This window comes from Ricinus communis, chromosome 2 (assembly GCF_019578655.1).
Source record: "Ricinus communis isolate WT05 ecotype wild-type chromosome 2, ASM1957865v1, whole genome shotgun sequence".
Taxonomy (NCBI): Eukaryota; Viridiplantae; Streptophyta; class Magnoliopsida; order Malpighiales; family Euphorbiaceae; genus Ricinus; species Ricinus communis.
In genome coordinates this window covers 31293848-31365936 of record NC_063257.1, presented here as the reverse complement: position 1 = coordinate 31365936, position 72089 = coordinate 31293848, and the positions used below count along the sequence as shown (strand labels likewise).

The following is a 72089-nucleotide window of genomic DNA, read 5'->3' as shown; positions in this document are numbered from 1 at the left end:
AATATACCACTTTTTTAGGGTTGTTTTCTCATTTTGAAAGATATACCCCTCTTATGGGGTTGTTTTCTCTATTCACAAATATGCCCCTCTTACGGGGTTATTTTCTAATATTGACAAATATATCCTTCTTACGGGGTTGTTTTATAATATTTACAAATATGCCCCTCTTACGAGATTGTTTTCTCATATTCATAAATATAACAATTTTTTGAGGTTGTTTTTTCGTACTCACAAATATACACCATTACAGGGTTTTTTTAATATTTACCAATATACCCCTCTTACGGGGTTGTTTTCTTGTATTCATAAATACACCCTTCTTACAGGGTTATTTTCTTATATTGAAAAATATACGCCTTTCACGGGATTATTTTCTAACACTCACAAAACTACCACTCTTACTAGGTTAGTTTCTGATATTCACAAATCTACCCCTCTTCGGGGTTGTTTTCTTATTTTAAAAAATATACAACTTTTTTGGGTTCTTTGCTCATTTTGAAAGATATACCCCACTTTTTTGGGTTGTTTTCTCATTTTGAAAGATATACCCCTCTTACGGGGTTATTTTCTCAATTCACATATATACACCTCGTACGGGCTTATTTTCTAATATTGACAAATATATCCCTCTTACGGGGTTGTTTTCTGATATTGACAAATATACTCCTCTTACAGGGTTGTTTTCTAATATTGACAAATGTACCCATCTTACGATGTTGTTTTCTCATATTAAAAAATATACCACTTTTTTGCGGTTGTTTTCTCTATTCACAAATATACCCCTATTACGGGTTATTTTCTAATGTTGATAAATATATCCCTCTTATGGTATTTTTTTCTAATATTGACAAATATACCCTCTTACATGATTGTTCTCTAATATTGATAAATATATCCCTCTTACGAGGTTGTTTTCTCATATTAAAAAATATACCACTTTTTTGGGGTTGTTTTCTCATTTTGAAAGATATACCCCTCTTATTAGGTTGTCTTCTCTATTCATAGATATACCCCTCTTACGGGGTTATTTTCTAATATTGACAAATGTATCCCTCTTACGGGGTTGTTTTCTAATATTCACAAATATGCCCCTCTTACAGGGTTGTTTTCTAATATTGACAAATATGCCCCTCTTACGGGATTATTTTCTCATATTCACAAACATACCACCTTTTTGGGGTTATTTTCTCGTACTCATAAATATACACATTTACAGGGTTATTTTATGATATCTACAAATATACCCCTCTTACGGGGTTATTTTCTAATATTGATAAATATACCACTCTTACGGGATTGTTTTCTCACATTCACAAATATACTACTTTTTTGGCGTTATTTTCTCGTATTCACAAATATACCCCTCTTGCGGGGTTGTTTTCTCATATTAAAAAATATACCACTTTTTGGGGGTTGTTTTCTCATTTTGAAAGATATACCCCTCTTATGGGCTTGTTTTCTCTAATCACAAATATACCCTTCTTATGGGCTTGTTTTCTCATATTAAAAAATATACCACTTTTTTGGGTTGTTTTCTCATTTTGAAAGATATACCCCTCTTACTAGGTTGTTTTCTCTATTTACAAATATACCCCTCTTACGGGGTTAATTTCTAATATTGATAAATATATCCCTCTTATGGGGTTGTTTTCTAATATTCACAAATATACCCCTCTTATGGGTTGTTTTCTTATATTAAAAAATATACCACTTTTTTTTTTGTTTTCTCATTTGAAAGATATACCCCTCTTATGGGGTTGTTTTCTCTATTCACAAATATACCCCTCTTATGGGGTTATTTTCTAATATTGATAAATATATCCCTCTTATGGGATTATTTTCTAATATTCACAAATATAGCGCAAACAGTTGTATATAGGCCGAACAAACTTGTTATATGTTTCTTCATAAAAATAACACAGAATAGACACATATTTACCTCCTCAGAGTTTTTTATATGTCTGTGATACTTAAATACATGTTCTTTTACTTTCCAGGGTGACGTAGTGCCAATCCGGTTCGCCGAAAATTTCTACAATGCACGTGAGTGGTTTGACGAGCTACCTTATAACGACCTAGAACCGAATCATATGAGATATTGTTCGCTTTGTCCCCCACTGGCCTCACGGTTTTATCCCCTTGGCGGATTTGAGAACTTCCCTTGACCTCTTGAAATTTTCTCGAACCAAGCACGTTTAACTTTGGAGTTCCTATAACTCCATAACCAAACAACTAAAAGGCGCCTTATATGATTAGTTCCAATGCTTTACATATAAGTTATCAACCATTCCTCGCCCTAATTCAATTTGCAATTTGATTTATTCATGTACCCTCGTACCTCAGAGTGATGCCATCTTAGAAGCCTGCTAGAAGCTGCTACTTATCTAGGCATCCTATTCATTCCCCGGAGTCCACTTCCCGCCCTCATCAGACCACTTCTCTAAGCTAGGCTGTCACATGCCCACCAGCTTCCGCTTGATTCGTCCTCGAACCATACATCTACTAGAAGGGTCTTGCTCTGATACCATTTATAATGACCCGGAACTAGATCACACGAGATATTATCCGCTTTGGCCCCGATTGGCCTCACATTTTTATCCCCTCCTTGAACCAAGCATGTTTAACTTTGGAGTTCCTATAACTCCACAGCCAAACAACCAAAAGGCGCATCATGTGATTAGTTCCAACTCTTTACATATATATTATTAACCATTTCCCGCCCCGTTTCGATGTGTAATTTGATTCATTCATGTACCCTTGTACCTTAGAGTGTTGCCATCCTAGAAGCCTGCCAAAATCTACTCCTTGTCCAGGCGTCCTATTCATGCCCCAGCATCCACTTCTCGTCCTCATGGGACCGCTTCTCTAGGCCAGGCTGTCATATACCTAGCTTGATCCTGGCGAGGATTGGAGACACTGGCTATCGCCAGTTCGTGGCCACACTTCCTTCGGTCATTACGACAGTTTATCACTCCTCAATTTATGCTTTGTTGAAAAGATTGGATGGATACGACACACACCTTCCATACTCCTATTGGTGAGCTGACTCTTTCTCCCCTTGCATTTTTTTGTTATCACTAGCATCGATTTCTCTAGTACGCCTGTGCCTTTTGATAATGTAATCCATTATCAGTGTCTTGAGGCTTGAGAGTGCTTCATCGTTGACTTACTAGGGTTTTTATCGATGCTCAAGAATGCAAGTTGCATTGCTTACTAGTGCATCCTCTCACTACCGGGGCTTCATTCCTCGAAATGCTCGAGAGGTTGACCAGATGTCTCGGGCTTTCTTAGTGTACCTTTTTAGTATAACTCTATTCAGCTATTTTGGGAACTCATTGAATTTTCACTATCTACCACCTCTGTGAGACTTGGACCAGGTTCCATCTTACAACTGGGGTCTACGGCCCTTACGTACCTTTACCATCAAATGGATGTCACCGTTCGTAGTGGCAAGAGGATTTGTGGTTTCTAGCACGCAATCCACGTAAGTTCTCTTCACTTCTTTTCTTTTAGTTCCTTTTATATAAACATTACATGCACTAACTCCTTCTTTTGCAGGTTTGGGCCTTAGGGATCGGCCTCCTTGTGGGATTATAACCCATCTGTACCTCTTGAGCTATTCCTTGTTTGAGCCGTTAGGGCTCAAGCAGGACTTTAGCCTGGGAGTGGTCACAAGTTCACATACACCATACGTGGATCAACAGCCTGAACTGGGACATGGTAACATAATTTATTAGTTATATTCTTCTTTTATTTATATCCTCACTTACGTTCTCTAGTTTACATATCCGGAGTGATTGACTGGGGGAACGCGACCAGTAGGAGCATTATTTGTTGTCCGCTGCTAACCTCGAGTAGAGGAGAGTGTTGTTGCCAGGGCCTATATTTTGGGCTTCGTACCTTGGCAAAACGATTTATGGTTGCGAGCAAGGCCCCAGCAAGCATCGAGTTCCTTTGCCTCATTCTCTTTCCATGCTCTGAATAGCAGATCTTGCTGAAGAGTAGCTGGCGGAGTGCTTGAATGAGTATGACGAGGTTGAGGACTTCACCATCCGTTCACACCTGATCAGTTATACCTCGTTCATCTCACAGTTGTTGGGGACTTTACCTCTCAGTGATGACACTATTGTCCAGATATTTTCTCAAGTTATTTGGAATTTTCTCTTTTTTTACCATGTACTACTCTTTTATTCACCTATTCATAGCTTGTTCGCCAGGTCCCTCCTATTCACAAGTCGACTGAAGGACGGTCTTCTCGACACAATCGGCCTTCTCATGTCACCGGCTCATCTATCAGTGTGACTTCTGAGGCACCATCTATGGCTACATCATATGTGGTCCCAGGGGCTATCTTATTCCCTCTTGAACCGATGGTTTCATATTGCAGTCCACTCAGTGTGATAGAGCACTGTCTCGCTCTAGATCAGTATTTCCCTCTAGATTTCATCCTGAGCAACTGCACCCATGTAAGCTTTTGCTTTCCTTCTGCATTTTCATCATTTTAGCTTTCCTGAAAAGGTTAGTGACATATATACAAATATAGGTTCAGAGAGACCAGTTTGAGCACGTACATCAACTGGTTGGGGCCGCGAGGAGACAGTTCTTCGTCCTTGGCAAGGATTGGCAAGTAAGAACCAAAAAAAAATTATAATTTATGAAATGCAAAATGTATGCATGAAATGCGTGAAATGTGCTAACTAATTCTTCTTTTTTGGGTTTTCATTAGAGGGATCATATGAGGGACTGTAGGGGCAGTTAGATGACCAACAACATCAGCTTGATTCTCAGCAACGACAAATTGATACCCTGAATCTCCAGTTATCAGCCTTACAGAACTAAGGGATGGATGCTGAACCAGATGATGAGATGGATAGTCTGGGAGGGAACTCCGGCTTTTGAAATCCTCGTGCTTATACATTTTTTTCCTGTATGTAAAACCTGAAACCTTCATGTAGACTCTTTATTTTTGAAGGTATAATATGTATTGCCTTTTGGATTGCCCCTATGTTTTGTCCTTCTGTCTTTGTATGAACTTGCACGCTAAGGAGGCAATGCAGCCAAATCACTTTTCTATCATTTTTGCTTTTGTCATAATTTTTGCCTAAGTTGCCCTTTCGGGTTTTCAACTTAGCATTTGTTCTTTCTTTTTTTTTCTTTTTTTTTCTTTTTCTTTTACTTACTTCTTTTTGCAGATTTGGCTGCTTCAAATATTGATTTCCCCTAGCCTTGCTTGATTCAAGAACTAGCTGCTCTATCCTAAGGATGTAGATGCAAACTATGCGAAGAAGAAATAAAAATTATGCTTCTTTTCAAATCTCATTTACTTTGCTTGAAACTTTTAGTTTTGTTTTTCTTTCATTTAGTGCGTAAAATGATAAATAGACATACATATGTTTGATAATAATTCAAGACAGTTTTATTCATTCAATAAAAGCTCAGATGGGAACATTTTGATTTCCCATGACATAACTCTTATTATCAACTAGTCTTTTCAGATTTTCTGGCTGACTATTCTCTCTCTTTTGCCCTAACTCTTGCCTGACCAGCCTTTTCAGGTTTTATGATCAACGGGCTATTTTCTCTATTACTCTTTATTATTCCTTTTTCACACATGGTATTTCTTGAGCCGATCTATATTGATTGGCTCAGTGAACTCGTCCCCTCCAGGTCTGAGATCTTAGCGGCACCTCTAGGCAGAATCCTCTTGATCAAGTACAGGCCTTCCCAATTTGGCTTGAACTTTCCCTCGCGTTGAATTTAGTAGTTCTTGTATGCTTCAAAACCATATCACCAGCTCTAATCTTTCCTGGCTTTACTTTCTTATTGAATGCCCTAGCTATCATTTTTTGATACAACTGTGTGTGGTATAGGGCTTTCATTCTTTTCTCATCAATCAAGGCCAGTTGCTGGTATCTTTGCTCAACCTACTGATACTTTGGTATTTTCACCTCCAACACAACTCTCAAAGCTTTCAATTCTAACTCAAATGGTAATACCGCCTCAGTTCCATAAACTATAGACTGTGGTGTTTGCCCAGTCAACGTTCCCTCGGTTGTCCGGTATTACTAAAGCGTGAAGAGTAATCGAAATGACCAATCATTATAATTCCATACCATCTTTGAAAGTATCTTCTTTAAATTCTTATTAGCTGCCTCTACTGCTCCATTTTCCTGAGGTCTATATGGAGAAGATCTGTGATGCTCAATCTTGTACTAAGCTAGCAAGTATGTCGTCTCACTCATGAATTCCACCCTATTATCCATCACAGCATGATGTGGGATTCTGTATCTATAGATTAGGTTCCTTTCTATGAATCTCCCTGCCCCGAAAAACACCCTCCCTAACTTTTGGTTTTACTTGCACTTGCTCTTGCTAGAAGCTGGGCATCTACCTTGCCCTCAAGATGATGAACGACTATACTTCTACCCATTTCAAAAAGTAATCGATGGGTATGACTATGAACTTGTGGCCATTCGAAGGAGGCTTTATTTCTCCAATAATGTCGATACCTCAAGCTGCAAAAGACCAAGGAGATGTCAAGTTGTGCAGCTCGGTTGGAGGCACGTGACTCAAGTCCCTGTATAGCTGGCACTCTCGGCATTTCCTCACTAGCGCTATACAATCCTTCCTAATGGTCAACTAGTAATAGCTTTGCTGCATAATCTTCCTGGTTAACACAATTCCACTTATATGAGGCCCACACGCTCCTTTGTATATTTCTTTCTTCACTACCTGAGCTTCTACTTTAGTTACACACCGGAGCTGTACACCCAATATCATCCTTCTATATAGGACTCCCTCATGGCTGATTAATTCCTGGCCTGGACTCGCACTGCATACCTTTCTTTGGCTGTCGCCTTCTCTAGTACTCCATGTCTTCTATGAACTTCTTCAGATCATAGAACCACGGCTTCTCTTCTACTCCTATATGAACTTGCATAATTTTGATTCCCTTGATAATAAGGCACACCTAAGTTCACGATCACCAAAAGTTTCCTTGACAGTTGCAAGGGATTAACCCACATAGATGATAGAGTAGCTAGTGCATCTGCCATCTTATTCTCATCCCGAGGCAAGTGTATGAGGGAACACTTGAAGAAGTTCCACACTAAAGTCTAGAGATAGTTGACATACGGCTTTAACCTCTCTTCTTTTACTTCCCACTCCTTAAGGGCTGGTTGAATTACCAGCATCGAATATCAGTAAACCATTAGATGCTTAGCTCCTGCTACCATGGCAGCTTCTAATCTAAATAAATATGCTTCATACTCTGCCATATTATTAGTCACTTTAAAGTCCAACCTCTTAGCCATTGGCAGCATCTCTCATTTTGGTGTGATCAAAACTACTCCCAAGCCTACACCTCTCATAGCTCCATCGAAGTACATCTTTCATTCTTGAATCTCGATTGCCCATAGATTCTCATCAGGGAATTTTAAATTCCAAGGGTCGTCCCCTTCAATCGCGTTCTGGGCTAAAAACTCAGCCATAACCCTATTATTAACTACCTTCTTAGTGATGTACTTAATGTTGAATTTTGTTAGGAGCACCAACCATCTAGCCAGCTTTCTCGTAAGAGATGGAGTCTCGAATAAGTATTTCAAAGGTCTATTTTTGAAATTGCTTACACCTTATAAGATTGGAAATAGTGCCCCAACTTCCTTGTAGCCTATATCATGGCTAGGCACGTCTTTTCCATGAGGTTGTATTTTGACTCATAAGGCAGCAACTCTTACTAAGGTAATAGACTACGTGCTCCACATTCTTAGGCCCATACTGGGCTACCATCATCCCTATAGCTTCTTCCTTTAAGAACAAGTAAAGGATTAGTGGTTTGCCATCATTTGGCGGCTTGAGTACTAGTGGTTTCATCAGGTATTCCTTGATTCTATCGAAGGCCTCTTGATATTGTGCATCCTACACAATGGGCTAATGTTTCGTCAAAAGTTTGAATATGGGATCACAAACCATCGTGAGCTTAGAAATGAACCTGCTAATATATTGCAGACATTCCAGGAAACCTCTGACTTCTTTCTCCGTCTTTGGCACTAGCATCTCTTAAATGGCTTTGACCTTATCCGGATCGATCTCAATACCTATTTGGCTCACTATGTGCCCTAGCAGCTTCCTTGATGTAACTTCAAATACACTCTTCTTTGGATTGAGTCTCAAGTTATACCTTTCCACTCGTCCTAAGAACTTATCAAGAGCTTGCAAGTGCCCTTCCCTTGTTTTAGACTTTACCATCATGTCATCAACATACACATCCACCTCCTTGTGCATCATGTCATGAAACAAGGTAGTGGTTGCTCTCTAATAAGTTGCCCTTGCGTTCTTCTGTCCAAAAGGAATAACCTTGTAGTAGTATGTCCACCATTAGATAATGAACGACCTCTTCAGTTCATCCACTACTGCCATCATAATCTGATTGTATCCAGAGAACCCATCCATAAAGGAGTACATTGCATTCGAAGAAGCGGTATTTGTCACGACCCGACCTGTGGGCCCGTGATCGGTAATAGGGAATGAGTAAGCGTAAGGCCACCGAATCCCGTAGTAAGCCTGGCCATTCACTAACTCAAACAAATTAAAATTTGGACTCAGTCCAAAGCACTGATCACAATTAATCTTAACCATTAAATTCTACATATTAAATTCGGTCTGCCAGCATAATTAGGCAAGACTCGAACTTACATAAAATTACAACTGATAAGTCTATTATTTTCACTACGGAGAATCTAAAATTTTACAAGTCAAGCATACCAAAATCAATTACATCAACCCAATAAGGAAGGAGTGAAATTGAGACTGTTAGTCTCAAGAGTGAGTTAAAAGACTTGGTTGTAAGGCGTGGTCACGCCTTTTCGACAATGCAGATTTCTGCACCTCCTCCAAAAGACTTGGTTTTTGACAAATGATGACTTAAAACATGTCTTTAGGCTGGATTTTGCTCCATCCTTGATATTTCATCACCTAAGTCAGAATAAACAGAATTTCCATAATTAAGTACATTATTCAACCAAATCGCAAGGAAATTAAACACAATAAATATAACTATTTGTGACCTATCAAATTCCCCCACACCTAATTTATGCTTGTCCTCGAGCATACCTCAATTCAACATACCAATTCTCCTTTTAACCTTCCTTTCATCTCTTTTAGTCTCCTCAAATACCAAATAAGTTAAACATACATTAATGAGTTGAATAATAATGACAATCAAGAGATTAGCACTCATAGGATAAATTTTGTAAAAAGAACAGGTATCTCAATAATTCATCAAAATCAAAGCAACGAGACTTAACACCCTCACATGGTTTCACTCAATACACTCAAAGTGTTTAGGGTCCATTTACTCTCAGAATCAAAACATAACATGTTATTACCATAAGCTTGCTAATGAATCAAGTCTCCACCACTATACATGAATTAGATGCAAAAATCAAAGGAACTTCACAAGGGTTATAATGGGGCTTAGGAAAGGGTGTGATAAAAGGAAGAGCTGAAATGTTTCATAATCAAGACAAAAAGATTAGATTCTCGCATGATAACTTATACCACATCCATGAAACATACTACAAAAAAAAATTCTAAAGTTGATATTTATTCCCACATTTTATATCAGAATTTGTGAGAAGTAACAATTTAATTCAGTATATTTGATGAATACTTCTTCAATTCTCCCCCTCATGAAAGGAATAGATATCAACTTTCTTTTCCTCTTTTTCTTCCTTTTCTTTCCCCTTTTTTTTTAGATTTTTTCTTTTTATCATGCAACACCTCCCTTCTTGTCTTGACAAGGGTAGAGAAAATAGAGGTAGCGGACGAAAGGTCTTGGGTTAAACAATATGTGTTAAAAAGAAAATGGAAAAAGGCTCAAAGTGGCTAACTAAAAGGAAAATCAACAAGGTAGGTCTTTTAAGAGTCAAAGAATAGGTTAATCCTAAATGCCCTTATCATATTAAAGCATCAATCAAACAATGTGGTCTCAACATAAATTCAGAAGCAAGTTCTAGAATAATCATACTAGTTTGATAACACTCATAAAAAATAATGAGAGCAAATATAATAAACTGCTCTAAGGCTCAAAAGCTCACTTGAATGTTTACATTTGTATCAAGTCTTGTGCATTTTTTAATCAATAAACTAATGAGATACCTTCGGATAGTTTTATAAAAACACTAATCATGCTTATCCCCCTTTCATGCATTGAAATTCAAACCAAAAATGTATTTCTAACTTACATGGTATTCCAGGTTATCAAAATAAAACTCAAGGTTGCAAAAGAAAAAGTAGCACATATGAATTAAAGCATACCTAATTATAAGCATAAAATATATATATATATATATATATATATATTTTTCAAAAGAAAATGGAATCATGTAATTATCATATTCCTTCACCACACCTAAACTATACAGTGTCCTCAATGTATCAAAAAGAAAATGGCTCACAAAAGAAATGAAAAGAAATATGAAACTCTCCTGATTCGCGAGCAACTTGGACTGAATAGTCAGTGGTGATGGTAGGAAAGAAGGTAGAACCGGCCAGTGAAAATAGGAAGTTTTGGTGATGGCTGCTGCAAAAGAAAATAAAACGTTGGTCGCTATAGTAAAATAAAACGTTCTCTTTTCTTTTCTCTCTTTTTTTTTAAGCACAAAAATAAATAATAATAATAATAATAATAAATTAAAAATAAAATAATTAAATAATAATAAATTAAATAAAAATAAAAAAACAAAATAAATAATAATAATAATAATAATAAAATAAAATAAAACAACAAAAAAAATAATAATAATAATAAGAGTGGTTTGAAGTAAGGCATGGTCACGCCTTATAAGAAGTGAGCTTCTGTAATTTTGAGGTGCAGTTTTTCAAAACGAAACAGAAGACAGCTTGAAACAAGGTGTGGTCACGCCTTGTAAGAAGCGAGCTTCTGTAATTTTGAGGTGCAGTTTTTCAAAACGAAACAGAAAACAGCTTGAAATAAGGCGTGGTCACGCCTTGTAAGAAGCGAGCTTCTGTAAGAGTAACAATAGAATTTTTTTTTTTTTTACAGAACAGAAGATGTTTGGGAACAAGGCGTGGTCACGCCTTATAGAAATTAGTCTCCTGCCAGAAAAAAATTGAACTTTTTTTCTTTTTCTTTTTCTTTTATAAAAAAAATTTAAAAACTAAAAACTAAAAACAAAATAAACTAAGTGAAAGAAAAAAAAATAATACAAATAAAAAAAATAAAGCAAGTATTTAGGTTGCCTCCCAATAGCGCAATTGTTTAACGTCGTTATGCTCGAAAAAATGATAAAATATTTGAGTCATCCAAATAAGTGAGGTGATCCGAAGGAAACCTAATGAGACATAAAAAAATTTCACCCTCATAGAAGATCTTCAATCTATGACCATTCAGTTTGAAAATTTTATCCGAATCCAATCTTCTAATTTCCACTTCTAAATTAGATTGTGCATCTAATTCTTGCTCATCACTAACATTTTTTTTTGCAAATACGTCCTGCACAATTGGATTAATTACATCAGTATGGCAAAGAGAATGTAAATTATTAGGATATTTCATTACATCGAAAATATTAAATTTAACAATCTCTCCATCAAACTCTACGGAGAGAGTACCCTCATCTACATTAATCTTTGTCTTAGCAGTTTTCATGAATGGTCGTTCTAATAAAATCGAAGCTGATTTTAATGAGGAATTACCATCCATTTCTAAAATGTAAAAATCGACAGGAAATATGAGCTCATTAACCTGCACCAAAACAACTTCAACAACTCCAAGGAGATGAATATAAGAGTGATCAGCTAATTGAATCATTACACCAGTCTTTTGCAAGTTATTTAGTTTCAACTCTTGATAGATAGAAAATGGCATGACATTAATGGAAGCTCCTAAATCTAACATGGCACACTCAATTTTCGTATTACCAATAACACAAGGTAATGAAAACATACCTGGATCCTTGCATTTTTCTGGCATATTCTTTTACAAGATGGCTGATGCATTCTTACTTACCACCACTTTCTCCTTTTCCTTCATCCTTCTTTTGTTTGTGCATAATTCCTTCAAGAACTTTGCATATTTAGGAATTTGCTTGATAGCATCCAACAATGGGATATTTATTTCCACCTTCCTAAATATATCCAGGATCTCCTTTTCTTACTCATCTTCTTTTGGCTTAGCTAATTTGCTAGGAAAAGGAGGTAATGGAGTGTGAGATGAAAGAGATAGAGGAGGATCAAATTTTACCCCATGTGATGCTTTAGAGGAAGCTTCTTTTTCTTCCTTTTCCTTGCTCGGTTCACTTTTCTTAAGTGGAATCGACCCAGAAGGAATCTCCTTTCCACTTCTAAGAAAAATTGCACTACCATTCTCTTTTAGATTTATCTCTGGTTATGAAGGTAGTTTTCCAGAATTTTAAGCCTCCAATTTACTAACCGATGTAGCCAATTGAGTAATTTGATTGCCTAAACTCTAAATGCTTGACCTTGTTTCCTGTTGAAATTGAAGAGCATCGTTAGCAAGATTTTTAACAATATCTTCCAAAGACATACCTGAATTTGAAGCTTGAGGTTTTTGGAGAACTTGAAGTGGTCTAATGAAATTCTAGGAAGGATAATTTTGTTGTCCTCCTTGGTTTCCATAGCTCAAATTCGGGTGATCTCTCCATACAGGATTATAATGATTGGAAAAAGGGTCATACTTCCTTTGAGGTTGACTAGTAAATCTGCCTAGAGCATTAGCCTCTTGCATTGAGTCTTGTTGCAATGTTGGACACATATCGGTGGGATGTCCTTAAACTGAGCATATTCTACAAACTTTTGCCGTTTGCAATTGCACTACAGCCATTTGATGAACCAAAGCAGTTAAATTAGAAATTTGATTTTCAAGATTTTTAGTGCTTACCTCATTAACTCGCCTAATAGCTCCATCAGCTCTTATACCAAATTGCTGAGAATTTTTAGCCATGTTTGAAATCAATTGCTTGGCTTCTTCAAGTGTCTTGTCTACCAAAGCTCCACCACTTGCTGCATCAATCATACTCCTATCTATTGGCAATAATCCTTCATAGAAGTGTTGGATTAAGAGTTGCTGAGAAATTTGATGATAGGGGCAGCTAGCACACAGTTGCTTGAACCTTTCCCAATACTCATACAATGTTTCTCCAGTGAACTGTGTTATGCCATAAATTTCTTTTCTGATGTTGGCAGCTCTTGTTGCAGGGAAGAACTTATCTAAGAACAATCTTTTCATCTCATTCCATGTTGTTATTGAACCGGAGGGTAGATAATATAGCTAATCTTTTGCTTTATCCTTCAAAGAAAAGGGAAAAGCTCTAAGATTTATTTGCTCTTCAGTCACACCATGTGGTTTCATTCCGGAGCATACAATATGGAATTCTTTCAAGTGTTTATGAGGATCTTCACCTGCACATCCACGAAAAGAAGGGAGTAAGTGAATTAAACCAGATTTTAATTCAAAATCAACTGCAATATTAGGAAATGTAATGCATAAAGGTTGTTGATTTAAATCCGGTGCAGCTAGCTCTTTGAGAGTTCTGTTCGCCATGTTTTCTGTAACTTCTTGAAAGATAGACATGTCACCAATAGCCAAATTTATCTCCAACTCCTCTATGAGACAACTTTTTCTTTGCTTAGTCTCCTTTCTTAATCGACGCGTTGTCTTCTCAATTGCAGGATTAAACTGCAAATCAATATCTTGAGAAGAACGAGTCATAAACAAATAATTTAAACAATGAGAAACTAAAATAAGGTCCCCGGTAACGGCGCCAAATTTGAACGGGTTGTTGAAGCCCTTCAAAATAAATTACTGATTTTCCTAAACTAACTTGTAGAAATAGTGAAAGCAGGTCGAATCCCAAAGGAACCAATGTGGATAGCTTCTCAAAGTAAAATAAAATGGGGGATTTTGAATGTTTGAATCAAAATTCTAGATAAGCAGAAAATAATGAAGGCTGAATATTAGAGTAAATAAAAATCAATCTTAACAAATTTTCAATTCAAGAGTGCTAATTCCATCCAATTGTAATCATGATCATAGGCTAAAATATCAATTCTTCTATTCAAGTACTTAGTCTACTTACTCGAAAAAGCCGTAATAAGTATAATTCTCATAATATAATTGACTCAACCCAACATCCAAATCAAAACTCATCATTAGTCAACTGGGCACGATAGTGTTCCATATCAACTTAATGATAGCATTAAGAATAATGAGAATGACTAAACCAACATTAATTTAATTGAGATAACTACAATTGAATTAACCTTATTCCTTTATTTCCCTAGAGCCTATCATGCAAGCTATGTAATTCGAATAAGCCGTAATCACACACACATGAGCCAGCTCCTTGCTATTTGTGTCAATCGTTCATGACAATTACGGATCACAAACTCAAAGTTTAGCAATAGAAAAATCAATATCAAAGTTGAGTCGTCAGTTCAATCAATATCAATAATTCATAAATAATAAGAACAAGAAATAACGAATACTTGAATTAAAGAAGAAATCTGTTAAGCACAAAGCCTCACAAAATTACAATTGGAATTCATTCACTCTTGAATTAGAAACTAAAAACTTAGCCACTCATGGTGGAGTAAGAATTCACAAGAATTATAGAGAGTAGAAGAATAATAAGAATATGAATTCTGAGCTCAAAGTATCTAGCCGTCCTTATATAGGAAGTAAAACCCTAAACCCTAATAGTAGAATCCTTATCAAAAAGAAATATGTTTCCTATTTAATCTTATCCCTATAAGGAAGGATAAGATTAAGAGTGATCTAAATAAATTAAAACCCTAAATACATGGAAGAAAGTTCTATTAATCTAACACTTCCAAAAATAAAGGAAATGAACTAGGGATAGGTCCACCACAAATTAATCTCTGAAAATTTTGAAGCTCTCTTTCAGATCTTTTAGCAGCTCATGGGACGCAAGGCGTGGTCACGCCTTGTTAACAGTAGTCTTCTGCATAGATTTCTGTGGAGCTCATGGCTGTAAGGCGTGGTCACGCCTTGTCGACAGTGCAGATTTCTGCACCTCCTCCAAAAGACTTGGTTTTTGACAAATGATGACTTTAAACATGTCTTTAGGCTGGATTTTGCTCCATCCTTGATATTTCATCACCTAAGTCAGAATAACCAGAATTTCCATAATTAAGTACATTATTCAACCAAATCGCAAGGAAATTAAACACAATAAATATAACTATTTGTGACCTATCAGTGCCCCCATCTCAGTGAAGGTTCTTTGTGGGCTTTTTGGCTCAGCTATTGGTTAGGCTTAGGGTAGGTCTACAAAGGAGTTCATGATTTCCTCTTTACAGAATTCATGGTTAATCATGGACAGTTGGTTCGGTGGTGGTGTATTGTTATAGCTTGGTAAGGGCTTCCTTTTAATGCTAGGCCAGTCTAGGTCAGTGAGGTTTTCAGCGTTGATAAGGTCCTGGATTTCTTGCTTTAGCCGGATGCAGTTATCAGTGTGGTGGCCAGGTGCTTGGTGGAATTTACAATAAGTGTTGGGCCTGTATCCAAGTTCATTTGGGTTAAGTGGGTTCTTTAGGATGTAGGTTGGAGCATGCCATTCTAAATCAATTTCTCAAAAATCTTAGAGAGAGCTTGCTTGAAGTTAGAAAACTTTCTCAGTTGCTGCACAGCATTTACGTCCAGCCTAGTAATTTGCCCTTCTGCCACTTCTCACGGTCTTTCTCTTGTCATTCTCTATTTCCTCGAACTGTAGCCTGCCATTACACGGATCCATAAAGGCCTTCGGGTTCATCATCTGCAACCTTTCAACCCATCTAGGAAGGACATTTCATACTACCATACGAACCTGGTACTTTTCAAAAGGCTTGTCCTTCATCAGGCCAGCCTTGTTCCTCTATCTGGTTAGGAAATTTGTGGACTCATTTGGCTTCTGTTTATTAGATTTGAGATCCCTGATTGACACCTCTAAATGAGTGTTGCAGTCGTATTTCTTGACAAATGAGCTGCACAAATCACGCTACTTAGCTTTGGCGAATTTCTCCAAACTATGATACCAGTTGATTGGGGTCCTTCCAATGACAACACGAGTAGCTTAACAATCTAGGTCTTACTCTGCTGAGTATTTCCCAAAATGGTCACGTACTACTTCAAATGAGCCTTTGGGTCATCAGTCCCATTGAACTTGTTCATGTCGGGCATCCTGAACTTTGCAAGCAGCTTATCTTCCCCTATCAACATTAGCTCTTCGAAATCATAGGTTAGGTTCAAACCCTTGATTTCTAGCACACCCTGCATCTTGTCAATCTGGGCACTCAGTCCACTTATAGCCTCATTGGTGGCAAGGGCAGTCTCCTTCATAGCCTGGTCAAGCATGTACTCATCATAATCCCAAAAGTTTTGAGGCACTCTCCTTCTAGCTGGGTCTTTGGCATTGGCATTGGTCACAGTAGCAGTGGTAGCTGCAGTGCCAGCAACAGTCTCAATGGCAACCACAGCCGTGTCAATAGCAATAAGAGGGTTAATCGGTGCAACAGGAGCAGCAGGTGAGGCTTGGTTTGCAGACATCCCATCTAGGAGTTGTTGAAGTTCCTCCCAAATCACACCCTCAACTCTTCGATTACAGGATTCTTGAGGATTTCAACGTCTTATTTACTGGCTCTTTCATTAGCATCTCTTCTTAGCATTTTGGTCTTTCTAAATGCTATAACACAGTTCTGATTCTCAGGGAAATGGGCACCCTTTCTAGCCTCCCATTGTCTTGCCTCTTCCAATCCACAAGAGAGTCTATATGGCTAAAAAAGAAAAGGCTAGTATGATGCATGTGATCCATGGGATGCATGATACACGTGTTATGCACAAGGATAAAAGAAAAAAGGTTAGCACACATAGTAGTATACAATTCATTCTTCCAACCTTATTACTCTCGCACACGGTTATTGGTAAGTCTTTCTTCCTTAGGATTTTTGGCTTGGGCTTTCTATCAGCAGGAGATAGTAGGCCCAACGTGCATGACATAATCTTTCAAAGCATATTTAAATCAAACAAGGTGATGTCTCAGTATAAGCATAAAAACTTGCATATTTTGGGTTTGGGGCCTGGTTCCACATTTGGTCCAAGGCCTTTCAATATTTGGTCTTGAAACACTTACAAGGAAGAACATCTTATATAGCAAGCAATAGGGTACCTAGGGGAGACTACTATGATCATTACCATGAGTTGCGTCTTGGGTAAGGATAAAAGGCTCCCACAAGAAAAAACTGCTCTTCCTTGGATCGTCTCTCCACTCAAGGGTCCATACGGCAAAGAAAATTTACTCATTACTTGTGAGTGATGGTAGCCAGTGTCGAAGTTCTAGGATTCGAATGGAACCAAAGAACCACTAACCGACTATGTACAGTGTGTGGAAGCGTAGTGATGCAAGAATACTCTGTTAAATAATAAATTTAAAGACAAACATACATTGGAATCAGCTTCTCTTATCCCCACTGGAGTCGCCACTATAGGCTGCAGTTTCAGATGCGCACCCAAGTGTCTTTAGCAACTACGGCACTATAAAGCTTTTCAACCTAATTGGAAACACGGTAACTAATCACTAAGACTAGTGCAGAGATGGGAATCGCCACCCGGGTAAATACTAGGACATTTTTACTAATGAGTGGCTTTTTTTTTATTCCATAAGGAAGCTTAAGCCACAAAATCTATAGATGGATCCGAAAGCTAACTTCCTTATTTGTGTATATTAGTCTTTAAATTTATTGTTTAACAAAATTTTCCCTATAAAAATGCAAGCATTCTATATATAGGCATACCAAAAAAACACATAATACACCTAAGTCTAGCCAATTTTATTAAAGCCCAACCCTCATTTAAGTTAATAATTTAACTTACTAACCAATTATGTGTAAGACCCACTTATTCTAGCCTAATTACATGTTATGCTCTTTGGGTTCCAACCTTTTAAGCCTAATGAACTACTTGTTATGAGAAGGCCCATTTGCTGTGATCTTAACCCTAACTAAGTTCAAACCCTAACTAAACATGCCAAAGCCCACTAGTCTAATTGGATTTTAGGGTTTTAAGCCCAGTTAAGGTTGATTAACCTATTAGACTACCAAATTCGTGTTGGATCAATTTTTTAGCCCTAAGTCTATGTAGCCCATTTTTATTAATCAATCATGTAATCATGTATTGGGTTGACATACAATAAACATTAAAATAAATAAAGAAGACAAAGCAGAAAAGAAAACCCCAGCTATTACAACCTGCCTAGAACTACGATGCAAAATCAGAAATGCCTAAAACTGTATAGAGGCTGAAAATACATTGGAATACACCAAAAATGCAAAAAATAAATGGTCCAGCTTGGTCAACCAGTCAGCATGCATGAAGAGCCGATCGGCTCTAGAGTCCAAGGGCAGGTTCCTGTTGATTTTCCTTTGTTCACCAGTTCAATCTCACACTCCATAGTCGATTTTCACATGCATAGGTGTTAAAAAATTATTTAGAAAGAGATAAAATAGATAAAAATAATAAAATAAAAGTTACAAAAGCTAAAAAGACAAACAACTAAGAACCCTAAAATCTTATGAACTAACAGAAGATTATCAAAGCAAGGAATCATATTTTACTTAGGCTTAATTACTAAATCATATTAACAAAAGACCTAAATATCAACCCTATAACATGTTTTTAATCAAATCTAAAACCATAGTTGGAAAAAGTATCAGATCTAAACCCTAATTCTTAATATCAGATTCAAAATCCTATTGTTATGCATATTAATGAAAACCTAATCTAATTATATTTATTAAAGATAAAAGTCTTAATCATGCTTCTAAGAACAAATAATATAAAAAAGCAAATAAAAGGCAGAAAAAAGGAATGGAAGAACCGGTTTTATGATGAATGCAAATGTATGGTGGAAGAAATCCTCAGGTTGTCACCATATATATTGGATCTGCGAGTCTCGGGGGATGAGGAAGCAGTTGAATCTAAAACCGAATAGGAATCCATAGCTAGTTCTGACTTTGGGAAATCTTTTGTCGATTGAAAAAAGGGTTTCCAAAAGTGCTCTTTCTTAAGTGGCTTGTTTTCTAAAATCTCTCTTTCTTAAGTGGCTTGAGTCTTTGAATACTAGTTACGATTGTCAATGTAATTCTTTCTATTTTCTTTTGATTTTTTCTCTTTTTTTTTCTTTCTCAGTGTTTCTTCTCTCTTAATTTTACTCACGATCCAATCTTAATTCTTGCCTCCTTTTTGAAATCCTAAACACCTCTTACTATTTATATAAGTAGGATTTCAAAGAAAACCCTAGAGAAAGGGATAAATTCTAGGAAATATCGACAAATATCCTATTTATTTGTTTAAAATTTGAATAATTAATGATAAAACAATGATTATTGTCAAGGAGACCTACTATAATATGTATCTAGATGTAAAATCATCTGAAAAATGATATCGGGGAGTCAAAATCCAATCATTTCTATAAAGTACTAATTAGCTCTATAGAGAAAGTTTTGAAATTTACAATTTAGTCCCTAATTTTGTAAAAAAATATCATTTTGACCCTCAAACTTAATTTTTTTTGACAATTATGTCCAAATTGATTTCAAAAAGATAATTCCAACTGGATTAACCTTGACCGTAGCATTGGATTTTTTTGTCCTTCGCCTCCCAAGACCCGAGAAAACAGTAACTCTTATCATAGGGTTTTCCATTTTTCTTTCGATATTTTGATCCGGAAAAAGGGTGCTGATAGTTACCTCTCAATATCAATGCAAAATCTAAGTCCTTCATTTGACAATGGTGGAGAATATATCAATTCTGATCTCGAATCTTTTTGTCAAGAACATGGCATTCATCATCAAACTTCACGTGCAAATACGCCTCAATAAAATGGCCTTGTAGAACGGAAAAACTAACAACTCTTGCAAGTTGTGCGAGCCTCCTTGTTTGGCATGTACTTACCTCATACATATTGGGGACATGTAGTTAGATCAGCTACATACATTATTAATCGCACACCATCACGAGTTCTTAACTTTAAAACTTCATATCAAAAGCTTTAAGAACTTGTATCAACCCCAACTACACCTAACTAGGAACCTAAAGTGTTAGATGTGTTGTTGTCATTCATCAATGTATTGGCAAGCTAGAACCTCGTGCTATTAGGTGCGCTTTTGTTGGATATGCATATTTGAAGAAAGGATATCGCTGTTATGACCCTCAAACAAAGAGAATATATGTAACTTGAGAAGTTACATTTTATAAAGGTACTCCTTACTTCATAAATCCTAAGAGCCCTCTTCATGAGGAGATACCATATAATAATTAAGAGTGCACTAAGGTTATTGATGATCAAATCCAAATAGTACACAATTTACCTTCTCCTTCATGAGTACAATCACGAGAAACAATTCTAAATCTAATCAGCAAAGATAAAATGAAGAAGTTGATATACAGCCACATGTCCAGCCTAAATTAGAACATATGGATGAAGCTTAGTCACTGAGTTTTGGGGACAATAGAACCCATAAATGAAGATAGTACAACTTCTCAGAATTCATCAGATGCCATAAAACCAAATGTGTCCTTTCCTCAAGTATTTTCATCTTCTTTAATATGTGACTTAGTTCCTTCCAATAATGAACCAAGATACCCACATAGGACAAGTAGATGAGTTCCAAAATGTTGTTGTAATCTTGACCTTAGTGCCCTTAAATATCCTGTAGACAATTATATATATTCCCATCTGTTGTCAAGATCACATGCAGTTATTGTAAATCAATTGTCCATTGTATCTATTCCTAATAATGTGCATAATGCTTTAGCAGATCTAAAATGGAAGAAAGCTATGAATGAGGAATTGGCAGCATTACAAAAAAAAATTACGTAGGAGCTTGTATCATTAATGTCAAGCTTAGAAAGAGTATAAGGCAAGACTAGTCTCAAAAGAGTATGCATAGAAATATAGAATCGATTATGGAGATACGTTTGCTCCCCTGGACAAAGTTAATACCAGTCGAATTCTAATCTCTATAGCAGCAAATCTAGACTGGCCATTGCGACAATTCAATATAAAGAATGTTTTCCTTAATGGAACTCTTAAAGAAGAAGTGTACATGGATATTCCTTCAAGTACAACTTCTGATGGTAAAGTGTGCAAGTTAAAGAAAGCTCTATATGGTCTAAAGAAGTCACCTTGAGCATGGTTCGATAGGTTCTCAAATTTTATAAAAAGAACAAGATACCAATAAAGTGATACAGATCATACCCTCTTCACTAAACACAATGTTGGTAAAGTTATTACTCTTATTATATATGTTGACGACATGGTGATTACAAGAAATGAATCGAGTGAGATAACCACACTCTAAAAGCATTTGGAAACTCGGTCCAAACTCAAAGAACTGGGTCATCTAAAATATTTCCTAGGCATTGAAGTAACATGGTCTCTCTCTGTCAATGAAAATATATGTTGGATTTGTTAACTAAGACCAACATGCTCAATTGTAAACCTGTTGAGACTCCTGTTGAGATGAACCATAAGTTAGCAATCCAGCAAGAACAAGTTGCCACAAACAAAGATAAATACCAAAGATTAATTGGAAGGTTAATCTACCTATCACATACTAGACCGAATATTACATATGTAATAAGTGTAATCAGCCAATCTTTGATACCTATTTCTATTTGATATTTTTATCTCAGAAAAAGTGCAGTTTTTATGCAAAAAGAGATCCTAAGTGATTCAGCAAACATAGAGTCTTAGCACCAACGCATGAAAACTTTGAACAAAAGGTTAATGCCACATTGCAAGAAAAAGTATTATAAAATTCAATAGGCTTAAGAGGATATTTTCAAAAGAGAAAAAATCAAGACTTAAAAAGTTTTCTAATTGTATTTAGTGAATGAATTTCGTAAAATTTAATTGACTCTATTTATAAATTAAAATTTATGAGTTTAGTTAACAAAAAACTAATTTAGAAATATTTTTTATTAATTATACGAACTTAATTATAACTAAATCAAATTATAATAAAATAGAGAAAAGGTTTAAATACATTCTATATTAGTAAGTCAATATATCGACTTATCATACAAAATCGAAATACTTTCTTTATTTTTACCATCTTATTTATTTTATTTCTCTCACATTCTCTTTATGACCTTTTTTATATTATAATTCAATCCAAATACAATACTCATTTTTCTAAGAGAATTTTTATAATTATTATTTAACATTTCAAATGTTGAAATTTCTGTGTAGCTTAATTGGACATAAAGACTAGTCCTAAAAAGAAAATAGAGCAAACATGAAAGAAAAACTCATAAGGAAAAAGGGTGGGGAAAAATAAAAGTTGTAAAAGAACCAAACATTTCACAAGCTATTCAGAGCTCGGTACAATAAAAATCTCAGTTGAAATTACTCATTAAGTTAAGTAAGCAGATATTGAACTCGATAACTTTATTGACGATCAGACTCATGATCTCGAGCTCAAGTTTGGTTTATTAATAAAACTCGCGAACAGACATGCAATCTGTGTCATGTGTAGGCTCGTTTATTAGATCGTCTATAGGCTTGTTAATAAACTAGATATCCTATTCGAATTAACTTATTTTTAAATTTGAATTATTTATATTATAATACACAATAATATAGGAAAAAGCATGTATATACAGATTTTCTGCCTCAAAATTTTATTTATACGATCCAAAACAAGACTTTTGTTTATACGGTATATCAACTGGATAGTTTTATTTATACTACTTTCAAACTTATAGCTCCTTTCTACCAAAAATAATTATTTCCTTACAAAACCACTGCTCTTACAAAACAAGAAATAAAGTGAATACCATAAAATTAACTTCATTACAACATTAAAATAAATATAAAAATAGAAAATCAAAGAAAAAACATATTATCTAATAAAAACTCATTGCGATTGCCAAACAGAACAACAAAGAAAAGAATAGTTTCAAATCAAAATGTATTTTCAATTTTGAATATTCAAATCAAGCTATAATTCATAATTCAGTAACTATACCGGTGTTTTCGAAACTCATATAGTATATCAATTGAAAATTTTAGCAAAATCTATCAAAATCGAAATAAACACTAAAATACTTCAATTAAATTTCATTATTTTTTAAAATAAAAGAATATATGCTTTCTAATTATTCAAAAACAACAAAAGCAATTATTATATATGTAATTTTATAATAGAATATTGAAGAAATTTCATGCAATATTATTTTATTTGACTTTTAATTAAATTTTAAAAAACAGATGCATCAGTATGTGTTTTCAAAATTATATATCATTATAGGTATATGAAAATAAACAAAATTATATATTTCTATTATCCCATTGGTAACTTTTGTATATTCACAATAACGGACATAAAGTACATCAAAAGTATCTCTTTAACATCAAATATATATTAAAAAATATTTTACACATATTAAAATTTAATAAGATGTAGTAAAATCTTCATTTGTTTGTTTTTATAGAATTGAGTAATTATTTTATATATTACAACTTCAACTAAAATAATCATAAATACATAGCTAATAGTATATATTAACAATATCTTATTGGTAGACTGTAGTTGATTTTATTTAAAATAGTTTTTTTAGAAATGGAAGCAATATCAATATTACATCAAGACAGTGGGCAATGGGATAGAAATATGAACTTTATTAACTTCAAAGTTTGTGGTATTCTAGTTCCAAAAAATTCAAACTTCTCTACATTAATGGATATTCTGTTAAAGCAAATAGAAAATAAAAGAGAGGTGAATAAAGTACATATTCAATATAAAATGAATGATGAATATCCACCACTAAAGGTACAAAATAATTCAAATATGCAATTCTATTTGAAGCTAAAAAATAAGAAGCTTATTACACAAATTATCCACTTTGTATTACATTTGTGACTGAGAAAAACTAAAACACAATTCTTACATCAAGTTCAAGATCAACAAATATAGAACTCATAATTGTTCAAGAACATGCATCATAATCAACATCAACACTTGAACAAACTTCAACAAATGAAGGTGAAAAGAAAGAATTCCATATTTCATTGAATATTCAAATGCTATAAGCAAAGGCACTATGAAAGCAAATAAGAAAGTAGAAGAGCAAGTATTAGAAAGTGACAGTATTGACTCAATAATAATTAAGAAAAAACCAAAAACCAATTAGAGATTGAGCAAGAACAAATATATAGAGACAAAGAAGTTTTAAAAATAGTCATGAGCTTCTATATACTATAAAATCACTTAATATATAATGATTAAGTCATGTCACAAAGAGTATCTACTACAATACGTAAAAGACAATTGCAAATAGTATTTAAGAGCATCAAGATAAAGTCTAAAATGTCCAAAATCAAAAAATTAAAGAACATTCACACTTGTTCTTTGGAGATCATATTCAATGACAATCGACAAGCAACATCAAATATTATCGAATAGTAGATCAAATCAAAGTACCTTGATGTCAAAACCATATACACTCCAAATGATATAGTAAGGAACATGAAGCAAGATTATGGTACTTCTATAAACTGTGAAAAAGCATGGAGATCAAAAGAGAAAGCTTAGAGAAAATCAGAGGTAAAACAAAAAAAAATCTTACAATTTAATGGCATGTTTCTTGTATATATATTGTTATGTCATACCTTTTAGATATACCATAAATACCCTTTAGATATCTTGTTACTCAAAATCAAAATAGAACTTTAAATTAAAAAATAGTGTTTAATACAATTACATAGTACATTGATAAATAGTAGCTTTATAGTCTAAATAGTAGCTTTTTGAAATCTTCATATTTGCGGGTGAAACCATCTAATGACCAAGTGTATGATGTGATTGACTAAATGATAAAAAATTTAAGTTGATATAGCAGAGCAAATATGCAAATGCAACAGATTCCAAATTGATGATATATCTTGTACTCATACATCGGCTATCATAAAGAAATATAATCTGAATTCATATGATTACATATTAATATTATTACACTAAAGAGACAATGTTGGCTACATATGAAGTAAGTATTTTTCCAATTGAAAACAAAAGCACATGGAATGTAAGAAGAAGTCAAAGAGTTATTCTATCACCAGAAAGGAGGATTAAATTTAATAGACCAAAGAAAATAATAATTTAAGCACTATAGGAGATTATAAAGCAAAACAACTATGAAAAATATAGACAATTTGGAGAAAACATAAAAATACATAGAAATTCAATAAAGAAAAGTTAAATAAATAATAATTTTATAGGAAATATACAATTTATTTATTGTCATTTTTAAAAACTATACATTGCTAATTAAATCATTTAGTAATTTAGATTCTTTTCATACTTTCTAAATTTTATTTTAAATTTCACATATATAAATCTAAGAAAAAAAGAATACTGAAATTATATTATAACCATAATGTCCATGTCATTCAAAACTGATTTTAAGATATCTAAAATATGATACATTAATAAAAAGAGAAAAAAAAATATACTACAAGTATTTCTTTTTATATATCGATTGTATCATAAAATATATATATATAGAAATCTAATACAAGAGGACTGATGGAACTTTTTATTCAATTTACATAATAATATATACCAATGTAAAAAGTTAAGAACTTCATTCTTTTCCTTATATCTTTAATTCATTTTACAACTTAATTTTGCATAATAACAAAAAAACAATTAGCTCAATGTCATTCTTTATTTTCGATTCATTTTTTATTTTTCATAATCAGTAAATGCATAATACCTTCTCTAAATCTATTAGACTTGAATCAATATTTATCCATTTATAATATATTAAGTTAAATAGAAAAAAATGATATATTAAAAGTATCTTACTGAATATATTACACACATCTTATAACATATATATATAACTAAAATAAAAGAGAACTCGTATATACATAATAATATAGAATAATGAAACATTAAGAACTTCTCCTTTTTCTTATTTCTTTATTCCATTTCCCAACTTAGCTTGACATAATAACAAAGATGAACTCTTTGGCTCAAATGATTTATTTAATCACTTCCATTTATTTTCTAATTTTTAACATCAATAAATTCATGATATATTTTTTCTTGCTAAATCTATTCGACTTAAATAAATGTTTATCAATTTACAATATATCAAGTTAAGTAGAGAAAAAAAAAAGTATATCAAAAGTATCTTTTAAATATATTACAAATATCTTTTACAATATATAATTCTAATAAAAGAGATAAAAGTTACATTAAAGTATTTTCATAACCTTGATCCTATGCATAATATGATTAGCCTACTGGTACATTAAAAGTATATGTTTGATGTCTTAGAATTTTGTTGATAATACATAAATAAATTTATAGTAAAATAAAAAAATATATATTCAATATCATAATAATTTCTTGTCAACAACCAAAATGAACATTTTTATAACAGTATATGTCATATAAATCAAAATCCTAAATAAAAATATATCTTATTATAAGAAAACTAATAAAATCTACAAAATAATATAAATTGATCAAATACTCATAAAAACTAAGGCATATTCAACACTAATCTTTCACTATTTTTTCTTCTGTCTTCGTATCTTCTCTCTCTTTTGATCTTCTAGAATCCTTTGATTTACTAATTACTCCATTAACTTCTTTGAACCTTGCATAATTGTAGAATATAACAAAATATCAGCTACAAAGATCATCAACATTAAATCTCACAGTAGACATATCAACCTCATATATAAAGTACTCATCAAAAGCAAGAATAAAAATACTACAATAACTAGAAACAAAAAAAAAATCAAATAATTAAAATTATAAAAATATGAACAAGAAATTATGAGTAATTATATTCTTTCCAAAACCAATTCATAAAAATTATCCTTTTACTTTAATTTGAAATTTTGTTTCTACATCAAATCAACAAAAGACATGAGTATATAATTAATATCTTATTAGTATCTCTTATAAAAATAAACAAAAACATATAAAAAAATAGTCTATCATTAAAGTCTTATTAGTATCCTTTATGTAAGAAAATAAAAGTAAAGTAAACAAAACCAAATTAAAAATAATAATTCCTTTTATGCAGCATCAAAGTCATACATAATTAAAAATTTCAACTACAACATTAATGAGAATCAAACCTTATCTAATAACAACTACATCTTATTAATGAAAATGCAGGTATGGATTAATTATATATACTATTATACTATATATTCTTAGTATATCAACAATATATTTTAAGAATCTTACTATAGAAAAATCAAAAATAAAATATACTTCAATCATTGTAACAGTATAATGACATGTAATATCTTTGTAGTGCCTGAATAGTATCTTTTTGATATGCAACATCATTATTACTAAGAAATTTCAAAATTTCAACTAAAATATGGATGAACTAGAAAGCTAACATAAAGAATGAAACCTTATCTAATAACAACTACATTTTATGCATCAAAATGCAGGTATGATTCAAATATATATACTATTGTAATATATAGTTTTATTATATTAATAGTATACTTTAAGTATCCAGTTCTAGAAAAATTAAAATAAAATAAATTTCAATCACTTTAACAGTATACTGATATATAGTATATTTAAAGCACATAAATAATATCTTTTTGATATACAACATTAAGATCATAGAACAATTAAATACTTCAACTAAAAAATCAATGCAAACATAAAAGTATATATGAAAGAATCAAACCTTATCTAATGATAACTACATCTTATACATGAAAATAGATGTATTGTTAAAATATATATACACTATTATAACATATTTTTTTAATATATAAACAGTAAACTGGAAGTATCCTGTTTTAGAAAAATAAAAAAAAAATATAATTCAATCATTTTAATAACGTACATATATAATATAATTTTTAGTATATAAATAGTATCTTTTTTATAGACAACATTAAGCTCATATAAAAATAAAAACTTCAACTACAATATGGATGAATTACAGAGCATATATAAAGTAATAAAACTTTATCTATAACCATATTTTGTCCTTAAAAATACAACTATAATTCAAACATATATACTGTTATAATATATACTTATAGTATATAAAGAGCATACTTTAAGTATTATGTTATAGAAAAATAAAAAATAAAAAATGCTTCAATCATTTTAACATTATATTGATATATAGTATATAAATAGTATGTTTTTTTTTTATCCGCAGCATCAAAATCATACAAAATTCAAGACTTCAATTACAATATGGATAAACTAGAAACCATACATAAAGAAATCAAACCTTATTTAATGAAAATTTTAACTTATCTATGAAAATGCAAATATAATTCAAATAAATATATTATTATAACAAATATTGTTAGTATATCAACAGTATAATCTATATCTCATAATATATAAGAATCAGAAACAAAATATACTTCAAACATTTTAATAATATTTTTCAAGTATATTTTAAATAAACAAAACAATAACCACAAAAGAATACAAACAAAAAAATAACTAAAAAAAATATATAAAACTTTCTCATAAATATCTTTCCAAATTTTTTTTTAAAAGAAACCTCCAAAGCTTGAAAAATCGGTTCCCTAATGGAAGATTTTTTTCATGTGTTTAGATTGAGTGTCACGACCCGATTTGTGGGCCCATGACCGGCAAGAGAATGGATAGGCTTAAGGCTACCGAATCTCGTAGTAACCCTTACTAACTGATAATTCAATAAAATGCTTGTAAAAATATAATATTAAACATAATTGACATGCTATACATAAATCTAACTGGTCTGCGGTAACATTTCACGTCTATTATGGACCAGAAAAATCATAACAAATCAAAATATTCTGCTGCGGAAAGTCTAGGGTATAAAATAACTAAAATTATGAAAGTATAAATTATTTACAATAAGCCCGATGAAGAAAGAAGTCGGACTGTCAAAATGCAGGATGGCGAAGAACTCTAACTGTCACTTGAAAAATAAAATTGAGACTATCAGTCTCAAGAGTGAGTTAAAATCAAATAATCATGTAACTATTGCAGTATCCTCAATAAAATAATATTTATTAACTCAGTATATCATGCCATTGTATATCAAATACGAATCATACTATAATTTAGAAATAAAATACATTTAAAGACTTATGAGACGAGTGGATCAGCAGAATCCTAACCTAAAACGCTAGTAGCCTTTCAGCTCTCTTATTACAATAGGTCTGGCGCCTAGAGAGTAAAGCTCAAACAGGGTCCTTACATCCAGCCTGGACACTTGATTACCCAACTAAGTCGCCACCCAGAGAGCATTGCTCGATTAGGGACCTTTCTCCGACAGTCAAGCTTTCACAGTCCAGAGAGTTATACTTGATCAGGGAAAATCTAAAAATAACCTTGTTACCTGTCTCTGATTATTACCGGGGCGCACGTAGTCCTGATGTAACCCATTATGTGGCATGTTCTACTATAGCCTCATCCCATTGTCACAATTATAACATAAATATAATAATCATAATAGAATAATCATAAGCTGACATAATTGTTTAATATCATATTGAAAATAAAGATTTAGAAACCTCGGTAAAGTGAGCATGCAAAAATAGTTCTGTCGAGATAATAATAATATTAAAATAATATTATTTAAAATATCGTAAATAATGAGATAAATCAACTAATAATATTATTATTAATATTATTGTGATGATTATCAATTAAATAAAATTTATTTATAATAACGATAATGATAGTCATATATAAACACTAATCATTAATTATCGCATTAAATCTAGACATGCCAATGTACAACGATTATATGACTTTAACTCAGTTATTTCGCGCTCCTCGGTTCGCTCCTATGCCTCGGGTGGAGCTGGCGGAATGGATAGATTATCTATTCACGAAAACACTCAATTAATAGACATTCATAAATTTTTCCTAGGCCTAGACCCCCAGATTAGACAGCCTAAAATTATTTTAGACTCGAGAATTCTGTTGAAAATTCGGCAAAACCTCCCCTAAATTACAGACGTTTATTCCCCGTAAAATGGATCCAGAACCTGCCAAAAACACTTGAAATATCCTGCGATTAATTAAAAGGAGTTGGGCCACCAAAACTGCATTATTTTTCTTCACTCCGCAACACAATACAATCACAATTAATTAAAATTCAATTAATTTTTAAATTATCCATCACTGATAATTAATAGCCACGGTATTGTTTTAAATTACAAAATAATTTTTAGGGTGTAAATAAAATTATACCAAGTCAAAATTACAATATTTCAAACGTCCAGAGAACATCGGAGTCCGGAAGCTGGTCCTGCCAACAGTATCAGAATTCGAATTCGGAAGCGCCTACTCGTAGCTCGAGTCACGGGAAGTCCGAAAACATGAGAGTTTCGGCGGAAACTCGCCGGAAGACACCGGATCGGGTCCGGAAAGGTACTACTCCGGTGAAGCTCCTCCGAAGCTACCGGTGGAGGAAATCGGCGGGGGAGACTTGCTTCGGGGGTTTTTGGGGGTGAGGAGTCCGAATCCGGCGTCGGATTGCTGAAAGGACGCCGGCAGGAAGCCAAATCGACGACGGCAGCCTCTTTCGTCCTTCGTCGGCGTCGCGCGGAAGGGAGGGAGAAAGGGAAGGCGGCGCGCGGCAGCGGGAGGAGGGGAAAGGCGCTGCTGTATGCGGCGGCGATCTGGGCGGCACGCAGGCGGTGAGGGGGAGAGGGCAGTCGGCAGGGAGAAGGGAGAAAAGAGAAGGGAAAAGGAGGAAGGAAAAGAAGGAGAAGGGGGGAAAAGGAGAAGGAAAAAAAGAGGAAAAATATATATTTTTTTATTTATTATTTATTTATTTATTTTGTTTATTTATTTTTTAAATCTTTAGCTTGGTTTGAATTAACATCAGGTTCTTAAATTGCTACTTTTTCTGGTTTGAATGCCTCAATGAAGAATCATCACTAAAATTTCTTCTTTTTCTTAAAGATCATGTGGCTTCTTTTTAATCGATTTCTTCTTTCTTCACCAATATCATTCCTCTTTTTAGACTGAACTTCTATTACTTCACTAACAATTTTCTTCTTCCCCATTTCAATTTCAACAATCTAGATTTATGCAAATTTCTCAAAATCTAACTATTTGAATTTACAGTTAAAGTTAAATTTATAGAGCTATTATTCATTAAAATCTCATCGGAACTTTTAATATTAAGCAAAGGATTGAAAAGATTCAAGTTTTAAATTTAAAAAGTAAAAAAAAAAAAATTAATTTGAAAGATAGATATATTAAAAAGTAAAAAAAGACAAGTAGAAAGTAAAAAGAGAAAAATGTATAAAACAAGAAGCTTAAGTTAATAAAAAAAATAATATAAATGAAACATAAAGACAAAATAATAATATAAAAAAAGATTTACGGCGTATAAATAACAAAGTAAAACAGAACCATATATAAAAAAAAATACTAATAATAATGGATCATGAAATTTCTTCAATCACATAACATAGAGCCCTAGGCAAAAGGGACTAGCTTAAATATATGATCACTCAGACTAGGGTTGTTTACACAAATCTCTTTTTTTAGCAAGTCAATAACATTTTTTACCTCCGAAAAGAAAAAATACTTACAAAAGTCCCCTTATAAGCTGATTTGTTTTTACAAAAATACGCTCTTAACTTCCAACTACGTTTCACGTGTTTTTCTTAGTACTAACATTTCCATTCAATGTTTTTGTTAGTGCCACATGTATTGTCCTAAAGAAAGCAATTTTTTTGGCATTTTTTCATACTTTTTACTTTACTCATTTATTTTTTTATTTTAAAACTTACTCATTTTTTTCTTATATTTTTTTCTAAATCTATATCATTAATATAATTATATTTTTTTACTTAGCTGAAATTTTTAATTAACTAAAAGATATATTGATATCTTAAAGCTCTAAAATTGCAATGATAACATGTTTTAACCAATATTTACTTTGGAGTGCTTTCTATAACTTTAAATTAAAATTTTAAACAAACATCTTTTAAAATTAAAATATTATATTTGAAACAATTGTGACACATATTTTTGAATTTCTGAAAAATATATTAGCATGTGAAGTAACTAATCATTTCTTTTTCATTTATAAATTTAATTATTTATTATATTTTAATTTATAAATTATTTTACACTTATTTACCTTCATAACTTAAATTAAATAAAAATTACATTTTATCACAAATTTTTTTGAAGTTTTCATATTTTTCTAAGAATAAAGTATCTTGAAGTAATAAATATCTTAAAATAAAAAAATTAATAACAATCTTTTTTCAAATAGTTATAGAATTAACTTATGTTATTTTATAATTTCTCTATAGTTATTGTTTACTATTTATCTAATAGCAAAAAAATCTATGCAGATCACTTTTTAGTTGCAGTCTTAACTTTGATTTTTTTTCATCTTTAATTATTTTTTGCATCAATAAAACAAAGAAAAATAACTATAATCAAGCATGAAAAAATATAAATCTAAATACTAAAAAATAATTATTCAAGAAAAAAAAATAATTTCTAATATTTTAGATCTTCTTCGACATGTAAATAACAGTAAGGAACTTAAAACTATTTTTTAATAAAAAAAAACTAATTTCTAATATTCTAGATTGCCTTTAACATGTAAATAGCAGTTCAAGGAAAGAAATTAAAGACACATCCTCATATATCTGAAATTCAACCAAACAATAACCAAATATCAACAAAATCATTTAATTACATAAATACTTAAAACAAATAAAAAGATGTAAAATTTGGCATAAAAATCCTTACAGAAATAACAATATTTTTTTATATAATAAAGAAAACTGCAATGAGAGAGATCAAATAAAGAAAGAAAAAAGAAGTGAGACCCACAAAAAAAATAATAACAGTTCAAGAAAAGAAATTAAAGACAATTATTCATAGATCTAAAAATCAACCAAATATAAACCAAACATCAATAAAATCATTCAAAATAACTAGATATATAGCATAGAAAGCACTTATTAATTTTTTTCATTATGGATCTGCAATATTTCTTTTGGAACAAATTCTCTTTTTTTCTCCAAAGACAATGTCGATCAATTTGTCAATGCAACCTATGATTACTTTTTTCAATTTTGTTATATTAATGTGTTAAAGAAAAAAAAAAGATTATTTAAGGTTTTTTTTTAAGGTATATATATATATATATATATATATTATAAATATGGTTGAGTTCTTGTTGTTTATCGTAATAATATAACTTTTTATTTTATTTAAATTTTTTTAGTGGTACTTTATTAATTTAATATTTTCGAAATATTAAATATTTTGTGGTATATGTAGACGCGCTAATTTATTTTTTATTTATTATATTTGAATTATTATATTTTTTAAAAATTATTTTATTTTAATATTATATTTTATTATTATTTCTACTTTAATTTGCGCAGCTATTGACAAGGTTGTCGCGTGCCTATTAAAATAACCTAACTAGATCTCCTAACTAATAGTCGAACAAGTAAGGGTCGAATTCCCAGAGACTAAAGTAATAAAAACTAGTTAATCTTGACTTTAATTAATACTAAGTAAGTAACCAAATCGACGATTGAGAAAGAATTAATATAAGTTTAATTAATGAAAATAATAAGAATGAAAATAAATTCAAGGATAAAAAGCACCTAGAGTTAAGTATTCCCACTAGCATAATTAACGTAAAGATAATTTCCTACCCCAAACTAATTAAATAAATATTCATAAGGAAAAGTAAACCCTATAAAATACCATAGATCTCTCTCGAGTATCAATGGCTTTCCTAATATGCAATCAAAACCTACTCCAATGGAATCATGCAAATTAAAGACATTAAACTCAATATCCTGGCTTCCTAACAATCCATTCTACCTACTCCCGTGGAGAATTTTCATGTCCTTAATTGAAATATTCAAATTCATCAAACCCAACTCTCGTTGTGATAAAGACAATGGAATCATAACAATACTAATTATCCTTAATCTAATATTGGAATATGCACAATCAATAAAGCAAGAGCAGATTAATTTGGAGAATAAAAGGAACAAATCATACATCAATCATGGCTAGGGTTCACTTAACCCTATATTAGAAAACTACTCACTCATGATAATTAAATAAATAAAATAGATTATAAAAGAAAACATAATTAATAACAACTTAAAAAGGAAAAGGAAAATACTTGGATTGATAATTGAATGATGAGGTCCTTGATAAATCTTCAAAGCACAAAGAAAAGTAACATACAATAGAGAAGAAAAACACAACCAAAAACTAAGGAGAAAAGAAGGGGGCTGCCCTGGTCAAGTCCTCTCCACAAGCTGTTTATATGATAGAATATCTAGAAGTTTGGCTAGGTTTTCACCCTAAAAATTCGACTAAACAGGTGTCCAAAATGCAGTTTTGAAGATCCAACCACGGGCAGGTCGCAGCGTGGCATTGTAGGCCGCGAGAAAGGGGTGGAGTGGACTGTTTCTTTGCTTTATCATTAGCCTTGAAAGCCAAGTCGCGGAGTGGTCGCGGGATAGCTTCCCTTGCTCGTTTCGCGATATAAGATCCTCCTAGGCATGAGTATCTCTTTGATATCGTGCTTGACCATGAACGACTCTAGAAACATCCTCGCCAACGCCTAGCAACTCGAGTCAATTCCTACAAAAATAAAACAAAACGAACCCGAGGAGATAAATTCGAAAACAACGAATAATAGCTTTAAAAGATTAAAAATGCGAAGATAACATGAAGAACAACGTATATATATAGCATATAAAATACATTTATTATTGCATTATCAGCTATCATATTATAAAAAAAAAAGTCGTAATACTTGCACAAATACTAAGAAAAATCTTAGTAGTCTCAACATACTTAAGCACTAATAAAAAATTATGCAAAAATTTCACCAGATGACTCAATTGATAAAATTGATAAATATATATACTTCTCATATTTATTTATGTTAGCATATAATACATACAGAAATCTCCCAAAAATGTATTATATGTTTTATTTATAAAAGACTAATACAGGTGTAAGTAAAGATATCACAAAATTAAAAATAAAATTTATTTTTATAGTAATAAAATTTATTTACAAAAATATGCTCAAGTCAAATATACTAAAAATCAACCATACCAAAAATCTATATTAATAAATTCTTTCCACTTTATGCAAGTATTTTTACTTTATTATAAAAAAATTTTCCCTTCAATTTAAGATGGGAATTACTATTTTTTAAAAAAGGATAAGAATTATTAATATAAAATTGAAACTCAATTTCTAATATTTTTCAACACAAATATAATTTTTCAACAAGAAAATATATTTTTATTCAACAGATAAATAATAATTCAAGTAAAGAAATTGAAAACAAATTCTCTTTGAATATCAATAAAATATCGACTAAAATAAAAAAAAATAAAAAAAGTTCAAACTAGAATAACTTATTTTACATAAAATTTTAAAAAATAAACTTTTTCACATAGAACAAAATCCAACAAATTTTAAGAAAAATTCAAAATAATTATTTTATCTTTTACATAAAAAAAAAGCTGAAATGATAGATATCATAAAGAAAAAGAATAAAGAATTGATATCCAAAAAAATAATAATAATTTAAGATAAAATGATTGAAGATAATTCTCTATAAATCTGAAAATTAACCAAACATAAATTATATTATCTTAACATCAACCAAACATCAACAAAATATAATTCAACTAATACAATATCATAAGTTTCAATTTAATTGAATGATAATCTTGCAAGAATATTTTAGTAATTTAATATTTATTTATTAAGAATTTATTCTAGTGCTGCCATAACTTGGGCTCATCATGCTATACTCGCGGGTCAAAGTCAAGTTTCTCGCTTAGAAAGATTGGAGCGTTGATAAATATTTTTAATTTCTATTTATTTGTATGTTAATATATTTTTATGAACTTAATTTATTATATTTATTTTATATTATTTTAATATAATTTAATTAATAAATATTATTAAAGTGTATTTAAGAAAATAAAAATATATTTAAACACAAAACGGAGATATAAATATTTTCAAATAGCTCCATAGACACATAAACTATCCATTACATTGTACAAAGTCCTATTGGAACTACCACTCAACAAGCCAGGCCTTAGCACAGACCACGCCACTTTACTTGCTAGTTTGTCCTTGAGTGTATCCTGAATAGCATAGTAAAAGTTACAGCCACCGCTTGCTCTTGGGCAACCTCATCAAACTTGGTTTGCATTGTGGTTTTGCTGTAGTGAAATGGAGAATTTTTTTTCTTTTTTTTTTTTTTGTCTTTAAGTGGCTCCATTGGTACATTAATACAACACTCAAACTGTCAAACTAGTGATTCAACAATACTTCGGTAAGTTGCTATATTACTATACTCACAACCATGTACACCATTTACATTGACATCTGCCTATATTTCATTGACATGCCCAATAAGATGGAATGGAGCATCATAATGAGCAATGGAGTAGGTAGATTTACTTTCTATGGAAGTTGTGTTGGCCCATGGAGACCTGCTCAAGCTAACAAGTTCTTTTAGCTTCTTTGACAATGCTATCATTCTTTGCAAAACCTGAGAATGTCCTCCCAGCAATACAACGACTGAAAGGGTCCATCTCCTGGGACGATGCTGGTCACAACAGGATTTGTCATTGGAATTCTTGCCCAATTCAGATTAGCACCTTGAATGAACTGGAACAACTTGTGAAAGCCATCTAAAGTAGCCTTTTCGAAAGAGATTTCAGTGATCGGAGCAGCCATCAATGAAGAGCCGTAGTATAATTTGACCTCAAAATCTGATTTCATGTGTTTTACCTGGTATTGGATTTTCAATCTCCTGGCTTTCCGCTACAAAATATAGTACTGTAGTGACATGGAGAGTAACAAGAGGATTTGTATCCCCTTTAAATGCTTATGAAAATACCATGTTTTTTAAATGCCACACTTGAAATGCTTATAGACAGGCACTCGTCCCTCTCAGCTCATAAAGAACACATAATACCCAAACATATATTTTGACTATCTCTCTCACTCAAACACACACCTAAAGATACAAACTTTATCAAGATAAACAGAAGAAGATGTTGGATGTATGGATCAGCAGAAAGAGAAGGGGGCAACAATACCCATTTCATAAACTCAAATCCCTAAGCGGCACCATTTCAACAATCAACAACATGCCTCAACACCGACTCCACTATCATCAGATTCCTTTGCTCAGACGGAGCAGGATCTCTTGTCTATGCCTATGACAAAGCCGCCACCGACTTCTCTTCTTTGGCAATAACTTTTAAAATCCAAAGTAACAGCTTCAAAAGGACGTCATCGTCATTATTCTCGTTGTTGTCTTTAAGGGTATGAAGCTTTTACAAGGTGATGAAGATTTTTGTGCATCTTGTTTAGATTTGCAGATGTGTTTGGTGTTGGGACGTAAAAAAGTAAGTGAAAGGCGTAAAAATGTAAGGAATTAAAATAAAAGGTATTTCTGTAATTATTTAAAAAAAGTGTATGGAGTGTAATTTCCTCCTTAGACTAAGATGTGTGATTAAAGTTGATAAATGGGCTCCGAGAGTAGATCGAGCCGAATTGTATTAGAAGAGACCGTTGGAAAATGAGAAAGCAAAAAGGAAAAATTAAAAAAAAAAAATGAAGGCATATTTGTTTTCTCTTTTCTTTTCTTTGTCGTGCAAGCACTCAAGTACATTGATTTCATCAATCCCTTTGATCCCAATTTGGATTTCCACTAAAGGAATTGGAGAGGTACCAAACAATATTTGAGCTAATGCTTAAAGGTTAGTTTGTCTACATAATTCTCACCAACCATAAGTACAATTTGTTTGACTTTGAAATCCTCCTACCAAGATTTTAGAGACAGCCCATTGTTTGCCCTAAAAACCATTGGGCATCTACCAACCTATTCACCAACTCTCCTCCCAAAAAACAAAAATTTATATATATATATATTCTCATTTCCTTTCTTCTCTCCATAACATAGTGCAAGTTCTTGTTCTTTCTTTTTGTCAACATGGGCAATCTTGCTGCAAAATCAAGAATCTTGTGCTCTCTAATTGCAATAGCACTTGCTGTACTTTTCACCAAATTTGCATGCCCTGACCTCCTTAAACATGTCTCTTTGTCGCCCACTTCAGTCATCCTCCCTCTACTCTTACTTGCATGCCTGTTTACCTTCAGTTTTAACCACCCAACAAATCTCCCTCCTGGCCCTTTTTCAATCCCAATATTTGGCAACTGGCTTCAAGTTGGCAACGACCTTAACCACAGGCTTCTAGCATCCATGTCACAGTCCTATGGTTCTATATTCCTACTAAAACTTGGTTCTAAAAATTTAGCTGTTGTCTCAGACCCTGAGCTAGCCACCCAAGTTCTACACACACAGGGTGTAGAATTCGGGTCTCGCCCACGTAATGTTGTGTTCGATATTTTCACGGGCAATGGCCAGGACATGGTGTTCACAATTTACGGTGATCACTGGCGAAAAATGCGTAGGATTATGACACTGCCCTTCTTCACTAACAAAGTGGTGCATCATTATAGCAATATGTGGAAGCAAGAAATGGATTTAGTGGTGAGGGACCTGAGAGATAATGACAAGGTTTCAGGACAAGGAATTGTTATCAGGAAACGCTTGCAGCTGATGCTTTATAACATTGTGTATGGAATGATGTTTGATGCAAGGTTTCAGTCACAGGATGACCCACTATTTATTGAGGCTACAAGGTTTAATTCTGAGAGGAGTCGGCTGGCTCAGAGTTTTGAGTATAATTATGGAGATTTTATTCCTTTGCTTAGACCTTTCTTGAGAGGATACTTGAAAAAGTGCAGGGATTTGCAGCAGAGGAGGCTTGCTTTCTTCAACAACAATTTTGTTCAGAGAAGAAGGTACGTAGGGTTTCATTATTTTAACTAGCCACTTCTACTATTAACAATGTGTTCTTGTAGTTTCTAATAGTATTTTAAAAACCGAAGCCATGATCAAACCGGCCACTACTACCCTCAACAGTAGTAGTGTTTTAAAAATCGATCCGATGATTAAACCGACCACTGCTACTCTTAACAATGCATTTTTGTGATTTCTAACCAGTCTAAGCAACTGATCAAATCCAGTTTGACAGAATATCCGGTTTTAAACACCAGAGAGCGTCGAACTAGTTGCTACTAATTTATGGTTGAACCCGTACTTATCTGATTTAAAGAAAATATATATAATTTTTAATTTGATTTATGGCTGTTCATATTCACAGGAAGATAATGGCTGCAAATGGAGATAAACATAAGATAAGTTGTGCAATTGATCATATAATAGATGCTGAAATGAAAGGAGAGATAAATGAAGAGAATGTGTTGTATATAGTGGAGAACATTAACGTTGCTGCAATAGAGACAACATTATGGTCTATGGAGTGGGCTATAGCTGAGCTGGTGAACAACCCAACCGTTCAACAGAAGATCAGAGATGAAATCTCAATCGTCCTAAAGGGAAATCGAATCACAGAATCAAACCTACATGAATTACCTTACTTACAAGCCACAGTAAAAGAAACATTAAGATTGCATACCCCAATTCCCTTACTAGTACCCCATATGAACCTTGAAGAAGCAAAAATAGGGGGCTTTACCATTCCTAAAGAGTCCAAGGTGGTGGTCAATGCGTGGTGGCTGGCTAATAACCCTGAATGGTGGAAGAACCCGGAGCAGTTCCGGCCAGAGCGATTCTTGGAAGAAGAACTCCAGACGGAAGCTGTTGCTGGCGGAAAAGTCGACTTCCGGTACTTACCTTTCGGTATGGGCAGGCGGAGCTGCCCAGGCATCATACTAGCATTGCCAATTCTAGGACTTGTGATTGCTAAGTTAGTGTCAAATTTTGAGATGAAGGCTCCAATTGGGACAGGGAAGATTGATGTGAGTGAGAAGGGAGGTCAATTCAGCTTGCACATAGCTAACCACTCCACAGTTGTTTTTCATCCAATCCATGCATGATTTCATCTTTGGCGTTGCCTTTACTCTGTATAGTGGATTGGATATTGCAAAAATCAAATAAAATTTTGAATGATTATAAGATTGCTTCATGTTATTACAATTGCTTCATGTTCTTATAATCCTGGCAAATCTGATGTAATAATTTTGTGATAATTTTAGCCAATTTCTCCATCAAGGTCAAAGTCAAAATTGAGTATTGAGTAACGTGACATATAAGTTAGCATCCACGATAGAGGGCCACGTAAATTGCCATGTCAAATCCTAAATTGGCTAGAATCATCACAAAATTATAAAATGATACTATTTTTACTAAAATTAAAAACGATTGGAGAGTAATTTATTTTATATTTTGACTTTCTTTTGTTAATGGAATATTTCAAGTGCCCCTCTTAATGTTATACGTGTTGAGTTTCCACTACCATCAAATAAATAATTTTTTTCTCAAACATCTACCCACTAGTTTGATAGACATCTTATGTTACTTCATATTGGCCAATGTTTGGCAGACCAATTCGCAGTGTTCTTCAACTTGTCCAAGCTCACAACACTACTTCTTACCAGAAACTACACTATCTCCACTCCAGACATCTGCCTTCTCCAGGAGTGAAAATTGAAAAAGGCATACAATTATAAGGTATGTCTCCATCTACATTTCTACCATTGACAGAACAACATCATGTTGTCCCAGATGTGCAATTGAACTTAAAGGTGAGGAAGGACACTGAATTAGATTCTGTATCGCAGATGCAATACAATATTTCCAGCATACAGCATTCTCTATCTATGGTTATTTAACTTCGCTCATCAAAAACCCAAAACGAAGCACGTTACCTAAATAACCTCGAACATCTTTCGAGAAAAACATTTTCATAAAGATCCGACTCACCGCATGGTTAACAAGTGCAGCATTCTTAAAATAATTGCCTCAAAACTGCTAAGCAGAGAGAGAGAGAGAGAGAGTGAAAACATATTCATTAAGAGCCTTTAAGCAAGCAATGTTATTACTCATTTCATAAATGTACATTTCGCAAGATATAACCAACATACATACATCTGCTACTGAATAGAACTCAACGCAGGAAGAGATGAGGGTTGGGACCTAATAATTGCATGTTCTGGGCACATCTCAAGTAGCCACCAGTGGACAACTGCTGCATGATATGAACTTTTCTACCCACAGGCCAGGATGAGTGAATCCCTAAGGTCGTAAGAGCCTGCAAGAAGACTACTCACAGATAAAGAGAATTGGCAAACATAATACCTCGGCGAAGGCTTTCACTGGCCGCTGCAAATTTGTTCTCCAGACTGACTTCCCCGACAGCTTGAGCAGCCGCACGCAACTATAATAAGATAAGCCAATTCAATATATCCATAAATTATTTTACCACCTCTTCAATTTTCCTAACATAAACACTGCTTTAAACCAATTCCATGTAGTATAGCAAGAAAATAATTAGCAATCAACTAGGTATGCAGCATATCAAATAATTTCATCATATAGTTCCCACCCCATAATTTCAAAAATAAGTGCCATTTCACCGCAGAGAGATAATGGAATTAAGAGAATTACTACCAATCTTGGGCCTCAAACACCCGACCATTAAAAAAATTAAGTGCCTCAAGTACCTGACCTTAAAGTCAAACAATGCAAACACCATCCCTTCCAGCATTGGCAAATGCTGGAATTAAAATCATATAATAGTATTGGTAGTGTGCTTAACAAAACTTATCTTCTTTTACAAACAATTATTAGATGGTCGAAGCAGTTTCCCTCCAAAATAAAAAACAACAAGATCAGCATCTTTTGTCCATGCTACAAGTGATTGTTAATTTTAAAATCAATTATAAGTGGAAAAGTTAAAGTAACATATGAACTACTAATAAGGCTGCCTGATAAATAATACATACCAACCATACAGGAGTTTAATAAAAATGCCAATTAACATTAAGTAATCTAATCTTCCACCACTGCAGTACAGAGGCAAGGCTGACACTCCTTCCTCTTATTCCAGATATTTGTTTTAGTTAAGCATCCCAACCACCATTACAATTTAAAGCTATTATATCATCCATTCCATTTCAGTAAAAAGAACTATAGACCCATGATTTGAGTTATTTTCCAATAATGGTAATTTTTATATATTGCATAGGGGAAACCTTCAACAGAGCTACAAAATGCAAATCATGACCAAAAAAATGTTCAAATTGTTGAAGTTACTAAGGAAATTTTGTATCTATACTAGATGATAACCTATATATTAAATTTTCATCTTAAAAAAATATCAAACGACTTGGATTGCATTGCAGGGGAATACTCCAGATTAACAATTCGATATATAGCAGTATGACCTTTAAAATTCTCGTTTAGTTATCTCAAATAGGTAGTGACAAAGAAAATGCAGGAAACCAAAATAACTTGCATTAACAACAAAAATTGATCCCCTCCAAAATATTTTGGAAATGATACATAGAAGTACTTTGACAATTTTTTTTATGTGGTTGTGTTTCGAGATAAATTGAGGTATGGGTTGTCGTTGTTAACAATTTAAGGTATATTAGCCTAATGCTATTATGGGTAGATGATGTGGCATTGACATTTCTGAAATTATAGAGCCATGTCAGCAATGTCATTGCTACATCAGCTCCGTTTTACAGCATTATGGGAAAATACCTTAAATGACTAAGAGAGCAAACCCTATAACCTGATTTATCACAAACAAAAACCACGTTTAAAAGACTGTCAAATCTAAACCACAAACAAAAAGTTACAATTCATAGATATAAACTAAATGCATATATTTTTTTATTAGGAGTAACATAATGAAGTTGTTAACCTTACTCAAGAGTGCACCATAAATATTTATATCAATATTGAATAGGAGACCAATAAAGAAGAAATGAAGTGTATGAAAAATTGATGCACTGAATAAATACTTAATTATTTAAAAAACAAACAAATGAAATTTACATAATTTAGTTTGTTGTTTGTGGTTTCAATTTTGACAGTTTTCTTTATGTGGTTTTGATTTGTAACAAATCAGGGTATTATGGCTTGTGACAGCAATTTAAGGTATTTTTACGTAACGCCGTTAAAGGAGTTAACATGGCATGAACATTTTTGATGTGATACTGACATCACTGACATGTCAGTCATATTAGGGCCACGTCGCCTGCCCATAGCAGCATTAAACCAATATATCTTAAATTGCTAACATAGATATACATACCTTAATGTATAACGAAAAATACCACATGAAAAAATGTCAAAGGTGTAAACTACATGGTACTTTCTTGTACTTTCTACATAAGAACTTATATCACTTGTATTAGAAACTGAATAAAATATAGAGACAACAAGCCAACAACAATAAAGTGAAATAATATGCTGGCATCGGTTGATAATATTCCTTCTCAAAGTCTAGTGCAGCACCAGTCGAAAAGATACTCTGCTTACCTTGCCAACATTTTCATGTATAAACTATTCAATGCATTATCTAACCATATAACATCAGTGGCATAGGGTATACATTGAAGGTAATCCAGGCTTTCTCTTTTCTTTTAATAATTTTTACTTTCTGCTTCTCAAACTTTATCAAATTGTTAAGGTTTTGCATATAACATTTCTACAACAAGATCCATTGATAAAGAGCTTATACAATAAACAAAAGTCTATAAATAACTTTTTCCTTGAAGAGAAATAACACAATAGGCCATCAGAATTTCATTGCAAGCAGAATGCAATCCATCATTGAGATAGAAATTTTAAGAATTTACCTGGTTCAAAAACTCGTCTAGTCTCCTAGCACTCCTGATAATACTACCTTCAAAGATATCAGTCATTTGTATAACATCTGCAAAACTAGCTCCCTGAAAGAAGAAAGAAATAAAAGGAGGGGAAAAGGGCACATGTCAAAAGCTAAACTGAGAACATGAGGAATCAAAATTCTAAATTGATGCAGCTAATCAGCCATATAAGATATCACAGCATCAAAGAACAAAAACAAAAGAATCGATGATCAAATCCACCAATGACCTTTGGTTCTTGGAGAATTTCCCCTTGCCAGATTTGACTTTGTACCAGGACAACTTAGATAGGCTCAAAGCCCAAAGAATGAAAAAGAACGTCGCAGTATGTTAATGGCCAGAATAGAACAAGTGAAACAAGCAAATGCCACATAACATAGGTGCCACGGAATATAACACAATAGAGAAAAATGACTGATATAGCCAGCCTCAAATACATGAGAACTAAGGAGTCGAGAGTTGATTGAAACTAAATTTTACTAGCTGTTGGAATTCAGCATCACTCAAGAAAGAATAAATATAAACTAAATCACAAAGACAAATAAAAACAAGTAAGCTGAATTTAGTAGAGTTTCAAAAGAAGCTTTTCTATCAATGACTCTAGAAAGTATACATATTAAAAAATGTTGTTTGGTGTAGGTGAAAAGGAAGCAGATATGATCACATAAGGAATTGAACTTGATGGCACAACATGTTACAGCGACAGCAAGCAATTGACTTCTGACACCAAATGACGTAAAAGTCTAGGTCCTAGATCCAAAATTAACTTTAATTCTATGACTTTGAGAAATATCTATGAAGGAATCAATTATGGTCAAAAGGTGGTGAAATCAACAGCGGCAATGATTGACATTAATGACAACAAACTGACTCTGACACCATCAAAAGTAGAATTCTAGGTCCTAAATTTATACGTACTTCCAGAAAAACAAGAGAAAATGTATCTGTGAGCTTAAATCCTTGGAATAAATAGAAAATATTAAATGACTACTAAAATTATAATATTGAATACAATTAAACTGCTTAAAGCCCTAAAGACGCAAAAGGCTTGCATTACGAGCATCCCCCAAGAAAGGATTGGATTGCTGTAATAACTTGAGTTTTGCCTATGGCCTGGTAAACTGAATAACATCCTTCGTTTAAAATTCCCATAATGCATCAAAAAGGGACATGATCAGGTTAAGATCTACCCCTTCCAAATTAACCAGTCTATGCATAAACGAAGACTAACCTTTGACCAACAATAAACCACATCCATCAAAAACGGCCTCACTGTTGATTCCACGTACTCATCCACATTTACGTCCAATTTACATTCATATTGTATCTGCAGTCATTCAACGGAATTTCTAAATATTTTCAAATCCTAGCCAATTGCATATGTGAAAAAGTAACAAGAAAGAAAAACACACCTCTGCTACTTTTCTTGCACTCTCTTGGAGTTGTTGCAATGGTTTGGCAAGCTCTGATCTCAAATGTATTTGCTCATTAGATTTATCTACAGGAATGAAGCAACTTGCAAGAGCAGCAACTTGGTGATGATCGAGATCGTTGAAGGTACCTTATAAAAAATACAAACCCAAGTTACAAACATAGTCAGATGGATCAAGCTACAATTAGTTTGACCATTGACCAGTCCAAGACCAGCTCCAAAGTCCATCAGCATTAAGCATCAATAATCATTAATAAAACTTTCATCCAGCCTCTTGCAGAAAATACTGTATTATTGTTAAGATATGATACTCTAAACAAGGAAAAGAAATTTTGAAGTCCTTAAGTCATGATACATAATATGTAAAATTAGCTTATTCTTTTTCTAAATGCTACCTGGTACAGTTCCTGTTAATAGATTTGCTCTTTGAATTATTCTTTTTGTAACTGAGATTTTATTATCGATGAATTTTCATAATTATAAAAAAAAAAAAAAATCAGTGCGGAGTCAAAAGCTTGAGGTCATCGCGCATTTTCTCAAACTCTGACATGGTCAGCCTTGACCTTATGCACTCAATGCCAACAGCAACCTGGCCAGACAACAAACCAGCGTTGAAACAAAGATTCTGCAGAGCATCAAACAATCAAGAGAGTGGTCATCAATTCACCATTGAACATCAATTCAGTAACAAGTAGTTCATCTCCTGTGTCTATCAAACAGGCTGCCCTGCCTTTTAGCTGAACCACACCATCTGCATCTATATGGCCGAGCCTCTTCAAGACTCGCGAACGATTCTTCAGTTCATCACGAAATTTTTGGAGCTGGAAAACAAGAAATTAAAACAAAAGGTAGGTTGGTCAGAAATAATGGAAAATAAGAGAACAAAGTAAAATATGGTAACTTTATTAATAGACAGGAAAAGAAGCTAGCAGTGCAAACCTTTTTAAGAAACACTAGCCCACACCAATCTCGTGAGCTAGTTTACATACTACGTGAACGAACAATTTGAAAAAAGCAAATACCTGTGAATCTCGCATTTTTGACTTAAGTTGTTGAATTTCATGATTCACCTCTGCCTTCCTTTGGAAATTTCTAATCTGATTCATATCTTGAGACTGCACAAAACAAATCAAATAAATGTGTTTGCTAAGAAAACTGCTTTATGCAACATTAGGTAGATAATTTTCAACAGTGCAGCACTCCACTACCTCAAAGCTTTTATAAGAAAATGATAATGGTGTGGAGTTGAATTACTTGATTTTAAATGATATGACAAACCTTGTGTAGTGGATGAGCATGTAACTTCTTCTCCATATTCTCAATCTGGTTAACCAAATCAACAATTTCAGGATCCTCAATTTTCATGTCCTGCAGATTAATATAAACATGACCATGAGACAAATAACAGCAGCAATATCAGAGTACTAGTTCAAAACCAAGGGCCAAGAGAACACAACAGTAGTTATAAGAAAAGAAATTCTAATGAGAAAGAAACATAAGGTAAACTGTCAAGCAGGACAAGAAATCCTCCTATATAACTCAACACACAACCACAAGAAAGATCATAGAAACGAAAAGAAAAAAGGCTAAAATAGCAATGTCCTTGAATCATGTTGGATAACGCTTAAATAAACACACCTAAAAGTTTCGGGACAAAAAAAACTTGAAACACCATCTTCTCTCAGAATAAACTGATTTTTGAAAATATAAATATTTCTCTTCACTCATAAGACAGTAAAAAGGCAAGATTTCAAAGAACTTGGCGTCTTACCTACCACCAAATCCTCTCCATTTTCAAACCAAGACAAGTCCAAAAACTCTGGACACACTCAATGCTCCTCAAAACAAGCTAAAATAGTGGTTCCAAATTTCCCGAGCCACCTAACAATGTAAGAAATGATAATGAGTCTCTATGCTGTTCTACAGGGAGACTCCAGTGTTTAAGACTTTGAATTCCAAATTTCCAACTTAAACATCGATTAGAATAGGTAGTCCAAAGGATTACAGAGGACTATACACCATTGTATAACCCAAGGCCTCAACTGCCTTCCCGAGAAGGCCAAGAGGTGAAAGGAAAGGACGTTAGAAGGACTTTATCATTTTTTTCTAAATCCCCTTTCTTGAAAAATAAAGTTAATTTCTGCTCAAACTTACCTTTACAGGATTCAATTTTGGAAGACCATCAGGAAACCGAGTTCCCAACTCCTGCACAGCAAGTAGTATACTCTGTCTTGCTTCTAGTGGTCGGAGGTCAGAAGGGACAGATATTCTGACTTTACTTAGAGCAGAAATCAAAGGCAACTGAACAGGGACCTAAAGAAGATGTAAACAGATATCATGATCTTCAAACTTAACCAAACTCTTATTGAAATCAATTGCTTGATAACCACGTGACTGAAGAAGTAACAAATTTATAAATATAACTTACCACATGCATTTCACCCTTTTCTCCAGGCCGAGGCGGACAAGGTCTCGGTCGTGAACCACTCTCACTTGATGCAGGTGAACAATGAAGTAAAGTATCCACTATATAACCACCACCACGTGATGGCAATGTGCCTAACCCAGCAGCAGGTTTTTTTACAACATTCACCACAACTCCCCAGCCCCAATCAGTTCCACCTTCTCTTACCCTGATCTGCAATATAAACAAGCAGTACAGGGTAGAATTAAAATACGAACCATATGCTCTCCTAATTTTATTTTGGCCCAAGGGATCATCCCATCCTTTCAGGATAGCACAGCCATATATTTCAAAATCTAAGCTGACACAAGTGAATTTTCTATAAAGATGTTTTCTCTCTCTCTGTCTATGCATGCATGATGCACCATCTCTTCCCACCCAAACCTTATATACATGCATTTACGTCCTTCTCCTCTGTGCTTCCCTAACCTTATTTTGTCCTAAGAGATTATCCTTTCAGGAATAGCCATATGTTTTGAAACCTAATCTGGCACATGGGTGCATAAATATTGTATGAAGAAGCTGTCTACACAAATCCTCAAGTGTGAAGAAAGATACATATTTTAATATATATGCACATACATGTTAGCACATGCTTACTAATTTTATACACATACTACATGTTAAACTCAAAAAATGCACTACTAAAAAAGAAAATTAAGGTGGGAAAAGAAGTTCCCACTAATGAGGAAAAAAGTCCAACTATTGAAAACAAATTCTCTGTTTTAGCTGGATTCAAACTTTCAAAAGAACAGTGAGGCTAAGTACCAATCGTCCAGTGCAAAGATAATAAAGAATCCTTTCAGGCCTGGTTATTTCTGCCATCATCTTCTTCTCAAGTTGGGCCATCTCAAGCTTCAAATTGTGATATTCAGCTACTTCAGCCTATACAAAACAACAGAACTTCATATATCATGCGATATTAAGTATTTAATGAGAAAAAGTAACATAAAAACATATTTTTAGGGAAAAGGATTACCTCTCCTGAAGCATCCAGCACTGCAGCTTCCTCCTCCAGTTTTGAAACTTTCTTCCCTATATCAGGTAAAGCCTAAAGATAAAAAGATTTATGAGCAACTGATCACCACAGGCACCATATACAAATACCAACGGAAAATGGGATTCAGTAGAAAACCTTCTCATACTGAAATTGGTGGAATGAGTTTTTAATAACATGTTCAGCAGTAAACTGGCCTTCCGCACGCCTCATTAGATTTAAAATTGAATAGTAGCTCAGTCTGAATGTACTAACTAGGGGAGCCGGTTTACCCAAAATCATGTCCTTAATGGTATTCATCTCCATCTACAAAAGCAAAAGGACAATGGATAATTTTTAAGGAGAAGACCACATTGTATTCTGAAAACATACAGCAAGAGACCATAACATGCAGCCATAAAAGAAAATTTCTCAAACTGGAAGCCTGTGCACGAGTTTGTAGAAGTTTATAATAAAAATGGAGCTGTATATTTACACATGCAAAAACCAAATTTAAAGCTAAAATGAAGATATACTGTTGACAGTGAATATCACTTTCTATAACAATAAAATTGACAGAAGAATGCTATAACAAATGCTAGCATTTACCAAGAAAAAGTTAGGAACTTAAATAAAAAGCACAGAGAGACATGTAGCTGTAACATTACCCGCTCATCAATCATTATTATACAAATACCGCGATCATCTTTGCCACGGCGTCCAGCCCTTCCACTCATCTACAAAAAAAGGTACATCAAAGTAAATATACAAATCCAAATCGACATGTGTACACATGTAACTGCATCTCAAATGCTCTAAGGAAAAAGAAACAGAGTCTTTATTAACTTGGATATACTCCCCAGATCCAATGTAGCGATGGCTATCACCATCCCACTTCTTAACAGCTGTGAACACAACAGTCTTTGCAGGCATGTTTAAACCCATGGCAAACTGCCACAAAGAAAATTAATTACAAAAGTTAAGCTAGAAGCTAAGAAAACAACAATCATGCTGCTGATCATTGGATGAATTAAAGGTAAACCTCCCCAATTCACGCACCTCCATCCCTCAGGGGTGCCCCATTGTGAAGATAAACACTTACTGTCTCTGTGGCAAAAAGGGCCTTTACAAGGCCTTCCTGAAAAAGAAGCTCTACAAGTTCCTTGATGACAGGAAGAAGGCCAGAATGATGGACAGCAATGCCTCGCTGAAGTAGTGGCAGCATCAACTCAATAGCAGGCAGGTCTCTGTCTTCCTCATTCAAGCAGAGTATTGCATTCTTAAATACTTGTTCCACAACATCCTTTTCCTCTTGGGTATTAAAATCAAGTTTAGACATAGACATTGCATGTTGTTCACACTCTCTTCTACTGAAGCTGAAGACTATAACTGGTTGAAATTTTCGTTCCATAATCATCTGCAATTCCATATGAAAGCCAAAGCATAAGCACAATTATTCTATAAATTAGCAAACAAGTGAATTTAACAAATAGCAAACATATATTACTCTAATCTTGAGAATCCACATCAGAAGATGCATACTTGAGAATTTTCATTTTTAAAATTTCATACTAATTGAATCTGAGACCTTGGGAACAAGGAATAAGATATGGCAGTAAAGCAATAGTTTTCCAAGGACCAAAATCTTTTTGTTCAATTATCCTTAGGAATTTTTCTTCTAAATAGTTTGGGCTTTCTTCAGATATGTATTCTAAGCTAATGCCAGCAGGATCCAAGAGCGTTTATTTAAATATATATATTGCCCTCATTTGTTTCCTTTTACACATTTCTAAGGTATAATAATTGCATTTCAAAGATTACTAACACCACCATGCCTTGCCACAAGACGAGGGAATTTAAAAAATTTCATTTTTATTTCTTTCTATGTACCAGAGCAATGCGTATACCAATCAAGACGAAAATAAATGGCAAAAGATAGAAGAAATATAACAACAAAAAGATAATTAAGGCACTTAAACTTGAGCAATAACTACAGGCACACCTTGACAATCTTGTATATGTCAGAACCAGCAGAAGCATTCCCAGCTTTAGCAATTCTTCCACTTCCTTTACCATTTGAGCTCTTATTCCAATCACCAACTTTCTGTTTTGTAAAGGTGTCTTGAAGTTTCACAAAATTGTCTTCCCTGAACTGCTCATTCTCATCAACCACAAGATACAACCCAACACCGCCCATAGGAAAAACGTAATGCTGCAAAGGTGTCGGTCGAAAATCAGTGTAAACAACATGACAAGGCTGCTTATGCAAATGACAAATCCACTCAGCAAATTCAGTAGCATTTGACATAGTTGCAGAAAGAAAAACCATCTTAATTTCAGGTGGCAAAAATATAATACTCTCTTCCCAAACAACCCCACGTTCACGATCCTTCATATAATGAATTTCATCAAAAATTACCCAAGCAACTTCTTTCAAGATCTCTGATCCTCTATAAAGCATACCTCTAAGAATCTCAGTCGTCATAACTAAACAACTAGCATTAGGAGAGAGAGTAACATCACCAGTCATTAAACCAACATCTTGAAATTCCTGATGTAACTCTCTGTACTTTTGATTACTCAAAGCTTTCAAAGGAGATGTATAAATAACTCTTTGCTTATCTCTAAAAGCCATAGCAATTGCATACTCCGCAACTGCAGTTTTACCAGCAGATGTATGAGCAGAAACAAGAACAGACTCATTTCTTTCTAAGCATGCTACTGATACTTTCTGAAACGGGTCGAGTTCAAAAGGGTAAGTCTTTGCATTATCTCCATTAAATTCAGGATTAGACAGAGTACCATGGATGCTTTCCTCTTTAGTTGAAACGTACCCAATAGGTACAGCAACCTCATGAACACAAGTTCTTGTTAAATTTCTTCGCTTTTGAGCAGATTCTTGTTGTGGGGTATCTCCAATTTCTGTTTCCTTACGCTTCACGGTTGGTGTTGGTGACTCCTCCATTGCTAAAGATTTCAAAGTTTATCAGTTTAACCAGAAGATGTCACAAACTCGTAGAAATTTACCAACTAATTAAAGCACATAAAAATAGCAAATAAGAGTTGCAGTCAGGTTTACCTGAGAATTATAAATAACAAAAACGGAGCCGACCGCAGCGAAGAAGAGGAGAGGCGGCTGAGTTACTGGTATGCTGAAAAAGGGCTTCTAGTGTAGCAGCAAGCCTACTTTTTTTCTTCGCCTTCAACAAAGGCCCAAGGAATTATAACGACTCGGGGGTCGTTCGGGACGAAGAATTGGAAAAGACTTTTTCCGATCCCAAATTCTATTTCTTTTGTCCTTTAAATTTTTGAAAAAAATTAAGAAACTTATTCGATCTTTTGTATAATATAATTTATAATTATAAATATAATATTAAATTTCTAAATTTTTAATTAAATATTTTAAATTTATATAATATTAGACAAAGGTATCAACTCGTATAAATAGAAATGCAACTTATAAAATTAAATTAAATTTAAACAAATGTCCTTTAATATTGTCTTTGATCTTTCCGGAATGATAAGGAAGAGAATTAATTTTTTAAATAACTTATAAAATTAAATTAAAAATATAATTTATTAATCAATAAAATTAATAAAAAAAATTATAAATTTAAATATAAATTTAAGTTTTATGAGTAAAAATAAATACACATGTTAAAATAAAAAATTTATATATCAAAATTAAATATATATGTCACAAAATTTATATTTTATATAATATTAAAATATAATTAATATATTATTTTTACTATTAGAATCAGTATTTAATTAGAAATGTAACTTATTAATTAATAAATTAATATAAAAATTATAAAATTACATATAAATTTAAATTTTATGTGTCAAAAGAAAATATACATGTCAAAATAAAAAATTTATATGTCAAAAACTAAGTATATCTGTCAAAAAATTTGGATTTCAGAAATTAATATATTAAAAATTGATCTATATTATTAAAAATATAATTAATTTTTAATATCCAACAATTTTAAATATACTCTAAAAATGTAAGTTTTTCTATTTCATTGTAACACAAATTTATTTAGTATAATTTTCTAATTTTTTCTCAAAAAGTATTACATTTTCTAATATTTGATAAATAAAAGATATAACTTCTATAAGAAAACTAGTTCTTGATGGAATTTGTTTCCTAATATGGCGTGTATATTATATATATGTTTAAAAATCTTATAACATGTATACAATATTGATTAATAATTTAATATATAAATTATTACAGTTATGAAATTACAAAGAAAAGACTTATGTATTCATTTTAATTAAATAATGGTTTTTATATTAAAAAAATTTAATAATTACTTTTTTGCAGTCATATTTATATGACTAAAGTAGTTTTTTATTATTAAATACAGTAATTATTTTAATTATTATAAGTAGTGTAAAGATAAAATATTTGTTAACTTAAGAAACAAAGAAGAAAATGAAATTTTTAAACTGACTAAAATATATGTCAACATCCATTTTCTGGATCTAGATATCGAAGGAATTACGATAAACTCAATGATGAAAACTATTACATTTTTCGAGTATCGGAGATTGAGAAGGGGCGAATTCGAGAGAATGATTGGATTAATTGGACTTAAAATTACTTTTCTAGAATCGATTTGGATTCAATTGATAGAAAAATAAAGATTGAAGGGTGAAACGATAATTTTTATAAGTTTAGGGACTAAATTATTAAAATTTTTAAAATTTTTGCTCCTTAAGCAGAACTGATTGGCTCTGTACTGGCTGATCGGCCATTTTTCAAATTTCACCCGTTTTATGTGTATTTTCGATATAAAATATTAAAGATTGGTAAAAATCAGTTTTTAGAAAGTATTTATGATAATTATTAAAATTTTCTTAAATATTTATTGATGATAATTATTTGAAATTAAAAATAAATCTATTTTTATTTATATTTATCTAATAAATAGGAGAGATAATCACAGTTTTTTTTTAATAATTTAATAATTATCAACATTCCCTATGATTTCTTAACCCTACTCCTATAAATAGAATAGTATGGATTAGGTCTAGGGTTAGCTACATTAATTGAACAGCAGAGCTAAGCATAAGAATTTATATTGATATACAGAGAAGAAAACTCTTAGAAACTACTAAGAAAGAACTCCCCAATTAGGAAACCATTGAAAAATGACATAAATTTTTTTAAAATCCAAAAAGGCATAACTGGATTCTCATCCCCTCTTTGATTCAATAGCTTTCTCATCTCCGGAGACTCACAGTAACGGTGACAACCCGAGGATTCCCCTACATCAGTATCACCAACATTTCTTCTTTTCTTGCTTCTAATTTTATTTTTATTTATAAAACATATTATGAATATTTTTTAATATTATTCTACATAATCCACATGATCAGATTATGATTTCTTTTCTACTGAACATACTAATTTTATCGGATTTTGAATATGATAATAAGAACTTATAGTTTTGAACCTGCTTTGATTAAATTTTGAATCTGATTAGATAATTAGGTTATATTTCCCTTTTTGTTAATTATACAGGTTCTAACCTAATTTTTTTCTTTTATGCATGTAAAAATTTGATTTTGGGCGCAAAAATTGAGGAAAGACCGTAGGAAGCCACTCCAAGCCTTCAGAGTCCATCAGCTCAATGCACAGCCGATTCGGCTGTAGGTTGAGCCGATCCGCTCTTCACCCTGAGTTTATCGGCTTTGTACATAATTAGGCTGATTTTTAATTTTTTTAATGTATTTTGGCAGTTTCTTGCATTGTAACTTAGTTTTAAGATTTTCTTTATGTTGCTTTCAGTTTTAGGTGGGTTGTAATAGCTAGATTTACTTCATGTTCTTTATTTTTGCCTTTTCTTATCTATGATGGATGCCCAAATATATGTTGTATGATTGCCAAATTAAAAATAGTCAAATAGACTTAGGTCTTAAAAGTGGACCTGACATGAAAAATATAGTTCATTAGCTTAATTAAGATGGTAATTGGGCTTTAACTTAAAATCCATATAAACTTAATAGGCTTTGCCATACTTAGGTTAAATTGGGCCATATTAGATTTAGGGTTACTGAATTGGCTTTTTTCATAAAAAGTAGTCAATTAGGCATAAAAAGCAGGAAATTGAAGTATAATCTGTAATTAGGTTAGACTAGATAGGACTTTGTATGCAATTAATTAGTAAACTAGGTTAAATGACTTTGATGTATGGGTTGGGCTTTCATGGAAAAATTGGCTAGTTTTAGGTGGATCTCACATGCTGTATTGCTTAATGTGTAAAAATATTATGTTGCATTTATAGAGAATATCCCATTAAACAATAAAATTAAAGATAAATATACACAAATAAGGAAGGTGGTTTTTGGATCCATCTCCAGATTTGTGACATAAACTTCCTTATGGAATCTAAAAATGTCACTTATTAGTAAAAGTATCCCAGTTACCTAGGTGGTGACTCCCATCTCCGCGCTAGTCTCTATGACTAGTTAGCGTGTTCCCGATTATGTTGAAAAGCCTTGTAGTGCCTTAGTCGTTAAAGACACTTGGGTGCGCGCCTAAAACTGCCGCCCATAGTGGCGACTCCGCTAGGGATAACAAAAGCTTATTTCAGTATATGTCTATCTAATTTTATTATTTAATGGGTGGCTCTTGCATCACTATACTTTCACACATTATACACATTGGTCCATATAGCCTCGATGCTGTTAGTTAGTGGTTCTTTGTTCCACTCGAACCTTAGAATTGTAACACTGGCTAACCATCACTCACAAGTAATGAGTGAGTTTCCTTCGTCGCATGAACCCTTGAGTAGGGAGACGAGCTAAAGAAGAACACTTTTTACTTGTAGGAGCCTTTTATCCTTACCTAAGACTCAACTCACGGTAATGACAATAATAATCTCCCTTGGAAACTCTATTGCTTGCTATTTTAAGATATTTCTCTTTATAAGTACTTAAGCCCACATATTGGAAAGCCTTGGCCCGAAGACATATGAAATCAGGCCTTAGGCCTAAAATATCCAGACTGTATACTTATATTGAAAAATATTATCTTGTTTATTTTATATATGCTTTTGAGAGTTTATGGCATGCACATTGGACCTACTATCCCATATTAGTAGGAAGCCGAGGTCTAAAATCCTAAGGAATAAAGACTCACCATGAACCGTATGTAGGAGTAATAAGGCTAGAAGGATGCTTTGTATATTAATATGTATGCTAACCCCTTTTCTTTTTTATTCTTGTGCATAACACGTGCATCATGCATCTAATGGATTACACACGTCATACTAACCCTTTTATTTTAGCCATATAAACTCTCCTTTGTATTGGAGAAGACAAGATAGTGGAAGGCTGGAGAGGATACCAATCTCACAGAGAATCTAGACCGTGTTAGAGCTCCATGAAAAGCCATCAAGCTTCCACAAGCGAGATTGAAGCTATGTCTAAAATGGCCAACGAAAGAGCTAATGACAAGATGTTGAGATCCTTAAGAATGTCATTATCGACGATCTGAGGGGCGTGATCTGAAGAGAACTCCAATAGCTTTTGGTCGGAATGGCTGCAAACCAAGCTTTACTTGTTGCTCCAATTGTACCAGCTAATCCCCTTGTTGATATTTACTCAGTTGCAATTATAATTGAGACTCCTACTGCTACTGCTGCTACTACCAATGCTAATGCCAAAGACCCTGCTAGAAGAGGAGTGCTCCAAAATTTCTGAAATTTTGACGAATATGTGCTAGACCAAGCCAAGAGAGAAACAATCCTTGCCACTAATGAAGTTGTAAATGGCTTAAGTGTTAGGCTTGTCCAGATGCAAGGCATGCTGGAAATTAAAGGATTGGACCTGACCTATGATTTTGAGGAGTTAGTGTTGACTGTGAGGATAAGCTGCCTGCAAAGTTCAGGATGCCTAAGATGAAAAAGTTCAACTAGACTGGTGATCCAAAAGTTCATCTAAAGCAATATGTCACCATCATGGGAACTACACAAATGAGTAGGACCCAGAGTCAAGTTATTTGTATTGTCACTAGATAGACCTGTTGTGAAGTGGAATCATGGTCTAGAAATCCGTCAAAGTTGAATGACGCAATTTGTGTAATTCATTTGTTAAATAATATGACTATAATAATTAATTAGAAGTCTTAATTAAAGATCTTGAATCTACTAAACAGAAACCGAATGAGTCCTTCTTAAATTTCCTAACTAGATGGAGAAATAAGGCTGGATTGATGAAGAACAAGCCTTTTAAAAAGGATCAAGTTCGTATAATAGTCCGAAATGTTCTTCCTGGTTGAGTTGAAAGACTTCAGATGATGAACCCAAAGACTTATATAGACCTGTATGATGATGGGCTCTAGGTTGAGGAGATTGAAAATGATAAAAGAAAGATTGTGCAAATCGGTGGAAGGATGAATGATCAGGCTGGAGGGAGTAGAACTCTGGATGTGAATGTTGTCAACAATAAAGGAAGTTTTCCAATTTTAAGCAACCTCTCTCAAAGATTTTTGAGAGGTTAGTGCAGAATGGCATGCTCTAACCAACCACTCTAAAAAACCCACCAAACCCAAATACAACTTGCTACAAACCCAACACCTACTTCAAGTTCCACCAAGCACTCGACCACCACACAGATAATTGGGGCTGAAACATGAAATTCAAGATCTCATTGATGCTGAAAAACTGACTGACCCAAACCAACTCAATACTAGAAGAAACCTCTACCAAACTACAATAGCACACCACTACCAACCAAGTATCCATGATCACACCTGACTTCAATAAAGAAAAGGTCATAAACTCTTCCGGGGTAAAAAGCATTAATGATACATAACTATGTCACTTACATCCGCTTGGTATCTCAACTCAAAAATCATAAAAAATGGTATCTTAAGTTACCATTAATGAATCAAGTAAGGGTACCTTTATATTTTTGGCCATTTTACGTTGATGTGGCAGCCAGATTCTTTCTCTAGCTTCCATGTTACCACTGACCGGTATATAATTAACCCTAGTAAGCCTAAGAATCCTAATCTCTCAAATACAATTGCAAGGTATGAGTTCAAGATAGAGGAGTTGAGAGAATGTTTAACATCTAACTAGGATTAGTTGTGTCCAAATAAGAGGTAATATGGTAGTTAGTGATAGAATTTGGATGTCATATCATTATATAATCACTGAAAAGTTTAAGACGATTCATGTTGGTCAGTTGGGGTACCATTTTTGTGATTATTGAGTTGAGGTACCAAATGAATACAATAGCCATGGTTATAGTACCATTTATGCAATTTACCCACTCTTTCGAAAATATACTCCAAGCTGAGCTAGAACCATAAAGCAAACCGGTTAGCCCATAAAGAACCTTCATCGAGTTAGGGCACCACTATTCGGTAGTGTTCCGTCACCTAAAATTAGAGCGGGAAACTTAAACCCTAGTCGCCTAAGAGTAGTCCTAAAACTCACAACGGGCAGTATTGTGAGTATCACTAGGCTTTCGAGCATGTGATGGACCAACCGTCTCAAGCATGAGATCTACAACTTGATTGATTGTGGAGAATGGCTGGTTGAATAACTTCCTTAGTCTGAATGTGTAGATCTATTGGGATAGCCCTCGAGCAAATTTGATTTTAAGATCCACTATTCGAAGCCTCCTTCAACTAACATCTGAATTAAAGACATTGTGCCAAGTGGCTGGGATCAGACGATGATGAAACAACATGTGAGCCTTGTCTTCTAGAGGTTTGGAAGGAATGAGAAAATAAGTTGGTCATGGCCATTGACATCTGGTACAACCATGGGAATGAATGTGAGGTCCAAGACACTAGGGCAAAGGATATCTGGGCAGATAGTAACTCTGACAAAAAAGCCGAGTCAGTAGGTAAAAATATAGGGGTTCGAGAACTGAAGCAGGTCGAGAAAGCTCCTGAAAGGGATAACGGATTACTAAAGCAGCTAAAGAAAGAAAAGAAGACAACCAAAATCTAGGAGCTACTAATGCACTTATCGGATCACAGAAAGACTCTAATCTAGGCCTTGTCCAGTATAAGTATTAGCACAACAACTACCCTCGAGGAAATTATCAAACAATAATTGATAAAACCACCGAGATGATCACTTTCTTGGATGAAGACTTATCACTTGAGGGAAGGCACCATAACAAGGCTCTTTATATAGTAGTAGAAGTTAAGGGGAAAAGAACCCTGTATGTGATGGTAGATGATGGATCAGCCATCAATGTATGTCCTTTTTGCATACCCCTTAAGTTGGGGATGAATGTGAAAGATCTGAAACCATCAGATATGGTGATAAGAGCCTATGATGAAACAAAGAGAGATGTGGAAAGAATATTCTCAATAATGGTAAAGATGGGTCTTATCGGATCCTGGGTGGAATTCACTATCTTGGACATACCAATAACTTTTGCACTATTATTAGGTAGGCCATGGTTCTATGCCCTAGGAGGAGTGCCTTCCATTATACATCACAAGATGAGGTTCCCTCATGAAGGTGAAATAGTAACTATTAACGCCGAAGGTGGTAAGGTTGTTTCGGTTATACAAGAAGCTGCGAAGGAGCTAGAAGCCCTTACTGGATTCTAAGTTGCCGGTCACTATGAGGACTATATGGATCCTAAAATAGCCAACATGTCCAAAAAGATAGATTTCATGCCTGGAATAGCGCTGAGGAAGAACAAGTAGGATATTGCAGAGCTGTCAGACTTCAAAGGTCAGAAAACTCGGCATAGGCTAGGTTACCATGAGAATGAAGATGAGGGCAAATGAAAGGGTAAGACTCTAAAAGACATATTTGTCTAGGAGTATAAGACTTCCTATAGGGAGCCTAAACCTATTACAATAGCTGGGACTAAGGTGATGGGATTTGAGATATTTAAAAGTCTAATCATCGATAGGATGGCCGAGTTGAGCATTAAGGAAGTCCATGAGAAGATCACCACCAAGTTTAAGGAGCTGAAGCTAGAAAAATTTCCCGCTCTGCCTGAGAAGCTGAATAACAAGAGCTAGCTGCCCTGATAGAGGGGCAAATCATTGATGTATTTTATGATGATGTAATAACGTCCAATCTTTATAACGACGATGTTTCTTTTCTTTTAAAGATGAATGATAATTTTGCTTACTTGTATAATGCTTTTCCTGATGGTACAGTGCATTTTGATAATCATGACATGTGCATGTTTGACATCGATTCCATACAAATTGATTCATTCAATTTAGGCACAGATTAAAATCCAAGGAATATTGCGATAGCTCATGATATAACTCCTGAGAAAATGAGAGAACTAGAAAATTAATGGAAAAAGGAAAGAAGTATTTGCTTAATCCTATGATGGCATGCCAAACTTAGATAGAAAGATAGTAGAGCACCATATTCCAACCTATCTGCACATCAAGCCAATTAAGCAGAAAATGAGAAGGCTAAGGTCGGAATGTGCAGAGAATATTCAGGAAGAAGTTGTTAAGCATGTGAAAGCTAATTTTCTCAATGTAGTCAATTATCCCTGTCACGACCCGATCTATGGGCCCGTGACCGATGCTAAGGAATGGGTAGGCTTAAAGCCACTGAAACCCGTAACAAGCCTAATTAGCCAAAGATTCAAATAGACGCATATTTGATTAAATACTCTTAAAATAAACCAACATTTCATTCATAAATCTACACATGGTTAAATTAATCCTCCAGTTAGATTTCTAGCAATACCCCACAATTTTTAACAGACCAAATTAAAATATAAGATACCACGTACACTACTGCGGAGAATCTATAATTTCAAATAATTTAAAAATACAAAAGTAAGATTTAATTATAATAAGTCCGAAGGGAGAAGGGAAGCCGGCTGCAAAAGATGTCGGTGGAGAACCTAACTATCACCTTAAAAAATTTAGATTTGAGATTGTCAGTCTCGGGAGTAAGTTAAAATCATATATCTACAGTAAAACAGCCATAAATATCCATTGTGTAATGGTTGATAAAATAATATGGTACATCACAAACTAATAAGTAAATGTCATAGTATAATTTAAAATAATTAATTTTTAACTCACAAGGGACAAGAACTTCAGCAAAACCCTAACTCCAATACTAGCAGCCTTTCAGCTCTCTTATTCCAATAGGGCTGGTGCCCATAGAGTGAAGCTCAACCAGGGTCCTTAAATCTAGACTGGTCACTTGATTCCCAATAAAGCCGGCGCCTAGAGAGCAATGCTCGACTAGGGACCTTTCCTTCGACAATCAAATTCTCACAGCCTAGAGAGTTGTACTCAACCATAACAAATCCCAAAAAAAATCTTTTATTATCTCTCTCTGATTAATACCGGTGCGCGCTCATTAGGAGGCAATTCTATTGTCGCCTCATCCCGAGTCAATATGAAATCATAATATCAATATTGCAAAAAATAGCAAGCAATTTAACTATTAATCAATAACGTGTTAAATAATATTGAACATCATATAATTGCAGTTGTAAATTTTATTATTTAGATAAATAGTAAAATAGATAATTAATTTCATAAAATGAGTATTTAGATAAATAATAAATAATTAATCTAAAATTTATAAAGCAATTAATTGGATAAATAATAAATAAATAGTTTAAATCTATAAATCAATTAATTAAATAAAGAATAATAATTAATAAGAATTTCCAGCAATATCCATCATGACAAATAAATATATATGTATATATATATGATAATTATACAATTAATAATCGAAATCTATATAAAAATTTGGGATGGCACATGTATAAAGGATATATGACTTTAACTCATAGTTCTGCCGCGCTTCGCAGTCTGCTCCTACACCTCAAGTGGCACTGGCTGGATGGACGGATTATCTGTTCATGAAAATAACTCAATTAATAAGATATTTTTAATTTTCCTAGGCCTAGACTCCTACATTAGTATGTCTAAGAAATTACGACTTGGAAATTCTACCGAAAATTCGCCAGAACCTCCCCTAAATTATGGACGTTTACCCATCGTATAACGGGTCCAAAACCTGCTAGAAACACTTCAAATATTCCACATTTATTTAATGGAGTCGGGCCACCAGAATTGTATTATTTTCTCGACTCTGCAACATAACCCAAATCAGAATTCAAATAAGATAAGAGTCCGACAAAAATAATAATATTTTTGCTCCAGGGTTGTGAAAAAGGAATGGGTAGCCCCATGGTCTAACAAAACTCTAGCCTCAAAATAGCATATTGGAATAATAGTGACACCATAGTATTAGAGGCTCGTGCATCTTGATGGGTGAGAGTGAACACTCTTGCCTGCCCACGGCCTGATTGTTGAGAGCCTGAAGCCTGACTCTAAACTCTACCCCTGATCGACATCTCACAGGCCTACCTCCAAAACCACGGCCCTGCTTGCCGACAAATTGAGATCCACTCTGAGAATATCCAAGAGCTATATAAAAAGTTGGTCAAGTCACACTAGCAAACAAGCCCTGAGGAAAAGCTGGCTGATTGAAATAGCAAGGACATGCTCGAGCCATATGGCCCATCTCGCTACACCTGAAACAGGCTCCGCTAAAAACTAGGTACAGTCCTTGATGTGACCTACCACACATCTGACAGGTGGTGGCTCTAGAACTAGAGCCGCTGTAACCAGAACTCTGTCCACTACCACTGAAGCCTTGTCCTGGCCTTAATCCTTGGCTACCCTTCTGATTGTGTCTATCCTTCTTGTGAGTACGGTAACCTCTATTCCCGGCCTGCTAGTGGGAGCCCTCATAGTAGCCTCCACTGCTATAAAATGGCATAGCTGGCTATGCATTAGTCTGACCCTCAATCTTGGCCTTTTTTTTTGCCTTCATCAGTCCCCTAGCCAAACCCCCGTAGGGTCATCTCCATCTGTTTGGCCATATTAGTTACCTCTAGGAAGCTGCTCCTCCTAGACTGAAGCAAGGAGATAAACTCTGGATCAAGGCCCAAAATATACTTGCTTGTTCTTCTGTTCCTCAGTCCATACAGCATAGGGTGCATACCTACTCAGCTACACAAACTGCCCAGTGTACTCTGCCATTGATAGGTATCCCTTAACCAGCCTCTCAAACCTCTCTCTATACTCCTGCCTCACACTGAAAGGGTTGAAGTACTCCTCAAACATGATTAATTATTATATTATATTTAATTAATTGATTTATAGATTTAAATAGTTGATTTATTATTTATCCAATTAATTACTTTATAAGTTTTAGATTAGTTATTTATTATTCAGCGAAATAATTGTTTTATGGAATTAATTATCTATTATCTATTTATCTAAATAATTAAATTTACAACTGCAATTATGCGGTGTTCAATATTATTTAATACGTTATTGATTAATAGTCAAGTTGCTTGCTATTTATATATCATATTTCACAATATCGATATGAAGATTTCATATTGACTCGAGATGAGGCGGCAATAGAACATGCCACCTGATAGGTAGCATCAAGACTGCGTGCGCACCGATATTAATTAGAGACAGGTAGTAAAAGAATATATTTTGGATTTGCCCTAGTCGAGTACAACTCTCTAGACTGTGAGAATTTGATTGCTGCAGGAAAGGCCCTGGTCGAGCGTTGCTCTCTAGGCGCCGGCTTTATTGGGAATGAAGTGACCAGGCTGGATTAAGGACCCTGGTTGAGCTTTACTCTCTAGGCACTAGCCCTATTGGAATAAGAGAGCCAAAATGCTACTAGTATTGGGGTTAGGGTTCTGCTAAAATGCTCGTCCCTTATGAGTTAAAAATTAATTATTTTAAATTATGCTATGGCACTTACTTATTAGTTTGTCATGTACCACATTATTTTATCAACCATTGCACATGGATGTTTATGACTATTTTACTACAGATATATGATTTTAACTCACGTCCGAGACTGACAGTCTCAATTCTAAATTTTTCAAGTGAGAGCTAGGTTCTCCGATGACATCTTTTACAGCCCGACTTCCCTTTTCCCTTCAGGCTTTTTGTAATTAAATCTTACTTTTTATATTTTTAAGTTATTTGAAATTCTAGATTCTCAACAGTAGTGTACGTGGTATCTTATATTTAATTTGGTCTGTAAAAAGTCATGAGGTATTGCTAGAAATCTAGTTAGAGGATTAATTTAACCATGTGTAGATTTGTGAATGAAATGTTGGTTTGTTTTAAGAATATTTAATCAGATATGCGTTTATTTAGATCTTTGGCTAGAAATCTAGTTAGAGGATTAATTTAACCATGTTGGTTTGTTTTAAGAATATTTAATCAGGATTAATTTTCGGGCTCTTGATAAGTTTTTAGGACGAGTAGAAAGGTATAAACTGAGGCTTAAGCCAAAGAAGAGTTTTTTTGGAGTAACATTAAGAAAGCTACTAGGGTATATAATGCGTTAATGGGGAATAAAGGCTAATCCGGATAAGATAAAAGCTATTCGATAGATGCCAGCATCGAAGATAGAGAAAGAGGTTAGAGGATTTCTAGGACATCTGCAATACATGAACAAGTTCATTCCCAAGCTCACAATGGTTTGTGATCCTATATTCAAGCTTTTGAGGAAACACCAACCCGTTGTATAGGATGAACATTGTCAGAAAGCCTTTGGTAGGATTAAAGAATATCTAATGAAGCTGCCGATTCCAAAGCCGCTGAAGGATGGAAAACCATTGATTCCATACTTAGCCTTGGAAGAGGAAGCCATAGGAGCGATAGTGGCGTAGTGTGGGACAAATGACGTGGAGCATGCGTCTATTACCCCAGTAAGAAGTTGATGCCTTATGAGTCAAAGTATAACCTTATAGAGAAGATGTGCCTAGCCATGATATGGGCTACGAAGAAGTTGAGACATTATTTTCAATCTTGTAGGGTGCAAGCAATTTCAAAAATAGACCCATTGAGATACTTGTTTAAAGCTCCATCTCTCAAGGGAAAGCTGGCCAGATGGTTAGTACTCTTGAAGGAATTTGACATCAAGTACATCACGAAGAAGGTAGTTAAAGGCGGGATATAGTAGAGTTTTTAGTTCAGAACGCGATTGAAGTAGATGACCCTAGGGATCTAGAGTTCCCTGATGAGTATCTGAGGGCAATTGAGACTCAAGAGTGGAAGATGTACTTCGATTCAGCTGTAAACGCAAGAGGTGCAAGGTTAGGGGTAGTTTTGATTACGCTAAAAGGATAGATGCTACCGATGGCTAAGAGACTAGATTTCAAAGTGACTAATAACTTGGTAGAGTACAAAACATGTTTATTTGGATTAGAAGCGGTTGTAATAGCAAGTGCGAGGCAACTGATGGTCTACGGGTATTCAATGATAATGATCCAACAAGCCATTGGGGAATGAGATGTAAAAGAGGAAATATTGAAACGTTACGACCCGATTTGTGGACCCGTGACCGGCACTAGAGAATGGGTAGGCTTAAGGCCATGAAATCCCGTAGTAAGCCTTACTAATCGATAACTCAATAACATGCTTATTAAAATATAATATTAATCATGCATGACATACCATATATAAATCTAACTGGTCTGATAACATTTGACGTCCATTATGGACCAAAAAATCACAACTAATGCAGTCTCCTCAATAAATAATATTTATTAATTCAGTATATCATGCCATTGCATATCAAATACGAGTCGCACCATAATTTAGAAATAATATACATTTTAAGACTTATGGGACGAGTGGCTCAGCAGAACCCTAACCCAAAACACTAGTAGCCTTTTGGCTCTCTTATTCCAATAGGTCTAGCGTCCAGAGAGGGAAGCTCAACTAGGGTCCTTACATCCAGCCTAGACACTTCATTCCCAACTAAGCCGGCGCCCAGAGAGCATTGCTCGACCAGGGTCCTTTCTCCAGCAGTCAAACTTTCACAGCCTAGAGAGTTATACTCGACCAGGGTAAAATCCAAACATAACCTTGTTACCTGTACCTGATTATTACCAGTGCGCACGCGTTCCTAATGCAACCCATCAATGACATGTTTTATTATAGCCTCATCCCATTGTCACAATTGTAACACAAATATAATAATCATAAACTAACATTATTATTCAACAACATACTGAAATTAAGAATTTAGAATCTCGGATAAAGCGAGCATGCAATTTATATATAGAATTAATAATAGTATTAAAATAGCATTAATTGTGATTTCCAAAATAACAAAATAATTTTTCAAATAATAATATTAATATTATTTGTGGTAATTATTAATTAAATGAAATTATTCATAATGCAATACTGAAAATCATATTAAACATAAATCACCAAAACATCGCATTAAATTCAGACATGCCAATAGTGCAGTGATTATATGACTTTAACTCACAGTTCTGTTGTGCTCCTCAGTCCACTCCTACACATCCGGTGGAGCTGGCGGGACGGGAATGATGGATTATCTATTCACGAAAACACTCAATTAATAGACAATCTTAAATTTTTCCCTAGACCTAGACCTCTAGATTAGACTGCCTAAAATTACTTTAGACTCGAGAATTTTGTCGAAACTTCAGCAGAACCTCCCCTAAATTATGGATTTTACCCCTCGTAAAATGGGTCCAAAACCTGCCAAAAACACTTCAAATATACTGCGATTAATTAACGGGAGTCGGGCCACCAAAACTACATTAACTTTCCCGACTCTGCAACATATCACAATCATAAATAATTAAATCCAAATAATTTTTAATTTATCCATCACTGTTAATTAATAGCCATAATATTTTTTTAAAATTACAACATAATTTTTAGGGTCTAAATAAAATTAACACCGAGTCAAAATTGCAATATTTCACGCATCTGGAAAACACCAGGGTCCGGAAGCCGGTCCTGCCAACGGTGTCGAAATTCGAATCCGGAAGCGCCTACGCGAAGCTCAAGTTGCAGGGAGTCTGAAAATACAAGAATTGTCGGAAAGTGACCGTAAGGCGCCGGAAAGGTGCTGCTCCAGTGAAGCTTTCTGAGGCTGCTGGCAAGGAGGGTCGCTTCCAAGGTTTTCAGGGTGTGGAGTTTTATGCTGGTGTTGGTTTTCCGAAAGGACACCGGTAGGAGGTCGAACTAACAATGGTAGCCCCTTCTTCCCTTATCGTCATCGGTGAAAGGAAGGGAGGAGGAGGAAGGCTGTTGGACGACGACAACGAGCTGGGTGGCGCAGGCGAGGGGGAGGGCCAAAGTCGACGGGGATAGGGAGAAGGAAAGAGAAAGGAAAAGAGGAGGGAGAAGGGAGAGAAGGAAAGGGGAGAGAGAGGGGGGAAAGAAAGAAAAGGGGAAGGAAAAATTTTCTCCTTTTTTTTATAATAATAATAATTATTTTATTTTATTTTTATTTTAAAAAACTAGGTATTACATTCTACCCTGCTTAGAAAAAAAAATTCAATCTCGAATTTTAAAAGAAACACAGCTTACCTTAGGATTGAAACAAATGAGGGTAGAGACTCCTCATTTCCAACTCGGTCTCCTAGGTACACTCTTCAGACGAATGATTCCGCCATAACACCTTAACCGTCGGATTAATCTTAGAGCGCAGTTGGCGAACTTGAGTATCCACGATTATGACTAGCTGTCCTCGTAAGTCAGATCTTCACTTACTTCCACATATTGAGGCTGAAACACATGCGAAGGGTCCAAAATGTACTTCCTTAACATTGATATGTGGAATACTGGATGCACGTGCGAGAAATTTGGCGGCAAGTCCAGCTTGTATGCCACCTCTCTAATTCTATCAATAATCTCAAAGGATCCCACATATCGAGGGGCCAATTTTCCCTTCTTGCAAAACTGCATCACACCATGCATAGGAGACACCTTCAAGAACACATATTCCCCAACTCTGAACTCCACATACTTCCGCTTCGGATCCGCACAACTTTTCTGCCTACTAAAAGCTATCTTCAGCCTCTCGCAAATAATAAGAACATTTTCTGAAGTGATCTGAACCAAATCTGGTTCTGCTAACTTCCATTCACCAACCTCTTTCCAATACACAGGAGATCTACACTTCCAGCCGTATAAGGCCTCATAAGTGCTTCCAGCCGTATAAGGCCTTATATGCGAACTCAATCAATGGTAGATACCAATCCTATTGACTACCAAAATCCATCACGCATATCCGAAGCATATCCTCTAAAGTCTAGATAGTCCTCTCTGATTGTCCATTCGTCTGGGGGTGAAAAGTTGTACTGAAGTCCAATATGGTACCAAGCTCTTCTTGTAGCTTTTTCCAAAATCTCGAAGTGAATTACAGTCACTCTATCAGACACTATGGAAATTGGGATGCCGTGAATACTGAAAATCCTCTCCAGATACACTCGTGCATATTTAGCCACGGCATAAGTAGTCTTCACCAGAAGGAAGTGCGCTGACTTTGTCAATCGGTCCATAATTACCCAGATAGAATCATAACCAGCAGAAGTCTTGGGTAAATCCGATACAAAATCCATAGTAATCATTTCTCATTTCCACTCTGGTATGGGAAGCGGTTGCAATAACCCTGACGGCTTCTGATGCTCCAACTTAACCTGCTAACACGTTAGACACTTGGAGACGAACTTTGCCACATCCTTCTTCATTCCATTCCACCAATAATTTCCTTTCAAATCATGATACATCTTGGTGGAGCCCGGATGCACGCTGTAAGCTATATAATGAGCTTCTTCTAAAATCTCCTTTCTAAGATTATCCACATCAAGAACACATAGCCTAGTGCCCAACCTGAGAGTACCATCATCATCTATAATAAAATCATTAGCTCGACCCTACTGCACTTCTTCCAAGATCTTTCGTAACTGCGGGTCCCGATTCTGAGCTATCATGATTTTATCGACAAGTATAGACCTAACCCTGAAATGTGCTAACAATGTTCCTGATTCCAATACCTCCATCTGTCACCCTTGATCGTACAGTTCGTGCAATTTTCTAGTCAGGGTCTCTTTTTCGCACTGATATGAGCAAGACTACCTACTGACTTCCTGCTCAAGGCATCTGCCACGACATTCGCTTTACCTGGATGGTAGAGAATATTACAATCATAATCCTTTAGAAGCTTTAACCATCTTCTCTATCTCAGATTCAATTGCTTCTGTTGAAAAATATACTTTAAGCTCTTATGATCCGTATATATCTTGCATGTCTCACCATAAAGATAGTGCCTCTAGATCTTTAAAGCAAAAATTACTGCTGCCATCTCCAAATCGTGGGTCGGGTAATTCTGCTCATGCTTCTTCAATTGCCTGGATGTATAAGCTACTACCTTTCCATTTTACATCAGGACGCTACCCAAACCCACTCTGGAAGCATTGCAATACACCGTGAATCCAGCAGTCCTAAAGGGTAAGGTCAACACTAGAGCTGAAACCAAACAGCTTTCAGCTTTAGGAAGCTTTTTCACACGCGTCAGTCCATTGGAACCTGACATTCTTCTGAGTCAGCTTAGTCAAAGGTGCTGCTATCCTCGAAAAGTCTTGCATGAATTAATGGTAGTAGCCTGCTAAGCCTAGAAAGCTACGTACCTCAATCACCATGGTCGGTCTTTGCCAGTCAGTCACCGCCTCCATACAACGTGTCCTAGAAAAGCAATGCTTTCTAACCAAAACTCACACTTGGAGAACTTAGTGTACAACCAATGCTCCTTCAACATTTAAAGTACCATCCTCAAATGCCACACCTGCTCCTCTTTGTTTCTGGTGTACACCAAAATATCATCAATAAATACGATGACAAAATGATCCAAAAACTACTTGAACACTCGATTCATTAGATCTATGAAAGCCGCAGGAGCATTGGTGAGTCCAAATGACATTACTAGAAACTCATAATGCCCATAACGCGTCCTAAATGTCATCTTCGGCACATCTTCCTCACGAATCCTCAACTAGTGATACCCCGATCACAAATCAATCTTGGAGAAATATGCGGCTCCTTGAAGCTGATCGAATAGATAATCTATGCGAGGAAGCAGATACCGGTTACGAATTGTCACTTTATTCAGTTGCCGGTAATCAATAGAGCAATGCAAAGTACTATCCTTCTTCTTCACGAACATAACAGGAGCACCCCACAAAGACTTACTAGGTCTAATAAAACCCTTATCTAAGAGGTCCTGTAACTGCTCCTTTAACTCTCTTAACTCGGCTGGTGCCATTCAGTAGGGTGGTAAGGAAATAGGTGCTGTACCCGGTACCACGTCGATGCAAGATTCTATCTCTCTATTAGGCGGCAATCATGGTAGTTCTTCTGAAAATACATCAGGAAATTCGCAAACCACCTAAACGTCCTCAACGCAACCCTTTCTTGTTGTATCTCTAACCAGAGCCAGATATCCCTGACATCCACAGTGAAGCATCCGCCTAGCTATAATAGCTAACACGAGATTCGATAGAGTAGGTATCTGCTTGCCTTTAAAATAGAACTCTGAGTCTCCAGGGATTTGAAAAGTTACTTGTTTCTCCCTGTAGTCCAACATGGCAAAATGCATAGCCAACTAATCCATTCCCAATATCATATCAAAATCCATTACATCCAATAGAATTAAGTTAGCAACTAAATCTCGACCCTCAACTGACACCGAACACGATGGAAACATAATATCGATCTCTGAGGCATCACTTAACGGCGTAGTGACCAACATTGGAATTGGAAGTCTAACGGGCTGGACATCCAATCTTAAAGCAAAACTAGGCGACACGAAAGAATGGGTAGCCCCAAGGTCTAATAAAACTCTAGCTTCAGAATAGCAGACAATAATAGTACTTAACATCATAAAAATTGAGGCTCGCGCATCTTAAGAAGTAAGCGTGAACACTCTCACTTGCCCACGGCCTGAATGTTGGGAGCCTGAAGCTTGACTTTGAACTCTGCCCCTAGATCGGCCTCCCATAGATCTACCTTCAAAACTATGGCCCTACTAGCCGACAAACTGAGATCCATCCTGAAAATATCTCGGAGCAGCAGGAAAAGCTGGTCGGCTCGCACTAGCGGATGAGTCTTGGGGAAAAGCTAGCCGATTGAAGTAGCCATATGCCCCATCTCGCCACACCTAAAATAGGCTCCGCTGGAAGCTATAGATGGTCCCTGATCTGACCTGCCGCACATATGACAAGTGCTGGCCCAAAACTAGAGCTGTTGTAGCTTGAACTCAGCCCACTACCACTGAAGCCCTGTCCAGGTCTGAATCCTCTACTACCCTTCCGATTGTGTCTACCTTTCTGATGGGTACGGTAGCCTCTCTGCTCGACCTGCTGGTTAGAACCACTGGTGTAGCCTCCACTGCCGTAGTATGGCACAACTGGTTGCGCACTAGACTACCCCTCAATCCTGGTCTTCTTTTTCCTACCATTGTCAGTCCCCTGGCAAAATCCTCGCAAGGTCATCTCCATCTGTCTGGCCATGTCAGTCACTTCTAGAAAGTTGATCCTCCTAGACTGAAGCAAGGAGACAAACTCTGGACCGAGTCCTGAAATATACTTATTGTTCTTATGCTCCTCGGTCCCTACAACATAGGGCACATACCTACTCAGCTATACAAACTATCTGGTGTATTCAGCCATTGACAAGTCTCCCTTAATCAGCCTTTCAAATCTCTCTTTGTACTCATGTCTTACGTTAAAAGGGATAAAATACTCTTCGAACCTGTCTCTAAACTGTCTCCATGACAAACCATCCAAAAAGGGGCAAATATAGTCTCTGAACCACTGAGATGCTATCCCTTTCAAAGAAAATTCGGCCATCTCGATGGTCCTCCAATCATAACAGTGCAAGTTGGATGCCCTTTTCTCGACCTCGTCCAAGAAGTCCAAGGGGTCTCCAGCTATCCTATTAAACTCCACGGGTCTCAATTTAGTGTACTCAGACATGGGAACATCGTCTGAATTCCTGATACCGGACCCACTAGCATGGCTTCTTGAACCCTGGGCAGCCTGCTGCTGCTGGAAGACCAATAACTGCTCTAAGGCCCTCTGGATCCTAGTCATACCGATTAAAAATGTCTCCACTGGGATTCCACCAGCACCGTGTGCCTCCTGAGTCTCGCCCTGATCTAGTTTGGGCTGCTGCTCGAGGCCTACGTCGCCTCCTGGTACCATAGGCTGGGGCCAGAAGGGCCGTCTAAGTAGAAAACTCATCTTGGCCTTCTTGGGCTGATGCTGCAGCTACAGTCGCTCGAGTTCCTGGCATGGCAAGGGCTGAAAAATAAACAACAGGCTATTAAATCCAATAGACTCTCTAACGTATAGCACAGATACTAGAATCAACGAAACACGCAAGGACAGACTCGATTTCCTAATTTCCGCAATAGTTAAGGAAGCTAACCTAGGTTGAAGGAAAACTAAACCTAAGCTCTGTT

General features: G+C 34.5%; 2 protein-coding genes and 1 pseudogene across 3 annotated transcripts; 1 reads left to right on the top strand and 2 right to left on the bottom strand.

Moving 5' to 3' along the window:
• Positions 1-36111: 36111 nt before the first annotated feature.
• On the bottom strand, positions 36112-37217 carry LOC112537145 (annotated as a pseudogene).
• Positions 37218-38058: 841 nt separating this feature from the next.
• LOC8261059 (cytochrome P450 CYP73A100) lies at positions 38059-40180 on the top strand. Its single transcript, XM_002534950.4, has 2 exons — positions 38059-38982; positions 39345-40180. The coding sequence occupies exons 1-2, from the start codon at positions 38108-38110 to the stop codon at positions 40078-40080; spliced, it is 1611 nt and encodes a 536-aa protein (XP_002534996.2). The 5' UTR covers positions 38059-38107; the 3' UTR covers positions 40081-40180.
• An 855-nt stretch (positions 40181-41035) lies between these two features.
• LOC8281906 (DExH-box ATP-dependent RNA helicase DExH10) lies at positions 41036-52056 on the bottom strand. 2 transcript variants are annotated; one of them, XM_048370595.1, is made up of 17 exons: positions 51836-52054; positions 50759-51723; positions 49859-50173; positions 49603-49707; positions 49425-49493; positions 48916-49083; positions 48760-48831; positions 48549-48665; positions 47745-47954; positions 47471-47629; positions 46595-46684; positions 46339-46431; positions 45984-46137; positions 45297-45445; positions 45116-45211; positions 43855-43947; positions 41036-41420 (listed from the first exon to the last, which is right to left on the bottom strand). In XM_048370595.1, the coding sequence occupies exons 2-17, from the start codon at positions 51719-51721 to the stop codon at positions 41310-41312; spliced, it is 2964 nt and encodes a 987-aa protein (XP_048226552.1). In that variant the 5' UTR covers positions 51722-51723; positions 51836-52054; the 3' UTR covers positions 41036-41309. The 2 variants fall into 2 exon arrangements, with proteins under 2 accessions (XP_048226552.1, XP_025015247.1); XM_025159479.2 differs by lacking the exons at positions 41036-41420; positions 43855-43947; positions 45116-45211 and having other exon boundaries at positions 45317-45905; positions 51836-52056.
• Positions 52057-72089: the final 20033 nt, after the last annotated feature.

Excerpts from the sequence above, each read along its gene's own strand:
- LOC8261059 (XM_002534950.4), top strand. The coding sequence starts at position 38,108 with ATGGGCAATCTTGCTGCAAAATCAAGAATCTTGTGCTCTCTAATTGCA. Across the intron at positions 38,983-39,344 it reads AATTTTGTTCAGAGAAGAAG|GAAGATAATGGCTGCAAATG; the intron begins GTACGTAGGGTT and ends TCATATTCACAG.
- LOC8281906 (XM_048370595.1), bottom strand. The coding sequence starts at position 51,721 with ATGGAGGAGTCACCAACACCAACCGTGAAGCGTAAGGAAACAGAAATT. Across the intron at positions 49,708-49,858 it reads CCCTTTTTGCCACAGAGACA|TTTGCCATGGGTTTAAACAT; the intron begins GTAAGTGTTTAT and ends TCTTTGTGGCAG. Across the intron at positions 45,446-45,983 it reads TACTGAATTGATGTTCAATG|GTACCTTCAACGATCTCGAT; the intron begins GTGAATTGATGA and ends ATTTTTTATAAG.